This window comes from Euphorbia lathyris, chromosome 1 (assembly GCF_963576675.1).
Source record: "Euphorbia lathyris chromosome 1, ddEupLath1.1, whole genome shotgun sequence".
NCBI classification, from domain to species: Eukaryota; Viridiplantae; Streptophyta; class Magnoliopsida; order Malpighiales; family Euphorbiaceae; genus Euphorbia; species Euphorbia lathyris.
The window spans coordinates 43108785-43180873 of NC_088910.1; the positions used below are offsets into that span (position 1 = coordinate 43108785).

At 38.1% G+C, this 72089-nt stretch overlaps 2 protein-coding genes and 2 non-coding genes across 4 annotated transcripts; 3 read left to right on the forward strand and 1 right to left on the reverse strand.

Moving 5' to 3' along the window:
- Positions 1 to 12614: 12614 nt before the first annotated feature.
- TRNAG-UCC (transfer RNA glycine (anticodon UCC)) lies at positions 12615 to 12686 on the forward strand. Its single transcript has one exon. It is a non-coding gene; the product is annotated as a tRNA-Gly (tRNA).
- Positions 12687 to 18767: 6081 nt separating this feature from the next.
- On the forward strand, positions 18768 to 22704 carry LOC136230124 (CRAL-TRIO domain-containing protein C3H8.02). Its single transcript, XM_066019064.1, has 6 exons — positions 18768 to 19077; positions 19398 to 19550; positions 19748 to 19894; positions 20479 to 20631; positions 21088 to 21210; positions 22415 to 22704. Exons 1-6 carry the CDS (start codon positions 18949 to 18951, stop codon positions 22490 to 22492), a joined length of 783 nt encoding a protein of 260 aa, XP_065875136.1. The 5' UTR covers positions 18768 to 18948; the 3' UTR covers positions 22493 to 22704.
- A 1422-nt stretch (positions 22705 to 24126) lies between these two features.
- LOC136230131 (uncharacterized) lies at positions 24127 to 26368 on the forward strand. Its single transcript, XM_066019074.1, has 2 exons — positions 24127 to 24424; positions 25728 to 26368. Exons 1-2 carry the CDS (start codon positions 24204 to 24206, stop codon positions 26164 to 26166), a joined length of 660 nt encoding a protein of 219 aa, XP_065875146.1. The 5' UTR covers positions 24127 to 24203; the 3' UTR covers positions 26167 to 26368.
- Positions 26369 to 50979: 24611 nt separating this feature from the next.
- Positions 50980 to 51086, reverse strand: LOC136216125 (small nucleolar RNA R71). Its single transcript, XR_010683116.1, has one exon. It is a non-coding gene; the product is annotated as a small nucleolar RNA R71 (small nucleolar RNA).
- Between the last annotated feature and the right edge of the window lie 21003 nt (positions 51087 to 72089).

Below are 72089 nucleotides of genomic sequence, written 5' to 3' on the forward strand. Positions count from 1 at the left end.
ATGATTCCTTTCCCACTTTTACACATTTCAACTCCTAAATTGTCAAAGTCTTCCACCACCCTCTCTTAAAGGCTGAATTCAGAAGATTAGGGAGTGGGAGGCTATAAGGAGACTTGGTCTTTGGAATTATGTGTGTCATTTTACTATAAAAGAAGACATTGGGAGCCATTTGAAGAGACATCAAGTTTAGGCTTAATTCCCCCCTCTATACAGTTATTTTGCTGATTTTTCTCTTCAAAAATCAGTTGTTTGTGTTGTTGTAATTGTTGTTGTTCTTAAAGTGTTGTTTGTGCAAAAGTTCATCCAGTAAAAGTAAGTTTTAAGTTATCGAAGAAGTTTGTTCGACAATCGTCATTACGGTTTCTTCTAAACTTCAATCTCTTTTATTACTATGAACTCCATTATCTATCTTTTTAAGGTGTGTTTTAATCTAATCATGGGCTAAAACCCCCTTAACTAAGGCTAAAAGCGGATCTTAACGTTAATTATGTGGTAATTACGTTTAACCTATTTACGCTATGTTTATACTTTTTGAGAACTAACTTATGTTTCTTAATGGTTGTAGGAGATGGGCCAACTTCCTACTTGAATATAATTAATCGTTTATGTTGACCGTGATTAAATTGATTAATCAAAATTCATAAGTTGGACCTAATGACCATTTAGTGTGGTTTATTGGTTTTCCAAGGTTTTTTTATGAATCTTATTACAAATCTTAGATTTACTACTTGAGCCGGACCAATGGAAAGTAATAAATCGAAGGTTTGGAACTAAGAAAACTTAATGCTTCTTTGGATTAATTACTTGAGCCGAACCAAAGGAAAGTCATTAATCGAAAGTTTAGAACTAATTACTCAAGCGGTTTTTCTTGAATCTTAAGTAATCACTTTAGCCGGACTAAGGTAAAGTAGGCTAAAAAGGTTTAGATTAATAAAACTTAATGCTTCTCTAGATTAATTACTTGAGCCGGGCCAAGGGAAAGTAATTAATCGAGAGTTTAGAGCCAATTTCAAAAATCTATTAGTTAATAAGAAAAATCTCCATCTTAAAAAGGACAAAACAACTTAAAATGGGTTAAGTATTATTACTAAGCAAAGAGGTTAAGTGAAGCTAGGAGTCTTAGTTTTTTTCATTATAAGTATTCTCTCATCTAATTTTGTACAATTTTCAACTCACTTTTTAATTAAGTCTCAACTTTTTTTTTTTGAAGAAATTAAGTCTCAACTTGGTTGTGCAACAAACTCTACATTTTGATTGTTTAAATAATAGATAGTAAGCAAAGAGATTAGTACTTATAATCACCATCCTCGTGGGAACGATACTCTACTTTCACTTTATTATTTGATACACGACTAAGATACATTTGCCTTCACATGCACGTATACGTAAAACGCGCATCAAAGAGCAAGAAATAAGTTACAGTTTCATGGTCATCTATATAAGTTGAGTACAGATCCATGGCTTCTATTACAGCCAAAGTTCAATTGTTGGTATACGTTTTACAAGCACTCCGGTTATTACATCAACACCATGTTTCACTCTTTTGCGACAATTAGTCTGTAATTTATTTAACAAGCAATTCTACCTTCCACAAGAGGACGAAACACATTGAAATCGATTGTCAATTTGTAAGAGAAAAGTCGACAACAGGCCTTTTTCGTCCTTTGTATGTTTCTACTACAAATCAAATTGATGATGTCTTTACAAAAGCTTTATCTACAAAGCTTTTTTAGCCTATAATCGACAAAGATTGGTGTACTCATTCGGATTAGTCTTTCTAAATGATTAAGGGCATTATTGTCTTTTGTATTTATATATAAAGAATCTTATGTTTTGTTTTAGGTTTACCTTTTTACATTCTATTTTTTTCGGTAATCTTTTCGCCTCCTTCATTTCCATCTCCCTGTATCTCCATCTTTTCCGTACTGTAACTTCATCTTCTTCATTCTAACGAGAATCTTTAATCTTCTTCGTTTGTTATACCCGTGTTGGGCCTTGAATGGGTCATTCTATATGAGTAATTAATTGATGAATTCATAGTACAAAAAAAAAAAAAAAAAAGGAAAGGAACATTGCAAATTGATGATGAAGTTGAAGACATCTGTTTTATGGAGAGCATGTTCTATTCTTTTTCTATATCTTTATGAAACAAAAGCTGATTCTAATTTTAGCTTTCTAAAAGCTTTAAAGATTGTTAGCGACTTTCACATGGCTCTATATACCCCCAACCAATATTAATTAATTATTTTTAATCATGTACTCATTTTAATTTTATAATAACCCTAATCCATGCTATATCTAATATAAAGTATAACATGAAACAATTACTCAAATTCTCAACCACACTTGACAATAATAATTAAGATAAAGTATAAAATTATCTCTAATATCATGATGTTTAAAATTGTGCAAATTTATTCTTAACGTTGGCAGTCAAGAGCAATTGATCTCTAATGTTGACAAATTTGATCAATTGGAGAAATTATTCATCAAATTGACTTTTCGGTCACGAATTTTGTCATATACACTTCACATGTGCGTCATTTTATTACCAATTAGTAACAGATCACAAACATATGCTTAAACGTGAATTTTTATAAAATAATATATTGTATTTTATACGAGTTGGATAAAAAAATCAAATATTTCACCGAATTTAAAAATATTAATCTTCAATTCTATTATTAAATCACAAAAATTATGATTTTTTTTGTTTTTAAAATCAATTACGTGCATGTGTTTTATAATAATGTCTTGAATTGATACAACTTGCCAACTTTAGAAGTAAAATTGTTTTTAGCTATCGACATTAGGGTAAAATTATACAATTTTAAACGTTATAAAAATAAAATTACCCCTGTCTATTAAAATTATGGATATTTTTCACTTTATTCCATATAATTAAGCTCATCTTCTTAATAAAAAAAAAATCAATCAATGCCTTCGATTCCCATAAAATATATCGGTGAGGGGGTGAAAACTGTCCTCGATCATCCTCATTGGTCTAGACAAAAAAAGAAAAAAAAAAGCTTAGGCCTTTCACTGTATATATTTATTCAAAAAGACTGGGTCTTATTGACTAATGAACAAAAAGGTTTGCTTAAGAATTATGTATGATGAGATAAATCATATAAACATGTATAAATGTCCATAAAAAAAATTGAATTAATTAAGGATGCATGATAATGATAAGACTGATCAAGGTCATTTTATCAAATAGTGTCACGTCGGTGTTAAAAAAAATGATAAATTTTTGAGTGTTAACTAATTATAAATTTTTGGTATATTATTAAGTTCAATTTTATGTTTTTAGATGTAAATTAAAAGAATTGGGTAAATTTTATAGAAAATTATAAATTAAAGGATCTGAATTAAGTGAAGTATATAATTGAACCATCAACGTGTCAATTAGAGTGTCAACAAGTTAAAACGACTCAATAAGTTAAGAGAACTATCTAAAATAGGTAGAACTACGTGGCTTTGATTCTCGATTTAAAGATCAAAAGATGTTCGGGATACGTAGGAAGCTTGATAGAATTATCAAGTTCAAGCCAAATAACTAAATAAACTTTAGGTAGTCCGAATAAATTGTTATTTATTCGAAAATAATTAAGTTGGGTTTTTGGACTGTTAGAAGTTGGTTATCCTGTCTTCCGTTCATACTCGATGCCGTTTAGGGTCGGGTGTGACAAATAGCCTCCTATACTTATTTGAAAATATCAATTCAGCTAGCTACTAGTATTTTCTTTCTTCTAATATTGTACCCAACGTTATAAATTCTATGGACAAAGTGCACGACTCCCGCATGATTTTTCGGCGTTCGCCAAAATGAACATCAATCTCCCCTTGATTTTAACGTTAACAGTTAACTGTCTAGAGCAATTTTGCTAACATACAAAATAATGCAATATAAATGTCACAGTCAATAGCAATTTTATTACTACATTAAAAAGTTTGAACAATTTTAAACATCATTAAAATATAGATATTTTATTTATATATTCCGTATCAGTTATATCAATTGGTTCTCAAAAAAAAATATTTTTCAATTCCTTTTTGTAATTTCATAATTTTTTACTTTTTTCATATATTTTTGTATTTGTGACATGTTATTAATTTAAGTGCAGTGAAAATGACAAGATTTGGGATTGAGAAAACAATTTGATGAATTACTTTTCAAATTTACCAAACTTGTCAAAATTGCAGATAAAATAGTAATATTCTTTGCTATCAACAATAACGATATTTTTACACTCTATTTCTAAATTCTAATGTCAAGTAAAAGTGTTGTTGGGTGTTGTTATGCCTACTCACTCTTGAATAATTTATGCTAAGACGAAATCTACACTTCACTAAAAACGTTAACGTCAAATTTAACCATTATCCGTTCATTCTACTAAATTGTAATTACTTAGGAAAATTTCAGTTCTGGATCCATATATAGGAAAATTTCTACAATAGTGAACAACCAAACTTATATTGGAACCAGAGTGGTCCATTGTAGAGAATTTATTGAAGTTGGGATAACATAAGAAGAATAAGAATTTAATGCTCTCTGTGTATAGTCCTTATCTATCTTACCTTCTAACCTTTACTTTTTTTTGGACGAAAAAGAGGTAGTAGAAGATAAGCAAATTGTAGCAGAAGCTAAGTATCCTTCGAAGCCAACAAAAACAAAAAAGAAAAGGAGCATAGCATAGCATAGCATGTATATTTCTGACTCCATCATTGCCACCGGCTCCACCACTGCCTAATTCTGCTGGCCAGAGCTCTTTCTCATAGCGGAAAAGGCCTCCAAATGGTCAAAACTTTGGGGGCTGCAACTTTTCCTTGTTGTAACTGACAAACCATTTTATTAGATGAAAAAGTGTAACGACCCGGTCTGGAGTGGGTGGCGCCGGGGTAAGAAGGCCTGAGCAAGAAGCGGTCCTAAGGGATGGCGATGGGGCAGGAATGAACTGAATCCCACATCAGAAATGGAGAGGGAGTGATTGAGACTTATTAGTAAGATGTGAATCCAATACATTTAGACGCGTTTTAAAGCCGTGAGGCCCAAGGTGTTGGATTTGGGCCAGAGCGGACAATATCTACATGGTATTGGACCAGGACTTTACACAAAGTCTTCGAGATCAAGAGATTCGGGGTTTGAATCCCGCCAATAGTTTAGAATTTTTATCATAAAAAATAATTAATAATAATAACAACACGCCGCCAATCAGTGGAGAAAAAATGAGATATATGTTGACGATATGATTGTAAAAAGCAAAATGGTCGGACAACAAGGCACAGATCTTGAAGTAGTCTTCAAAACCTTGAGAGAGTATGACCTGAAACTCAATCCGGACAAATGTACGTTCCGTGTACCTAGATTAGTATCAAGCTGTTCCTAGAAGAACCTATGGTGTTGATCAGATTGGAATCACCCTTAACATACTGAACTGTACTCTAATGCTACCTTTTTATTGAACTTCTGTAACCAAATAACTTGTTATTTACTTTCTTCCATGAAGATCACTAATCACAAATTGTTCAATATATAATATTATAATTAATTAATCTATAGGATATCTAGTTTTATCACTTTATCATTTGATATGCATAATATTCTTATTAAGGAAACATGTATGTCTTAATAACATCGTGGTACTTCTTTCAACTTTAATTTACATTAAAACTGGAGCAAAGAAATTTGGGATAAATGGTCAATTTGTTCCTTTAATGAGGCTGGCTGGCAAATCAATTTTTTTCTAAAGCACTAATTTAGTTTGTTAGTTTGCAATTTAGTATTTTTCTTTATCAAAGTGACATTTATAGAATTGAACTCTCAATGATCATTTCAGTATATTGGGTTAGCTTTAAATAAGCTGTACAAGATTATTTGGTACAACAGAAGATATGATAATTCAAAATACAGGAGACTAATTCAAATTACAAAGGACTGATTCAAAGCTTATCTTGACTGAGTGACTAATTACTTCTGTATCCTTATCACCTCCCCTCAAATTAATGGTGGTGTCACTGTTAATTTGCTCCGTAAGAGTTGAAAACGCGCTTTAGATAATGGCTTTGTCAGAATATCTGCTGTTTGATCTAGAGTTGGGATATAGCAGACTTGAACTTCCTTCTTAGCCACTTTGTCTCTGACAAAGTGAAAATCAATTTCAAGATGCTTGGATCGATCATGAAAGATAGGATTGACCGTTAAGTAAGTGGCCCCAAGATTATCACAATATAGTACGGGAGGTTTGGAAGGTGGAATTCCGATTTCACTCATGAGCATACGCAGCCATAACACCTCAGACAACAGACACGCTAATGCTCGGTATTCGGCTTCGGTTGAGGACCGAGACACAGTGTGTTGTTTTCTAGAGCGCCAGGAAATCAGATTTGGACCAACAAAAACAGCATAGCCAGTCGTTGATTTTCTATCATCGATATCACCACCCCAATCCGCATCAGTGTAACCAATAATATCAAGTGAGGTCCCTTTGCGAAAAAGAATACCATGTGAAGAAGTAGAATTGAGGTACCTCAAGATGCGTTTTACTGCTTTCCAATGGTCAAGACATGGGTTGTGCATGAACTGGCTGACTTTATTCACTGAATGGCTGATGTCTGGTCGTGCAATGGTCGCGTATTGCAACCCACCCACGATGCTGCGGTATAGTCCAGGATCTGTAAAAGGTTCACCACTATCTCTGTTGAGTTTTGTTGATGTACAAGAGGGTGTGGAGATGCCCTTTGAATCTGCCATTTTCGATTTTACCAGAAGATCATTGATGTACTTATGTTGATTGAGATGCAGACAGTTGTTATCCCAAGAACACTCAATGCCCAGAAAATAAGAGAGTCTGCCAAGATCCTTAATTGCAAATTTCTGCTGAAGTTGACTGATTACCTTGTCAATCGCCTTTGCACAGTTACCCGTTACCAATATGTCATCAACATAAATTAAGCAATAAAGCTGAACATTTTTAGCATTAAAGCAGTATAGTGACGAATCATCTTTTGAGCCAATAAAACCAAGGGCTAGAAGAGCCTGTGTTAAGCATCGATGCCACATTCTTGGAGCCTGTTTTAAGCCATACAGACTTTTTCTTAACTTACAGACATGATTTGGGAAGTCGGGATTGACAAAACCATGCGGTTGGTCCATGTACACTTCTTCATCCAATATACCATGGAGGAATGCATTGCTCACATCAATTTGTTTCACATTCCAAGAATGCATAATTGCAACAGATAATAGCAAACGTATTGTAGTTGGTTTGATGACAGGACTATACGTTTGTTCATAGTCAAGGCCTGGCCGTTGATGATAACCTTTGGCAACTAGTCGTGCTTTGTACCGATCAACAGTCCCATCTGCTTTTAGCTTAACACGAAAGACCCATCGATTTCCAATTTTATTGGAAGCTCTGTGTTCTGGAACCAATTCCCAAGTACCATTGTCAATTAGAGCATTGTATTCTGATTGCATAGCTTTTCTCCACTCGGGTTGAGACAATGCTTTTGTGAAACATGAAGGTGTGTCAATGTTGGTTATAGCTGGATAGGATTTAGGCTTTAGTGATCCAGTTTGTGCCCGTGTGACCATTCTATGTGTGTGGGTTATGGTTATAGGAGGTATGGGGGCTGTTGTTGGCTGTGTTTGTGTTATCGGGTTTGGTGGGCTATTTTGTAACGGTGGGGCTGAATCTGTTAGGGAGGCTGCTGCTGGTTGTACTGACATATTAATATGTAAAGGAATGGCATCAGGTGAGTTTGGAACATGGTGTTCAGGTTGGTGCGAGGGAACAGTATTGTTGTTCAGTCGGTGTGTTGGGGCAGCAGTATGTTCTGAAGCCGAAGGAATAGCCACGAATGGTTCTCGACATGCTGGGAAATTTATGGTGAGTGGTGCAGAGGTTGGATCAGTCATAGACACACGTTGCAACTCATTTGTTAACGACAGATATAGGAACTCCTGTTCATTGAAAATAACATGGCGTGAGATAAACATTTTGTTAGCAAGTAAATCATAGCATTTGTATGCTTTATGAACCTTACTATACCCAAGAAACACACATTTTCTAGAACGGGGCTGCAGTTTATTGGAGTTATAGGGACGTAACCAAGGAAAGCATGAACAACCAAAAGGACGCAATAAATTGTAATCAGGTGCAGAACCAAAGAGTTTGGCATATGGTGTGCTATAAGTGATTGATTTTGTGGGTAACCTGTTTATCACATAAATTGCACAATCAAATGCATAAGTCCAAAACTTATGTGGAAGTTTTGCATGATTAAGAAGTGATAGGCCAGTTTCAACAACATGTCTGTGTTTTCGCTCAGCATTACCGTTTTGCTCGGGTGTATAAGGACAGGAAACCCTTTGATTAATGCCATTGGTTGTTAAATAATTAGTTAAAGCTTGGAATTCCCCTCCCCAGTCTGATTGAAAATTTAGAATAGGCCTATTGAAGAATTTTTCAACTAGTGTTCGGAATTTGATAAAGACACTTAACACTTCAGATTTATAACGAACAAAGAATAACCAAGTAAACTTGCTATAGTGATCATAAAAAAGTACATAGAAGCGATAATTATCATGTGAAAGAACATGAGCAGGTCCCCATACATCAGAACATATTAATTCCAAAGGATTAGATGCAACAAAATTGGATAAATTGAAGGGAAGGCGATGTGCCTTACTAACACAACAGGAATCACAAAGGGTACTTTTATTATCATCAAATGAGAGATTATTCAATGCAAGTGTTTTTCGAACAATAGGATAATTAGCATGTCCCAAGCGAGCATGCCATAAAGGAAGACTAATATTAAAAGCTTGAATTGGAGTTTGATTTGATGATGGTAGTGACATGGTGTAGAGGCCATTTTTAATAACTCCTCGATAGATTTCCCTCCTTGTCTTCAAATCCTTCAAAATAAAATGGTCAGCAAAGAATTCTATTGAAATAGAATTAGAACGGGTTAGGGACGAGACTGATAACAAATTATTGACAGTTTCAGGGACTCGAAGAATATTCTGAAAAACAACAGACATATTTTGAATAGGAAATTGAGAGTGACCGACATGAGTAATTGGGATAGAAGAGCCATTACCTACTACAACTTGTTCTGGGCCATCATATTCGCTATGAACATGGAGATTATCCAAGTCTGCTGTTAAGTGATGAGTTGCACCGGAGTCCATGAGCCAATCTGATGAGGTGGTGTTTGAGGTGGTAGCCATATTGGAAGCTGGTTTGAATGTGCCACGGGTGTTACGATTGAATTTTGGGGATGGACATTGTCGAGATATGTGACTAGTACCTTTGCAGTTGTGACATGTGAGAGTGGAAACGTCTAGAGGAGTCGAGGTACTGTTGTATGGTCGGCTACCAGAGTGAGAATCGTAGTGGGAGCTACGGCCTGGGATGTAATATCGACTTTTGCCTCTCCCACGGTTAGGTGCTCGGGCTGTGTAATTGACAGAAGGGGAAAAGGAGGAAAATGAATTTTCCCGATTTAGCTGTCTTTCCTCACTATGAAGAAGGCATGTCAGATCATCAAAGGAAATTGACTCTAGACGAGCCTCAAGAGCATGAGCAAATGGTCTATAGGCAGTGCCCAGACCATCAAGAATAGCAGCAACAAGATCATCTTCAGTGATCGGATTTTGAAGGGCGGTTAATTCATCATTGATTGATTTTGCTTTTTGCAGATATACAGAGATACTATCATTCTCTCTACGAAGATTGTGAAGGCGATGTTTAAGGTCACGTATCTGTGACCGGGAACTAGTGGCATATGCCTTAGTTAGTTTATTCCAAGCAGCAGAGGCTGTTTCAGCACCAACAACCTGTGAGAGTACACTGGATGATAAAGAAGAAATTAACAGACTCAGAACTTGTTGATCCTTCTGTTCCCAGATATCATACTCCGGATTATCAGCTCCGGTGGGCAACTGTTTTGGTGGTGGTGTTTTGGTTGCATCAAGATGATGTGCCAACCTTTGGCCTTTGATAACAGGCATCAATTGAGTTTTCCACAATAAATAATTTGTGGAAGTTAATTTTTCTGAAATTTGGGTAGAAATGGAGGAGAATGGATGATGAGATGTTGTGTTTGTTGAATTGAGAGTGGCGGAGGAGGTTCCATTTGCGGCAGCCATGGAAATTTTAGAGAGAGAGTTTCAAAATTTTAGAGAGAGAAAGGAGCGGGGTTGATTAAACCACGTGAAGGCTCTGATACCATATAGAATTGAACTCTCAATGATCATTTCAGTATATTGGGTTAGCTTTAAATAAGCTGCACAAGATTGTTTGTTACAACAGAAGATATGATAATTCAAAATACAGGAGACTAATTCAAATTACAAAGGACTGATTCAAAGCTTATCTTGACTGAGTGACTAATTACTTATGTATCCTTATCAACATTATGATTGATGGTTGATTGATACATGTCTTTTTTTTTTGGAAAAAATTACAAGATTGGATCAAATGGGAGACTCATTTACATATTTAACCTATTTACTCAACCTACTACATATCTAGACTGTTTATGTGTGACTTTCCTAAAATACCCTCAATATGTTTGTAATTTTACGGCGCGGCTGTCTCCCTCCCATCCGACTTCGCAGATTCTAGCATATGCGAAGCTAATGTTTGGTTTAGTTTATAATTTTAATTAACATATGAGAAAACTGCGAAGCGAATGTTTGATTTAATTGATGATTTTAATTAGCATATGCGAAGTCTGGATGTATTTTTAACAAAATTCACTAAGTGGTATATAACAAAAAATGACAAACAACAACGGATTCTAATATTAAAATCATAACATTATCAAAATTTACAACAAGATTGCCACAATAACAACATTAAAATCATAACATTATCAAAATATGCTAATTAGCAGACTTCGCATATTGCACAATATGCAAAGTGAGATGTAACATTCAAATCATAACAATCGATCGTAAACGCCTTAATCCGCGGTGTTGCACGCTAGCTTTCATTTTCTAAATCGCTCAACCTATTTCCCCTGATTCTTCTTCCGTATATAAATATCACTCAAAGCCAAAATTAACATTAATCGGAAATGGATACTCTCTATTTAAAAACAGAGATTCACGGTATTGCTCAACCGATCTCCGTCGGTGGATCTTTAGAGGCTCGTATAAACACATTGCATGTAAGTAAGTTGAATCGAGAGAAATCTACTGTGACTGCCGCACAGTCTCAGAAAGCGACGTCTAAATTCTCTTTTAGGTATTCTTTGCCATCTTTATGGCCCGACGGAGGTAAAAGTAATAGGTCTAATGGATTGGTTGTAGACGACGTTGTCTTAGTCGAGAATGGAGAGAGAGGTGGGGAAAACGTGTTGAAGATTTTGCAGGTTAGATCCTGTGGAAGGAGGAGGAGGAGCCATTTTGGGTGAAGCCACAAAAATCGTGCATTTGGAAGAGAAATGGGAAGGGGAAGATGAAAGATTAGGGTATTTTGGGAAAGTCACAAAAATAAAGTCTAAAATATATAATAGATTGAGTAAATGAGTTAAATATGTAAATGGGCCTTGATTTGATCCATTTTTATAAATTTTTTTTTTTAATGATGATGTGCCATTTTGAATCAATTTAACTAAAAATCACAAGTTAAAAACACCAAATTGTATATAATTTCCATTTTGTGACAAATTGATGTCCCAAGCCAACTTTAACCGCGGAATTAACCTCTTATCCAATAAATTTTTTAACTTTTTTCGCTTTAATTACCAAAAATTAAGTAACGTTGACGTCCAGTCATTGGTCATGTTATTATGGAAATATAAATCCTACCTATAATTTATCAGAAGTAAGAAGCTGATAAACAAGATTACCTCAACCACAATAACATTTTTGCCAAATTGAAATACCTTAATATGTTATATCTTAATTTCTCCTAACAAGCTGAGCTATGCAAGTTGTCTACTGAAAGTCATAATTTTCTTCATCAAACTTCATTTTCAGCTTTGGAGAACAGCACCAAATCTAGTAGGCCAAGTTTTAGAATTTATTTAAGGGTAAAGTTCAAATAAAACCCTTGTGGTTTCACTAATTTTCAGATAAAAAACTGTAGTTTACTTTTTGTGAAAACAAGGATTGAGGTTTCAAACTTGGATTAATGTTATTAAAACCATCTTTAACGACCTGAAAATGAAAATTTTCAAGAATTAAAATTGTTTAATGTCATATTTTCTATGGAACTACATTTTCGATTTTCGAAAATCATCTTTTTCGGAACTTTCTCTCTTTAAACATTAACTTTCTCTCTCTTTATCAAACATCATCTAAACAATCTCAAAATAAAAAAGTTGAAGAATTAAAGTTGCTTAGAATATTAGTAGTTCTTAAAATATGTCACTTTTGAAGTCGTCAAAGGTGATTTTAATAGTATGAATCGAAAAAGTCCTTATTTTGTTAAAGTTAAAAACCTCAATCCTCGTTTTGACAAAAAGTAAACCACAGTCCTTTATCTGAAATTTAGTGAAACCACAGGGTTTTATTTGAACTTTACCCTTTATTTAATGTAAGATTCTTCTTTTGTCATGATTAAATAAGTGTGAATAGACATCTAACATCAACAGCTTTTGTAGTCCAACGGTTAGGATAATTGCCTTCCAAGCAATAGACCCGGGTTCGACTCCCGGCAGACGCATCTTTTTTAAGAAATTTCAAGGATAAATTACACTATGGCCCCTCAAGTTTTGTATTATGATCCTATGCGAAAATTATCCTACGGAAACCTCCTCTTGAAAAAGTAAATTTATATCTGTTTACATCCATCCATCACTTGTTTTCCAGATTGGTATAAATATGTACATCATCAGATTCCCTTTTGATCAAGGGTCCCATAGAAGACAGAGATTCCTCCATATGTATTAAACGACAAGACGAAGAACAAAGTTTGACTATAAAAGACAAACAAGGAAACTAAAAATAAAAAACATTCATAGAAGTTAGCTCCAAAAGAACAGCTTATATATCCACTATGTTTCATGAAATGACTGCTTCTGCTCTGCTCAATCTGTCAACTTAAATAAAAATATGTTATTTTATGTGTGTTTTAATTATGGAAATCATTTCATAAGACGATGATGATGTGAAATAGCATAGCCTGAAAAATTATAAAATTTATTTAACTTTTTGAATAGATTGAGAATTTGAAAATAGAGACCAGACCATACATGTCCCTCAAGATTATATATATAACTAATATAGTAATAGTGGCAATTCCAGACTGGATATTTCTCTTCATAAATTAATTAATGTTAAAACGACAAGTATTGTATTCGTTTCTTTTTGAAGAATGAAAATTGAAAACGTTATATTCCCATCTCACTTTTTCTGATAGCTCTTTCTCAACTGTCTTTTCATATTATTATTCAAATTCTATGTCTTTTTCCATTAATTATACAATTATTTCTTCACTTTATAAACAATCATCGACCCTAAAATTAATTATACACCTACCTATAAGTTTTTTAATTTATATTTCATAATTATAAGTATATTTTATAATTATTTTAGATATATAATAAATATCAAAAGACGAATATGTTGAATTATTTTAGATAAATGAATCAAATTGGATAATCAACGTACTTTTGTTTGGTCTGAATAAAAGCAAGTGAAGTGATGACATACATTGTATAAATAAATACAAGAACTGGTTACAAGTTGATTATGCAGGAGCTTGTGCATGTAAAACTTTTCAATCATTTACTGCTACATCCCTCTATTGAATCATAGAGTCTGATGCATATACGAGTATATATCTATGGAAAATATGGATAATTTAAAGTAATTAACAATTCAAAATCAAATTTTACTATGCTGATAATTACAAGTGAGTATGGTCCGGTTTGATTCAAAACCGAATCAAACCAAATTAAAATGTGGTTCCGTTTGATTCATGTCAAAACCGAATAAAAATTCTGTAAATTCCATTTATCACTTTATAATAATAAAAAATAAATATTATGATTATTATTAATAAAACTTAATTTGTTTGATTTCAAATGTAATAAATTTGGTGTTTATATTCAATATGTTGTGCTTATTATATTAATTTATTTATTATTCTATAAGGTACTCCTAATTATGAATAAATTCATTTAATAAAGATAATTCTAAGAAAGGCTCTGTAATGTCAGAAACGAAAAAGAATAAAATGTCCAAACAAGATGTGAATAGATATTGAATCTAACCTATGTGTTTCAAAAAAAAAAAAAATGAAACCAGTGCATATGAACTAAAATCCATTCCGATGAGAGTCTCTTTCTGCCATTTATGCAGTTCATTGTTTCTTCCTCATTTTTCTTTCTCTACTCCATTGCCTTTTTTCTTTGCTTCTTAAAGATTTTATCTTTGCTTCTTGTCTTTTTTTTGTTTGTTCATCTTTTTCTTTTCTTAAACATCTTTTCTGTTTAAATAACTTCTAGCTCTCAGTCCCTCCTGTTGGAGCGTTTGTCGTCTTCTCTCTTGAGAAGTTTTTAACCTAATTATATTTTATGTGATACTTACCTTACAAGCTAGGGTTTCGACATGATTTTCAATAGACAAAGGGAATGGATTAATAGAGGCCTATTCCCGATTATGTTTAGAAGACGAGGAGGAACAAATGGTGATTTTGGGAGAAGAACATGTTGTTAATCCTAGGAATCAAGGTTTCTACTTTGCTGTTGGTTAGTTTCTCACAGCCCAAATCTGTACACCTTGAAAGTATGAAGAATATGCTAGTATCAATATGGAAGCATGTGAAGGGATTCACCATCACTGAATCGAACTTGGAGGGGAAATGGCTGAGGAATCCATTGGAGTTTGTTGATGAGGATAATTTACACAGTTCAAACATTGATGAAGTTCATGCAGGGGATAAGTCTAAATCCAGATCGTTTAGGAACAAGAATATACCAACAAGTGGTGGCCCCTCTTGCATTGAAGTTCAAACAATAAGGAGAGTCTGAATCCCTCTATTGAAGACGGACTTATTCACGATCCAAAACGGCCACGCATGGAGAATATTAATATGGAAGTAGAATCTGATATCCTATCAAAAAACGGATATGGGGCGGGTCTCGGAGTCCAAGCCCGCCTGGGGTTATGAGTCTTATAAGCTGGAACTGTCGTGGCGTGGACAACCCACGAACACTTAGTGTTCTAAAGGATCTGGTGCAGGTCCACAGGCTCATGTTAGTGTTTCTTATGGAGACAATGGCTAACTCATAACACATCTCAGAAATATGTAAACAACTTGGTTTTGAGGTCATTTTGTCTTGTGTTAATATCTTAAAAGAGCTAGGCAATTACGCAGTCTCTTATGTAAAACGTTCAACGAATTCAGCCACTCATCTTTTAGTTAAGGCAGTCAATTCTCAGTCTGTTCGTGGTGCATGGGCATGTCCACCATTCTATTTCAATGTTGTTCTTTCTTCTGATTCTAATAATTAAGAAGTGTTTTATTTCAAAAAAAAATATTGAATCTAGAAGTTGAAGAAATGGAAATAGTGGCTCCAAACTACCAATAAGTAGGATTAATTGTTGTATCATGATGTTCTTAAATTTGATATTAACAGCTAGTTATCAATACAAAAATTAGAAGAAAAGAGAAACTGAGACAAAAAAAAAAATGTGCAATTTAACTATCTAAATGCAGGGAAACATAGGGGAAAAATTAAAATATAACTTCGACCAAAAACCAAACTACTTGAAAAATAAGAACTGAACCAAATCAAATTACAATTTAGTTCGGTTTGGTTCGAGTTTTTTGGTTTGATTTTTTCGGGTTGTGAATTTTGGTTCGGTTCTGCTCACCCCTTTAGAAGACGGTTAAAAATTATCGTCCCGACGAAAATAAAACTGTCACGGAGCTTGCTGCTATTTGATGGTGCTTCAGATGACGGTTGTCTCCTATCATTTGAAATAATGTCATATGATATCAACCTATTTGTTCTTTGTCATCTTACGCACATTATGATAATGGTATATTTATTAACTCCCGTCAACTCGATGACCATTGAATGACAGCCTATTTAATAAATATGTCAAAAACTTTATTGGAAATTGGCTTCTTATTTATCGTGATAACAGTTTGCATATTTAAGTCTGTCATTGTAGCGTGTTTCAGATGACATAAATCTTAATCAATTATGTCAATGTATATTTATTCAGATTACAGATTTTATTCATTTTTTGTATTTGTATTAATGTTAAGATGATATTTTTTAATTCAATTTGGCTTATAAGTCGTTTTCTGGTTTTTATTACTTTGGTATATAAACCAATTTCATGTTTTTACGTCAATCATGCATGAAATAAATATGCACATAAAATTTTATATACCAAAAATTTGTAATTTGTATTCAATCATAATTGTAATGTGCATATAATTTATAATCTGTATTCAATCAAAATCTGTATTCAATCAAATCAAGATTTGTATACAAGAAAATATAAATAATATCTTTAGTCTTGTGATGTGAATTTAAGTAATCATCTTCATTCCTAACAAAAGTAGTCCAAATGGTCGAAATATACCTGCACAAAAAAGCAATCATGATATTAGAGATAATTGTTAAAATTCCAAGGCACACTAATTCGAAAATTAATTACATTGCACCGTTTGATTCAATTGGGCTCCTTCAACCTACCTTTTCACTTTCCACCATCAAACCAACTACGAAATGAGAGTTTGTTTTACCATTTCTGTAATCCTAGAAAAGTTGATTGAGAATATATTTTACCTAATGGCAATGGCTTTAAGCCGCATGGATTTAGACTTGACTAAGCTCAAACAAGAGTCACTTATGTGACTATTGGGTCTTTAAGGTATCTCTGTTTCTGATTACTCTTCTTTTACATTCTTCTTCTTCCTATTTTTCTTCTTATTTATCTTTGATGCATGCAGGTCCTATCAATGGAGGGTAATATTGTTGGGAAGTAAAGATGAAAGGCCCTCAATACACCCCCTGCGAAGGATGAGTCTTTGAACTTAATTTGTGCTTCCCTCTTGATTATCCCTTCAAACCTCCAAGGGTAATAAAAAAAATGAATTAGATTAAGCTTATTAAGACTTTAACAGTACATATAATACCATGCATAAAATAGTTGCATACACTGATCAATTTATCTTTATTCTCATGTTTGATTTAGGACTAAGATATATCACCCAAATGTTAGTCCTAGAGGGTTGATCTCTCTTGGTAAGCTCAATTCTTGCCCTACATATCCCACTTCCATGGTTAGATTTGCCACTAATATTTATCTATTTTTTGCTAGACAATTATCCATGTTTAATTCTAATTTATTTATGCATTTATTAGTTGTTGTGGCATGTATTTATCCTGACGATAGAGCTTCGCCTTGAGGAGCTATATCCATGGCAAGAACAAGAGGATGAGCTATACAGGAGTAACAGGCAGAACATGATATCACTGCCAAGAGATGGAAGGAGGAGCATGTAATGTGGGCATGATCTCTGTTTTAATTTTTTGGTTTTATATTAAATTTTGAACAATTTATGTATATTATTTATTTATTTTTAATATAATTAAATATATTTATATATGTTTTTAATATAATTAAATATGTTTATATATGTTCTGAGTTTCTGTCTTCTCTTCTTTTGGATGATGTTGTAGGGGTTAGCTTTTCTAGGCTAATCCCCGGTTAGGTTTTGGGCTGTTTTTTTGTTTGTTTTTTCCTTTCCTTTCCTATAAAAAAAATAATCTAAATATAATCAGTTTCAACACCTAAATAGTTTGTCAATTTTAGATCTATTTATCAAATATTACCAACTTTATAGCTGAATTGCTGGTGGTGGTGTTTTAAGAGATGCTGGAGGTGCTTGGTTGTCTGGTTTTGCTCAAAATCTGGACTTGGGCTCTTCGTTTATTGCTGAGCTCTGGGGTATCTTTTCTGGGCTTAGGATGGCAGAGGGTCTAGGGATTAGGAAGCTGCTTGTGGAGTCAAACAATCTCGAAGCAGTCAATTTAATTTTTGATAAAAGGGTTATATGCTTAGGGAGCCATAATTTAGTCAAGGCAATTAGAAGGATTTGCTCCTCTTTCGATAGTATCAACTTCTGCCATGTTTACAGAGAGCAGAATCGGGTGGCAGATCGACTTGCTGCAGAAGGCCATGAGAGAGCTTTGGGTGTCTCGATTTTCTCGTCTCCCCCTGATTTCCTTTTGTCTTTGCTTTCGGAAGATAATGTGGAAGTTAGCTTACCTAGGCTAATCTCGGGCTAACTTATTATGGTGTTTTGTTTTTTCCTTCTTTTTCCTACCAAAAAAAAACTATCTACAATTATATCAAGTTTTAATTTGTAATTATGTCAAACTAATAAAATCATCACTTTTAATCTATTTTAAGAATTGGAATTTATAAATTAAGGGTTTAGGATATATTGTCTAGGGTTTAGAATTTATGAATGGGAGTTTAGAATTTTTAAATTAGGATATAAAAGCATATTTTATTTATTATATATAAAAAGCAATGATATATTCAGAATTAAGTTTGATAATTTGATTTAGTTGTAGTTTTTGTAGTTAATTATGATATTCATGTAACTAACCTCTAAACTAAACGGGTCTCGTCTGCCAACATGGACCTCAATTCAATAGAATAGGTCTTTAATCTAAGCCCACTAAAAAACATTGAATTGGCCCAAAACATTAGCCTGCGAGTTCAGAAAGTTGGCCCAATCTGGGAACCGCACATCGGCACGGCACCTCTTGTTTTCCTTTCTGTGCTAACTGATATCTGTACTGTAGGTTGTAACGGTTATCATTGGTGGCATTTTCCCGGGAAACAAACGCGCACGAAAGAAAAGCTACAAGTTGCAGAGTTGCATATTTGAATTCCCTAGCTTGAACAGGAAAACAAGAGGAAGGTATAGCTCAATTTTTGTCGAGAAAATGGCGCTTTCAACTTACCACAATCTTGGACGCCCATTCATTGCCCCCGTCAATTTGACTAAAATTGCCTCGAGAAAATGCAAATTCGCTGTTCAGAATTGTAGTTTAGACCGTAGTCAGCCTAATAAGGTAACTTTCTTTCCTTCTTTTATACGCTATGTTCTTTCTTCACTGTTCTGGCTCTGTTTGGTTGCCGATAAATGTTAAGAGAACTGGAATTCTGCACTCTGTAGCATAGAATTAGGTTTTAACTTTAGAATCTCCAAACCATATATTTGTTATGATAAATAAGTTGGTTAACAATCTAGCATTTGATATTTGTTTAGTTTGAAAAAAATTGATGCAAAAACAAAGAGATTTTCAACTTGGAAGAATGTGGCATGCCTGTTATATATTTGCCTTTGAAATTTTTCTATTGTGAATCTTTATAACCTCTCTCTTTCTGGCAGCTAGTTTTGGAAGTCAAAGATAAGCTTGCAAAGGAGTATACTTATCTCCCACTAGGCAAAAATGGAAGAGATGATGAAGAAATGATCTTGTGGTTTCTAAAGGACCGGAAATTTTCCGTGGAAGGAGCTGTGTCAAAGCTGACCAAAGCCATTGTATCCTTTACAATCTCATTTTTCGGAATGCGGATATTCTAACATAGGTTTATTCAATTACTAGATTGACTATGCTGATTTTCAATGATCTGACTTGGAGAATAACAAAGGCACAAAATCTGTAAATTTGAAGTCTGTATATGCAGCTCTTTGTTATCTAATCAGATATGGTGTAGTTTTCCTTCTACACATATCAGAAATGGAGACAAGAATTTAGAGTTTCTGAATTGACTGAAGAGTCTGTGAAAAATATGGCAGCAACTGGAAAAGCATATCTACATGACTTTCTGGATATCTATGGCAGGCCTGTGCTTATAGTGGTTCCTTCCAAGCATTTTCCTAATGTAAAGTGCTGCTTTTCACATTCTACGAATCACTTTACTTTGTAAGAAACTTTTATCTAATTAGATCATGTTACATGCTTAATACAGTAGCAATTTTCCCTGCAGTAAGCAAGAAAGTACTAGCAATTACTTTGTGCATATGCTAGACTATTATTAAATCTGGATTGACATGGCTACGTTTCCTACTTTGAATATCTGAAAGTGCAAACCAGGCCTCATGAATGGAGATTGCAGAGGAAATAGGAAATAGTTTTTCTCCTTTCTTAAATTATCAATCTGCTCCATTCAGTCAAGCTTAAGTTCCAAACTGGTTTTTGGTTGCTGATGAAGTCCCGAAATATATTTTATTTCAACTAAAATACTTCAATGAGTCAATTGTAGTTTGTACAAGTTCATCTGGACCCTGTAGCTTTTTCTTTGGTCAAGCAGCAGCTTGTTTCTCTATATTCTCATTATGCTCTTGCAACTTGTTGTCCAGCTTCAAGTAACATTTTTCCTGACAAAACACTGATGATTTTTTTTAATTATTAACTAATTTTCTTCTGGTATGTGTTCTAATAATAAACTTTAATGAGTGACATCAGATACATGATCCTATTGAGAATGAGAAGCTGTGTATCTTTCTAGTAGAGAAGGCTTTGGCAAAGCTCCCAGCTGGGCAAAAGCAATTGCTTGGAGTATTTGATCTCAGGGATTTTCGTACTGAAAATGCAGATCTCAAGTTCTTGACCTTTTTGGTAAGTTTCCAGAATTTCAAGCTGATTTTGGATAACAATGGCTTGCAAATAAGTTTTCTTTCTCTCTGCTGTGGTTTTCATGGCACTTGCTTTCCCAAAGGGGCATCAATTTTGTAGGGAACTGATGGTTTACATGTCAATTCACTAATTCTGGAGAACCAACACCTTTTTCTTGTGCCCCAAAGAAAGCGTGAAATCTTAGCACTAGTTTGCGCATATATTGCAACAGATTGATACATCCTTGCTGGGGTTTACCTAGTTGTACTGTGGTATACTTGAAAAAATTTCTGTTGCTGCCAGCATCTGAAGTGAATAATTTATAACCTCATCTAACTGTCCCTTCTCATAGCATTATTAATCATATTCTCAATTCCTTTTGTATCACTTCACTTTGTATTTTTGTGGCTTAAGAGCCTGCTAATTGGGATTTTGATCTATTAATATAATTTTTGGCAGTTTGACGTACTGTACTACTATTATCCAAGTCGGTTGAGCCAAGCCCTTTTCGTGGATGCTCCATTCATATTTAAGCCATTTTGGCAGTTAGCGAGGCCCTTATTAGGATCATATGCTTCTCTGGTATGACCTTTACCTATTTATTTACGTTCTCATGTGTGGTTGAATTTGCTTATCTGTACAATTATGATCAAGTGATATATTACCAATTAAGCTTGGCTCGAGTGGTAAGGGCCTCAAGCCGCTTAAGTTAGATATCTAGAGTTCAGGTCCTGGTGTAATTGGGAGTGGAGCCAACTAAAGGGTGCCTAAGTAACCTCTCGGACCTAATTTTGAAAAAAAAGGATCAAGTGTTATATTTCTCATACTGCTTCCCGTACTTTTTTATTTGGTTACAAGCGTCCAGATTGGTTGATGCCATTTGGTCATTGTTTGCAAGGCATTGAAATAAACTTCAGTCATTGACTAGATGTTAATTGTTGAGTGTTATCTAAGAGCTTCCCAAATGAGTTCATAGACATGCCTTGTGCTTTTCTTTTTGTTAAAGAAGAAAGCACAAACAAATTCAAGGACATTTTTCTTCTGTTCTAGTCATAGACTGTGTCCATCTCTCCTCCACTAATAAAAGAGGGTCCATCTGTTGGGATCAAATATAGTAGTTTAGCAGTGCGAAAAAAAATTGAATGATCAACATGGTGGTTTCTGGTTTGTGTCATTAATGTGTTAGTAAGTATGGCCTAGTTAGCCAGTGACTTTTTGTTATAGCATTGACTTGAATCTTTTAAAGACGAGTTAAATTACATTTCACAATGCTATTGCCTAATAATATTTTTTTCAGGGCCATTCGTATTAAAGTCCTTTCAAGCAAAAGTTTTCCTGCTTATATGTAGATGACCTAAATTTATTCATGAATCATCACAGCTAACAATTTTTTCTGTCTGTTCATCCATTGACATTGCTCCTGAATCCCATTTTTCATTATGCTTTTTTTTTTTTTATGAAATTTGGGAAGAGGTGCTTAGCTTTGAATCCAGGATCCCGGAGTTTTGTTAAGAATTCCCTCCAAATTCATCTATTGATGGATTGGTAGCTTTAAATAGTTATAAGAACACATAGAGTGCTCATCGGCGAACTAGTTTTCAGTTCTTACATTACAATCATTGGGGATAGAGCATTGACCACTCTCATTCTTTAGTGCTGGCAAATTTTTTTCCAATTTTTATCATCCTTTTACAGCTTATCATTGTGAGGTCTGAATATAGTATTGTTATTCTGAATTCCTGCTCTCTGCTGACTGTATATTCTTATCATTTTGACTTCTCTATAGGTGAGATTTTGCTCGACAGACACTCTGAGGAAAGAATATTTTACAGAAGAAACTGTCCCGACGAATTTCAAAGCGTGAGGCATTTTCAATTTTCAATATATACGTAAACTAAAGTACATACATCACAGTTGTACAACATGGTTTAAAAATCTGGAAAAGAAAAAAATCTGACCACATTCCCGCATTGGGGAAATTTAGATGTTGTGGAAATCTATAGTTTCGCTTGTACTGGGTTCAGTGTTCCTGTAAATGACAGATGATATAGAAGAATGATATGTTGATGTATATTATACAGTGTTGGCATCAGGTAGGCAGTGATTCTTTTAGGCAATACTGAACAAAATTATCATGTAAACCATACCAAATTTAGGTCAATTTCTCTTTATGATCATTAACTCTTACATTGAATCTGGATCTGTTCAGATTGGATACGTTAGATTCTACTTTAGTACTAGAAAAATGCAATTCTCCTATACTGCATAACTTAGATGTAGATCATGCAAAAGAACAAGGCGGAGCAAGAACAACAATTATGATGTAATATCATCTTTCGTCGCTATCATTCACTATAGGCCGTAAAAGTGGGGTTTTCTTAGGAGCACCTGTGCTTGCAATATCCATTAGGATTGCGTCATGTGGCATTATATGGTCAATCCCAATGGGAGCAATGTAAGCACCAGATGCTTACAATAAAAGCCTGGAAAAGTGAGTTTGATGGTGGTGTTCGGGTTGTGTTGATGCGTTTTGATTAATTGTACAATTGTAGTATGAATACAATTCAATTATTAAACATAAGAAAGACTCGGCAGAAAGTTGTTGGGCAAATTTCACCTATAATTTTCCACAACATCGATTTATATCATAATGAATTGTTTCATCCACCATTCATTTAGCTAAAATCTGATTAAAAAAAAAACTATGTTAAAAATCGATTTATAAGTCAAATTCGGAACCCTTCCATCCATGCCTTTGTACTTCCAAGACAGTCTCTAATGGGAGGTTTTTGAAATGTTTTCTATATGAGTGTTCAATTGATAATTTTTTTGGGACAACTAATAGGGGATTTTTGAAGTGTTCCCGGTATGAATGCTCAATTGATATTTCTTTAGATGTTTTTGTCCTTACATATATGATTAGTTGGAATCATGTATGAATGTTTCAACATATTTTCGGAGTAGATTTTGATAAAATGGACAGTAAATAAAAGATTTACCCAAAAATTGAGAGACCAGCGATTAAAATTTTTTGTCCAAAAGTTAATATTATCTGACATGTGTATAAACGTATATCTTAGAGCATGTCTAGTGGTTAAGGGGATGAGTGGAGAGTGGACGCACACCTAGTGTCTAATTGTCCAAATCTAACGCGTGTATTACATCCGTCAGGTTAGACACGTGAATTTGTAAACTGTGTTTATTACTCCACTAAACCCATGCTTTTTTGTTTCTTCTACAAAGTAAAAAATAGTTTTTAAATAAATCATTTAAAAAAAAAACTCCTTTTTCAAACAGTAAAACATTTCTTAAAAAAAAAATATCTATCAAATGAAAGTATCATATATACAGCAGTTCATTGTAAAAAGAATCATATACAACAAAATAATAGTAGCATATAATTATTTAAAAGAAAAAGTATCAATCAAATGAAAGGATAATATCAGGTGGTGAATTATATTGGATTAAACTCTTATTATATTTCGACCTCTTGTGAGTTGTGAACTTTAACAGGGAGAAAATAGTAAATCGAGCAATGAAATGATAGAATCCTTAAAAAGGAAGACGGTTAGTTTATGAATAGAGTGAAAGGGAAGATGGAGAAAACAAGGTTGATGATTGTGGTGCTTACTTCTTTGTGTTTGGCGGTGCAAGGCAGCAAAATTGAGAAACCCCAGTACCAAATTGTACATGCTGAGTCTGATTTTGAGGTCAGATTATACGCAGATTCAACATGGATGGCTGCTCCGGCCACCCAAATCTCCTTCGAGAAGGCTACCTTGGATGGCTTTCACAGGTTCCCTTCTTCAATTTGATGTTTGCTTGACATAGAAAGATATTTCTTATTTTATTTTGTTGGTTTCCTGCGATTCGACTATTGTTCCTTCATCACCATAGATTAATTAAACCCATGTTTGGTTGCCGATGAAACCCAGAGACTCAGAAGTTGCAAATTTGGATCATATGATAAATAACGAAAAACTTTATCTGAAACAGTAGTTTAAGTTGAGGTGAATGTTCCGGGGAAAAAAGCTCTCTTATGCTTTCTTTAACATGGATACTCGAGATTTTGAGGAATTTTCCCCTTATTTTATGTTCATGATTACCAAATTGAGTGAGCACACTTAGGATGGGTAATACGAGTATCTATTTCAAGAGAAATCAGGTGTGGCAGCCTAGAAAATAGAACTCGATTCAGTATGGCTCAAAAATGTTAGATAAAGACCAGATTTAATTTGGATGAAGGTTTTACATTTTTTTTTTCTCAGAGAATTAACTAACTGGAATAAATGAAAACAAGCATACATGTCTCTAACCCCAACTTATTAGAATTAAGGCTTCGTTATTGTTTTCGTATTTAACAAATTGGAAGTTTTTCTTGACCTTTATCAGTAGTTTGTATGAATGAATTATGAATTATTATGTCAGAACATATTATCTTCTCAATTGAACTTAGGAGTAAATATGCATTTGTGCATTTGAACAGTTTCAACATGAGTGGTTTCCATGGGTTAATATAAAGACCTGGTGTAATTTGGACTCTTTGTCCATTTATTAAGCTATAAAATGCTTATTTCATCAGAAAAAAAAATTAATCACTACTTGCCTTAACAATTGCATTGCTTATCATCAGAATCTGGACCGACCAGTAGATTCTTTAGTAAGGTGGGTGCTTCATTAAACCTTCACTGAAGTTTCTGAGATTAACCATTTATGGTTCTCTTGTAAGATGGTGGGCGTTTCTGTCTTATAAAACCTTCGGTGAAACTTCTGTATGGAAGTTGTTATATTGACCAATTTATGCTGTGTTTATTTCCGGTGAGCATTAAGGAGCCAGTTTCATCCTGTACATCAGTCTAGATAAACTAATATGATCAGGGGAAAAGATTCTAACTTCGCAGTTTTTAGATTCTACAACTTCTTCTCTCACTACCACGCGAAACTAGCATTTCTTTCTCCGTTTCCTTGCATATGATATCTACTATAAAACCATCTTATCAGGGGCCTGTAACCCCGAATTGCTTATATACATGAAATAAAGTAACTTGTCATATTCACTTTTAGGATTGCAATTCGATATTGCTGTGCTTTCTTCTCAGGTTGTTCCAATTCATTCAAGGTGCCAATCTGAACTGGAGTAGAATTCCAATGACATCCCCTGTTGTAACTAGTATAGTCCCAGGAGCTGGGCCATTTCAATCATCAGCTTACTCTGTTCTATTTTACTTGCCCCCGAAATTTCAAGATGACCCACCAGTCCCTCTCCCAGAACTGCACATAAAGCCATATGTATGGGACAGTCATTGTGTTGCGGTGAGGAAGTTCTCAGGCTATGCGAAAGATGATAACATTATTGAAGAAGCAAAAAGACTTGCTGAAAGCTTGAGCAGGTCTCCATTGGCTAATGCAACTACTGCAGACAGTAATTTTGCCTATTCCATTGCTCAATATGATGCTCCGTTCCGTTTCATTGGACGTGTGAATGAAGTGTGGGCAGATATCAATGGTTGTGATTACAAGAAAATATCAGCTTACTGAAGCGGTATTCAACTACGTAGATTAGCTATAGAAGTGAATGGAAAATATAAAAGATTAGCTTGTCTAAGTTCAAAGAAAGGAAAACTAGTTTATTGAGTCTGTTATCCGTACGTATGTAATGTATATATGTAAAATATAAAAGATTGTGACGGTTGAATTCTATATCAGCAGGTTGTGCATTTAGGACATGCCTGATTCTGAATTTATCATAGTTGCTTCCTTCGCCTGGTTGCAACTATCCTGTCAGAAAGTTACATTCAAACCGAATGATGGTAATGAATATGCTGAAATCCGATATTCAACTAAGCCGATCGGCTGGTTGATATCGTCTCTTGCTCCCCCATGTATGAGAATCTGTCCCTCTGTGATGAGTTCCCCAAAATTCTAAACCCGGACTGGCGGAAAATATAAAAAGGTCAAGAGTTGGCGGTTTAACCGGTGTTGAACGGTTTTTATTATTTATTTAAATTTTATTTTTATGTTAAGTAGATTCCATGGTTACTTTGTTTTAGCCATAATTTTAGTTTTTAAATTTCATTTTTAATATATATATATATAATACGATAAATACTTCACTTCATATTAATTTTTAGTTTCTTTTTGATCGGGGCGCTCTCATGCCGTCAAGCGTTGAGTTGGGTGAAAGACCGAGGATGGGAGAATGTTATTATCGAGTCGGATTCATAATTACTAGTGTATACATTAGAACGAGAAACTAGTTGCAATTCTTCTCTTGATTTAATAGTTGGAGACTGTAAATCCTCGATAAAGGATACTAGAGGGTGTAGTGTCAAATTTATTCCAAGATTGGCTATGAATGAGCTTATGGACCTTAAACCGGCTGCAAGCAATTTGTGGTTCTTAATTGGGGATTTTAATTGTATCAAATCTCCGGAGGAGAAACATGGAGGATCATGCCGTACTTTGAACATGCGCTTTCACTTGGTATCATGGATCCTCGAAGAGAACTAGAGTTGCTTGTCGTTTGGACCGTGCACTTTGCAATTCTAGTTGGAGAGCTAGTTACTCGGATGCCCTTGTCCATCATTTACCTAGGCATGGATGTGATCACGTGTATATTCTCCTCAATACAAATGGTAATGACCTGCTACGGGTGGCTAGACCCTTCCGTTTTCAAGCTGAATGGTTGCAACATGCTAATTTTAAGATTTTTTTTATGGAAAACTAGAACAGCTCATGCGATGTACCCTCTGGACTTGCTTCTCTCACACCGACACTACAAAACTGGAACTCTGATGTCTTTAGCAGTATCCGCAAACGCAAATTGTGGGTTTATACACGCTTGTCAGGCGTCCAGCGATCTCTTGCGATAGCAGCTTGGCAGGCGTCCAGCGATCTCTTGCGATAGCAGCAACTTCGGGACTGCTACGTCTTGAAAATAAACTTCTTATCAAGCTGAATGACAATCTCAAACAGGAAGAGATTAACTGGTTCCAAAAGTCGAGGGTGAAATGGCTAAACCTGGGGGACTGGAATAGAACCTTTTTTCACCTCTCAACTTTAATCAGACGTCGACAGATTCAGGTTGAGGGATTAAGGGATGGAAACGGCATCTGGCAGTGGAACAGAGATCAAATTCGGGAAATGGTATTAGAGTATTTTAACAAGCTGTATTTTGAAGAAGAAGAGTGTCGAGCTCCCATGTTTACTTTGACCAGCTTCCCAGCTCTAGATGAATCCTCCAAATTGGGTCTAGACCAGGATTTCTCAGCAACAGAGGTTCAGAGGGCGCTATTTTAGATGAATCCCTTCAAAGCTCCTGGACCAGATGGTTTCCAGGCTATATTTTTTCAATCTCTTTGGTGCAACATTGAACACCATGTCTGTTCTTTCATCCTTAATATTCTGCATTCTGGTATCATCCCTCCTAACCTCTCAGAAACCTTACTCACCGTTATTCTAAAAGTACGGGGGCCTGAGTACATTTCCCAATTCCGCCCTATCAGCCTTTGTAATGTGTTGTACAAAATTGCCACGAAGTGTATTGTCAAACGCCTGAAACCTCTTCTGAATGAAGTTGTGAGCCCAGCATAGAATAGCTTTATACCCAGGAGAAGTATTTCAGACAATGTTATTCTGGTGCAAGAAGCGATCCATTCAATGAAAAAAAAAGAGGTAGGAAAGACGACATGATTTTGAAGCTCGATCTTGAAAAAGTATATGGCCGGATCAGTTAGAATTTTTTGAAAGCGACTCTTTTGGAACTGGGGCTGAGTAATCATTGGGTTCAGTTGATTCTAAACTGCGTTGCGGCTTCTGCAATGCATATTTTATGGAATGGAGAAAAATTAGAAGGATTCGCACCCACCAGGGGCCTTCGGCAATGGGATCCATTTTCACCATATTTGTTTGTTTTATGCTTAGAAAGGCTGAGCCACCTAATTGATGACGCTATTTTATGCAAAAACTGGAAACCCATTTAGCTGCCTTGAAGCGATCCTCGACTGTCCCATGTATTTTTTTTTGCAGATGACATTGTCCTAATGGCTAAAGCAGACACATATCAGGATTTGGTGATAAAACACATCATTCATTAATTTTGTGAGTGTTCGGGGCAAAAGGTATATCTTACTAAATCACGGGTTTATTTCTCAGCTAATGTTTCTAAAGTGGTAAGTGGTGGCATTTGTGATGTCTTGGGAATTCAGCGGACAGAGAACCTAGGGACCTATCTCGGAATGCCTTTGCTTCATGAGAGGGTCTCTAAGTAAACTTTTAAATATGTGGTTGATCGGGTTCAAGTGCGCCTTGCAAGATGGAAGGCAAATTAACTATCTCTTGCAGGACGAATTACTCTTATTAAGTCTGTAACTGCTTCACTACCGACTTATGTAATGCAAACTACAGTGCTTCCTATGATGATTTGCAAAAAGCTTGACACTTATACCCGTAATTTTCTTTGGGGGATCTTCTGAGAATCGTATGAAAACCCATCTTTTGAATTGGGTGAAGGTCTGTCGGGTTAAGAATGAGGGGGCTTGGGAATACAGAAAACTCACGAGTTTAACAAGGCCATGTTGGGAAAATTGAGTTGGTAGGTTCTAACAAAAGTGAAAGCTCTTTGGGTTTGAGTCATCACTGCTAAGTACGGAGGTACGAGCATTGGGTTAGACATTCTTCAATCGAAAGCTGGGCAATCTTCAATCTGGAAAGGGATAGTTGCGGGGGCTGATGTGCTTAAATTGGCTACTAATTGAAGATGGACAGGATTCCATGTTCTAGTATGATACCTGGTGCAGTAATTCACCTTTAATATCCCGAACAACTCAATCAATTCCTTTGAGTTGGTAGACCCTGCACGTGGGTGATTATTGGATTGAAGGTTCTAGCTGGGACTAGTAGAGACTGAGTCCGTATTTAACAAGTTCGGCGATCTATAATTTGGCGTAAATTGCAGTGTTCCCTGGGGGATGGAGTGAAGAGACCTGGTACTGGAGGGAGGCGAATACATGAGAATACACGGTAAAGTCTGGGTATGAAATCAGTAGAAAAATTGCAATAATACCACAGGCTGCGGATCATAATTACTGGACGCAAATTTGGCACCTTCAAGTTCCGGAAAGGGTCTGTGCCTTCATCTGGTTAATCGGGCAAAAGGTCGTGTTAGTTAACAAAAATCGTGCCCGAAGACACATGGCGACTGATGACAGGTGTGTATTTTGTGGGGAATGTGAGGATGTGATACATGCCTTATGGGACTGTAATCGTGCCAAACTAATATGGTAGCACCTCATCTCGGCTGATACAGATAATCTGGAGTTTTTCGAAATCAGCAGGGAGACTTGGCTCGACAGAAATTTACAAATCCATATAACGGTTCAGAGAGTTCTATAGTGCATCATCTTCATAATGGCACTATGGTGGCTATGGAAGGATCGTAATGCACTCATTTTTAATGATGCTGCAGGTTGAACATATCAGTGGAATTCATCATGAGTCGCGCCCGTGAAGTTCAGAATGCTACACTGTAACACTGAGCTGCCAGAGGTTGGAGCGCTGGATAAGGTGGATTCCGCCCGTGGGTGATGATAGGGGCATTTTACCCCTATCTTTTAGCGTGATTTACGGGTTAATTTTGGATGAAATAAATAAGTTTAATTACAAAAATAGAGTGTTTTAATAAAATAAGGAATAAAAATAAATTCCGTGCTTTCAGTTAATTTTCCTTGTTTTTAAGTAATTTAGGAAATAAAAACGTCAAGCTAACTCGGCCCCGAGATTTGTATTTCAAGTACGAGCAAGGAGTGAAAATCCACTCAAATACGCGAGGCGCCTCATCCCTTACGCGGGACGTGAAACATGGAGTCAGAAATAATTGCCCTATCCACAGGCACCACACGGAATCTAGTCAGCATACGCGAGGCGTATGCCAACCTACGCGAGGCGTATGACACATGTCAGAAATGATTAGCCTAATCCTGAAAGTCAGACTGCATGGTCTCCCTGAGTCAACCATCTCTACGCAGAGCGTACTACCTTACACACGGGGCGTGTAAGGGAATTCTTCAACATAAAAGTTTAGAGACTCATTTACGCAGGGCGTGCCTCAAGCTACGCACGGCGTAAAAGGCCAAATCAAGCAATAAAGAGTCAGAGTCTCAAACACGCAAGGCGCATGCCATTCTACGCGGGGCGTGTTTGAGACAACAAGATCTGGAATTGGTCCACATGCAGGAGATTTCTGACGGAATGGGCATACACGCAGGGCGTACACCACCATACGCGGGGCGTATTATGGGATTTCTGCACAAAATTATGTTCCTCCATGCTTGCACTTTGTGGAATTACAATCTTGCCCCTAGCTTGATCTATAAATAAGAGTGACTAGCACTCATTTAAACAACCCTTAGATCTTAGACCTTCTACCTTACACCTTGTATACATCTTTTGCTTAAACTCTTGTAGTTTTAGATTTGTTTTTAGGCTTTGTGTAACTAAACTCTTCCATCTTGAGAGCTTGTTCGTTGATCCCGGCATTCCATCGAAGTTCCGCTCCATCTCCGCACACCAAGCTCGAGAGCTCCATACAAGTCCTAAGAGACGGCTTTTGAGTCCGGTTAGCTAGTTCCGAGGGTGGATTCTTCCCTTTACACTTGCTAATTAGCTTGATCTCATCCTATGTACTAGGCTTGGTTGTAATTCATATTTACACTCTCCATATTTATAATTTATGATTCATAATCTTCTTTTCTATATATATGTGTTGATATTTGTTACTTGTTTTGATATTCATAATTGATTATTGTGTAGGAGAACGCGATTTCCGACGCCATTCGGGCTATCTTTAGGGATTCATATAGGTGTTGCCTTACCGGAAGTGACGCTCCGAAAACCGTAGGAATTGACAAGCCACGGAACTTACGGGCCCTAATTTCTGGTCCCAAGCATTAGACACGCCTTGACTAGGAATCACGTAGTCTAAGTACTTCACGGGTCGGTTACGCTACATGTAGTCGTCTTTGCAAGAGCAAACCATCAACCGTATAAACATTAGAAGTCGTTATTTGTCATAGTTATAACTTATCGCATCCATATCACTTCATAGAGTTTTGTTATATAAATTCGCCTCACCCTTAGTTAGGAGTAGTTTGTAGTTGGTCCCCATATCAACCTCAAAGTATTCACCGCTTAAATAACGTATAAAACCGAGTCGTTTAATACTTGCAGTTATAAATCCCGCGGATTCGATACCCTGTCTTAACTGGATTATTACTTGATACGACGGGGTACACTTGCCCCTAAGTAGTGACGTCTAGTAAAGATAGAGCATTTAGAAAGACCACATCCATAGTCAAAGCACTTATCGTAATACACATACATATTTTGTCGTGGAAAACACTACGCTAGACTTCGCGCTATCAAGTTTTTGGCGCCGTTGCCGGGGATTTATAATTTCTTGCAATATTAGACAAAAACGTTTTATTGTTAGTTTAAGCATTCTTTTTGTATAAATTGTTTATATATACTTTTACTAACATCATTCTTTCTTGTTTATAATTTCATTATTTAATTCTTTTCATGCACACCCGATCTCGGAGTGATTCTCTTATTCCTATTGATCTTGAAATTGAACGTACTCTTTGTAGGATTCGAAAAGAGAAGATGGCAAACCCCAACGCTGAGGTCAACCAACCCGAAGGAAACCAAAGGCCACACGTGAACAACATTCGCGGGGGCAACGACACACGTTCGATGATAGAGATCCTTGCTCTGCACCGTCCCCAAAACCGTAACGGAATTGTCGCCCCCACGATACCGGCCAACACGTACGAGATAAAGACCGGCATGATCCAGCTGATACAACAATGCAGTCAATTCGGAGGGGAACTCCACGAGAACCCTAACGAACATCTCGATAAATTCCTTATGTGTGCCGACACCTCTCGGCAAAATGGTGTTCCCGTTGAGGCTGTTAGACTAAAGCTGTTTCCTTTTTCTTTGACAGGGCAAGCGTTGGAGTGGCTACACTCTTTGGAGGCGGGATCCATCACGTCATGGGAGGAGCTCGAGAAGGAGTTCCTTTCCTACTTTTTTCCGCCGTCCAAAACAGTCAAGTTACGGACCGATATCACGTCCTTTAGGCAGTTGGAATGCGAGGCCCTTCATGCAGCTTGGGCTAGGTTCCTGAAGTTGCTCCGAAACTGCCCCCACCATGACATCCCGAAGCACGACTTGGTAAGCACTTTTTACCACGGGTTAACCCCCAGTAACCGTGCGACTGTTGATTCCGCTGCAGGTGGGGATCTATTTCGGAAGTCAGCTAGTGAGGCCTACGAGCTCATTCATGAGCTCGCGAGGAAAAGCGTGCAATGGCAAGAGGATCGGCTTTCCGGCCCGTCGCGACACCAAATGTTCGCTGTGGAGAAAGAGGCTCCGAAAAGCTCCATAGCAGAGATGCATAAGAAACTTGACTCGTTAATTGCCCAGCTAAGCCTCAACAAAAGTGCACAGGTCTTGATGTGCAATCACTGTGGTGGAGACCACGATGGACTCAATTGCCAAGCCGGTAACCCTTTCGCCGGCGACATCGAGAGTGTAAGTTACGTAGGAGGAAATCTAAAGTATAATCCTAATCTGAACTCCTATCACCACCACAATAATAATAACAGCGGTTGGCGGCCTCGGTACCAACACCCGAACTTGTCATATGGCAATAATAATAACGTGTTGAGGCCCCCATCCGGCTTTGAGCAAGAATATCGGGAAAACGGGCTCGGGCAATCACAAGCCATGCCCGGTAATCGGAACGCTCCACCTCCCGACAATGTACATGGCCAATCGGTCACGTCTTTGTTGAAGGATATATTAACCCGTCTTTCCGATAGCGAGGTGTTTTGCAGGGTTCTTAGCCGCCAAGTAGCCCATCTGAACCGTCAGCAACAAGAAAGGCCACTAGGAACCCTACCGGCAAACACCGAACAAAATCTGCGGGGCAAAAATCGGGAATCCGGACAGGCGATAACGCTCATAAATAATGGAGGTTCGGACCCGTCAAGTTCCAACTCGGGCAACTTACATTGAGCTGCTGCACGAGAAAGTCGAGCTACTTCGACTCTAAACGTAGCATCGGTTTGAATTTCTCAAACCCTTTGTTTATATGTATTATAAACTTATTTTTATTTCTTTTCTCTTTTATTTATTTTTCCCCTTTTGAATTGTTGTTATTTTAAATTTTATTTTCATTTCTATTTTTGCTTTATTTCTCATCTTTCTGCTCTTCATTTTTATTTTATTTTATTTTTTATCTTACTTTCTATTATTTTTATAAAATCAAAAGAAAAACAAATCCCATGTTAAATCCAAAAAAAAATTATGACACACAGGGCGTACACACTTATACGTCCCGTGTATCTACGTGTCTGATCCTAATTCGCAATAAAAAGACACGGTACGCGGGGCATCCCTCCTATCACGCCCCGCGTACCCTTTAACATTTAACGCTTTTAAATAACGCCACGTGGGAAGGACACGCAGGACGTGCCCTAGAGCACGCCTCGCGTATCCTCAGGGAGTTGTGAATTACAACTCCCCATGACATCTTTTTCTCCATTAACTTCCCATCTTCTCACTTTCCCATAAAACTTTCCCACTTCTCCACTCCACCTCTTCCTATCTCCAATCAAATCACCCCCTTTCAAATTCAAATCTTCAACCTCCCTCCATAATGAATTTTGTATTAAATACCCCCTTAATTACAAATCAAAAAACATAAAAATATTAAAAAGAATTAATTTAAAAACTCATTAAAAATTCATAAATCACAAAATTAAAAAAATCAAAAACTGCTAAAACCGAAAAAATTCTTCATCTTCTGTCTTCTACGCGGGGCGTAACCCCATATACGCCCCGCATCCTCGCCCTTTTTTTTCAAAAAGGGGCAGGAGGTGCGATGCGCGAGGCGTGCCCCCTTTCACGCCCCGCGTATCAGACCATTCTTGCGCAAAATAAAGTCAGGGGAAGGGATACGCGTGGCGTGGCCCCTTCACGCCCCGCGTACCCCTCTGGGAATCCGAGCTTTGCTTGGATTGCCTATTTTTCCCCTATATAAACTTCCCCTTCTTCCCTCCTTCTTCCTCACAACCCTCATACACTCTCCCATTCCTCTTCTACTCTTCCTCTATCCTCCATTACCACCATGGTTAGGCGAAAGCAAACCGCCGACATGCGCCCCCCACGGTCCACTCGGGCCCGGTCTTCCCGTTCCGCGCAAAACCGACAATCACCTCCACCTCCCGAACGGAAGGGAACTCCACCACTCACCCGCCAATATCAGGCCCCTTTTCATCTCCTAACCGAGGAGGAGGCCCAAAGGTACGAAGATCTTTACGCGGCCACGGTCAAGGAGCTTCCATACATTTCGGATAGCATGCTTGATCACTATGATCTCGGCACTCCCTTCGAAGCTCGCCTCCGCGCCCTCAGTTGGTACGAGCTCTATTCTACGCATCGGCGGGTGTACCCGTCACTAGTGGTGGAGTTCTACACCACCCTCACCTCCAACAACGTCCCCGGAGCCGCCCTCTTCAACTTCCGCCTCCACAACCGCCCCTTCTCCATTAACACTCAATGGCTCCAACACCATTTCACTTACCAAGCGGAGGGGGGCATCTCCCGTTGGCCCGATGGTGTTTCCGCTCATGAGTATTGGACCTCCATCACAGGGTCCGAGGATTACGATGTCTCCAACCTCCGCCCATCTCTCATCCGGGACCCTATCCTCCAACTTCTCCACCGCTTCATCTCATTCTACTTCTCGGGGAAGTCCGAGTCCACTAAGGTCAACAAGCACGAACTGTTGGCCCTCTACTGTTGTGCCAATGGCCTCACTTATGACCTCGCCTACCATGTGGCCGCTCACCTCCACTCCACGCCCATCCGGAAGCGAGCCAAGCTCGGGTTTGGCCACCTCGTCACCATCTTCGCCCTCACCGCTCTCGGTGAAACTACCTTGGATCGCCTCCCGAGCCTTTTGCCTCGGCCCGTGGAGAAGAACGCCTTTAAGTCTCTTAAGCGTCCGACCTCCGGCCCGGGCGAGACTTCGGGGGTGGCCCACTCCAATGCGGAAGGTGACTCGGACTCGAGCATGGGCCTCAACTTTAGTCCTCTACCCCTCCACGACTTCAACTCTCTTTATGCTCGGTTGGATATTTTGGAGGATAACCAACGTCGTGATCGGGCCCATTTTGACTCCCGCTTTGACACCATTGAGGCACAACAACGAGAGGATCGGGTCCATCTCGATGCTCGCTTTGATGCCCTCACCAACTCCTTCGCCTCCTATTTCAACCTTCACGGCAATCCTCCTCCGCCTCAACCATAGTCTTCATTTCTTTTTTGTGTTTTGTGTTTTCTTTGCTTTTTCGTTTTTATTTTTGATGTTTCCGTAGTTAGTTTTGTTATCTTTTGTGTTTTTCTTGTACCTCCCTTTTTATTCTTAATATATTTATAACTCTTTTGTGTTTCATGTTATGTCGTTTTATTTTCGTACTCGTTTTATCTTTAATTTTGCACCAACAATAAAAATCACGCAGGGCGTACCTCCTTGTACGCCCCGCGTAATCCCCCTTTTTCATGTATAAAATGCTCAGAAACTCAAACACGCAGAGCGCCCCTCTTCATGCGCCCCGCGTATTTGAGTCTCTGCCCAATAAAGCCTAAAACGCACCTCCTACGCAGGGCGCCCCCTAGGGCACGCCTCGCGTAGGATCAAATTTTAAAGGGCCTCATTTTTCATTTCATATTTATTTTTGTTTTTGTTTTTCTCTTCTTTTGCGACGTCCTTGGAATAGACGTCATTTTAATAACGCGGAGGGCCGTGCAACCCCGCACTTTCAGTTTGTTTTGCACTAACAAAAACAAAAATAAATAAAAATCAAATAAACAACAAAATAATTAAACTAATTTATTGATTCTTTAATTTTTTTCGACACACTACCTCCCTCGGAAATTAATTAAAGTTCCGTTATTTGTTCTTAAAAGTAAAGACGTCGGAACATAAAGGATCGGTTTAGTTAAGAAATTTTAGTCTTGGTTTTGAAGTTAGGGAATTTATGCAAAGCCTAGGTTTGTACTAAACAAAAGCATCGAGTCCTAACCCACATGTCATCTCCATAATGAAATTTAAAAAGGCAATAAAAACGGGATGTTTGAAAGTTTAGCGAAGACTCGATAGTACACAATTTAAACCCGAAATTTTGTGAGGTGATTTCGAGCCTAAAGGAGTTCGTACGAGAACTCTATTTCTTTCATAATTTTTCGAGAGCTTTGACCTCACTCGACTCACAGAGTTTACACCTAATACCGGGTTAAGTACACCTATTTTGGTTAAAATGACAATAGATGATAAAACAAACCCACTTAGTCTAATTCTTTTCTTAATTTATTTTTCTCGTTTTTATCAACCTCTAGGAAACCCCCTTGAGCCTACTAACCAACTTTTCTTGTCAACACCCTTTTAACAATTAACCCTCTTTTTCCTCTTGTTTAAATACCAACAAAATCAATTCGCACCCGAAATAAGTCAAGGCCGTAATAAGTAAGCACCATAAGTTCTCGAGATCGTTTTTGTGCCGCTCTCAAAACAAAAAAGAAGAACAAAAGAAATAGCAAAAAGGCATTCTCAAGCTCCACCCGAGCAATTTCGAGTTATATCTTATGAACTCGCCAAGGCCAAAATAAAAATACGGTGCGATCATCAAAATAGTATTTAAACTCGAGTTTCTAAAAATTAACCACTAAAAAGCCACCCACATTGCAACCCCCCTCCGGGTTCATTTTTAATATTGTCTAAACCATAACATAGGAGGAAAAACCCGGATGAAAATGCAAACTCAAAGTGATCTCGGGTAAGTGCAAAGAAGAGTGCTAAAACACCGACCCACCAAAGTTTGAGCGTAAGAGTGAAATTCCTTGGTGAGGTACTATCGGGTTCTCAAAAGATGATCAACCACCGTTAATATTGTCTATTAATTTTGATCATGGAAGTTTCAAATAAGTTTTGGTCACTCGATTGTTTGCGTGGGTATTTACCAAAAACTTTGCATAAAACTTTAACTTTGAAATCACGCACTTGGTAAAACCGACCGACGGTTTGTTTCTTAATAATCTCAATCCCTTGTCTTTCGATTTCTTTTACTTGAGGACAAGTAAAACTTTAAAGTTCGAGGAGGTTTGATAGGGGTATTTTACCCCTATCTTTTAGCGTGATTTACAGGTTAATTTTGGATGAAATAAATAAGTTTAATTACAAAAATAGAGTGTTATAATAAAATAACGGAATAAAAATAAATTCTGTGCTTTCAGTTAATTTCCCTTGTTTTTAAGTAATTTAGGAAATAAAAACGTCAAGCTAACTCGGTCCCGAGATTTATATTTCAGGTACGAGCAAGGAGTGAAAATCCACTCAAATACGCGAGGCGCCTCATCCCTTACGCGGGGCGTGAAACATGGAGTCAGAAATAATTGCCCTATCCACAGGCACCACGCGGAATCTAGTCAGCATACGCGAGGCGTATGCCAACCTACGCGAGGCGTATGACACATGTCAGAAATGATTAGCCTAATCCTGAAAGTCAGACTGCATGGTCTCCCTGAGTCAACCATCTCTACGCAGGGCGTACTACCTTACACGCGGGGCGTGTAAGGGAATTCTTCAACATAAAAGTTCAGAGACTCATTTACGCAGGGTGTGCCTCAAGCTACGCACGGCGTAAAAGGCCAAATCAAGCAATAAAGAGTCAGAGTCTCAAACACGCAAGGCGCATGCCATTCTACGTGGGGTGTGTTTGAGACAACAAGATCTGGAATTGGTCCACATGCAGGAGATTTCTGACGGAATGGGCATACACGCAGGGCGTACACCACCATACGCGGGGCGTATTATGGGATTTCTGCACAAAATTATGTTCCTCCATGCTTGCACCTTATGGAATTACAATCTTGCCCCTAGCTTGATCTATAAATAAGAGTGACTAGCACTCATTTAAACAACCCTTAGATCTTAGACCTTCTACCTTACACCTTGTATACATCTTTTGCTTAAACTCTTGTAGTTTTAGATTTGTTTTTAGGCTTTGTGTAACTAAACTCTTCCATATTGAGAGCTTGTTCGTTGATCCCGGCATTCCATCGAAGTTCCGCTCCATCTCCGCACACCAAGCTCGAGAGCTCCACCATCCAAGTCCTAAGAGATGGCTTTTGAGTCCGGTTAGCTAGTTCCGAGGGTGGATTCTTCCCTTTACACTTGCTAATTAGCTTGATCTCATCCTATGTACTAGGCTTGGTTATAATTCATATTTACACTCTCCATATTTATAATTTATGATTCATAATCTTCTTTTCTATATATATGTGTTGATGTTTGTTACTTGTTTTAATATTCATAATTGATTATTGTGTAGGAGAACGCGATTTTCGACACCATTCGGGCTATCTTTAGGGATTCATATAGGTGTTGCCTTACCGGAAGTGACGCTCCAGAAACCGTAGGAATTGACAAGCCACGGAACTTACGGGCCCTAATTTCTGGTCCCAAGCATTAGACACGCCTTGACTAGGAATCACGTAGTCTAAGTACTTCACGGGTCGGTTACGCTACACGTAGTCGTCTTTGCAAGAGCAAACCATCAACCGTATAAACATTAGAAGTCGTTATTTGTCATAGTTATAACTTATCGCATCCATATCACTTCATAGAGTTTTGTTATATAAATTCGCCTCACCCTTAGTTAGGAGTAGTTTGTAGTTGGTCCCCATATCAACCTCAAAGTATTCACCGCTTAAATAACATATAAAACCGAGTCGTTTAATACTTGCAGTTATAAATCCCGCGGATTCGATACCCGGTCTTAACTGGATTATTACTTGATACGACGGGGTACACTTGCCCCTAAGTAGTGACGTCTAGTAAAGATAGAGCATTTAGAAAGACCACATCCATAGTCAAAGCACTTATCGTAATACCCATACATATTTTGTCGTGGAAAACACTACGCTAGACGACACGCATCAGGTGACTGGGTGAAAGTCAATGCCGACATAGCGATTAAAGGTAACCCAGGCATTGCGACTGCTGGAGGACTGATCCGGGATGGTAACGGAAAGTGGATTAGAGGCTTTATGGTAAATCTAGGTGTTTGTACGACTCTATTAGCAGAATTATGGGGTATTTACTTCGGGCTACGAAGTGCCTGGGATAAAGGCCATAGGCAGGTGATTTTTGAATTAGATTCTTCGACAACCTTGATGTTAATGCAAAAAGATATTGGTATCTGTCATCCAATGGGTTGGCTGATTCGTGAATGCTGGAAGTTACGGGATAGAATGTGGGAGATCAGGTTTCAGTATATCTTTCGATAAGGTAACCAAGCAGCAGACTGGTTGGCAAATTTCGCAGGAACTTTAGCTCTAGGTCATCACGAGTGTGATGCGCCTCCTGTAGGTCTCCAACACATTCTTCATGATAACTGGCGTGGTCGGGTATCATCAAGGATGATCATGGCTCATATCGAGCCCCCTTTAGTCTAGTATTTTCTTTTTATCTCCTACCTGTTTTTCCTTTCCTTTGTTACCTGGGCTTTTAAGCCTTCCTTCCACCCAAAAAATAAATAAAGTATTCCTAGATTAGCGAATCATCTTGCTCATGTGTTTGTCCGAACATCAGGTTCTATGTCTGGTCGTATGGAATGCTCTTTATTCCCTCCTGATTTTCTTGTAATGCATTGCTAGCTTATGTTTAATTTATAAAGATCTCTATTTCAAAAAAAAGGTTTGATAAATTAAATAACTAAATATATATAACTTGTTTGTAAAAAAAAAAATAGGCATGAAAAAAGAATTTGGAAGCAAAGGAATTAAGGTGTTAAGAACCAATTCAAATAAGGGTTTCTTAAATAGAAAATCATAATTAGTTATAAAATTACAATTAAATTATACTATTAAAATTAATTCTCAATTTATTTCTATTTTCTATATATCACAAATAAAGTATGCTTTTATATCGTAATTTAAAAATTCTAAACCCCAATTCATAAAGTGAATTACTATATCCAGCCATGAATTCCCACCCCTAGCCCTGTGAAAACACCGAACTACCCTTTACTCAAAATTTGAAAAAACACAAAACCTCTCAAACACCCTACACACTCTTTGATCAAATCCGGACTAATTTGTGAACCAAAACATGGAGCGTAACAACAACCGTAAAGGGAAAGCGAAAATGATAAGATTACCGTTTTTGTTTTTTGATTTAAGCTTAAAAATGGAATCTGTGGGCGATTTTTCAAAAAAACCGGAATCGCAGTCGGGCGTATGAACATCACGCCCGACCTACGGTTCCGGCGTATGAATATCACGCCCGACCTGTGGTTCGGGCGTGATAGCCTCATGCCCGCACCGTAGGTCAGGCATGATATTCATACGCCGGAACCGTAGGTCAGGCGTGATGTTCATACGCCCGACCTATGTTTCGGGCGTGATGTTCATACGCCCGAGGGGTTTTTGAAATTTTTTTTTTAAATTATATTTACATTTTAATTAAATTGTTAAATGTTTAGATTTTGATATTAATTTGATTATAATTTATATGTTAAATTTTTAGATTAATTTAGTGTAATTTTGTAGATTTTTAGTTAAATTTAATTAAATTTTTATAATTTTTCGTTTGTTTAATTTAGTTTAACTAAATCTTTATTTTGTTAAATTTTTATTTTGTTAATTAAGGTATTTACGGTTTAATTCAATATCGGACTAATTTTTTTACGGGTTTAATTCAACAGCGGACTAATTTTTTTGCCCTCTCGACACGCGGGCGTGTGGTTATCACGCCCAACCGTGAGGTCGGGCATGTGGCTATCGCCTCACCATGTGGTCGGACGTGATAGCCCCACACCTCACCGTGTGGTCGGCCGTGATAGTTACACGCCCGACCACACGGTGAGGCGTGATAGCCACACGCCCGCGTGTCTAGAAAGCAAAAAAATAGCATTTTCCCACCCTTAATCCATGAAAGGGCATTTTCGTCCTTTCACGGGGCTAGGGGTGGGAATTTGAGGCTGGGTATAACAACACCCATTCATAAATCACAAATCATAAAATATATATTCTAAACCCTTAATTTACAAAACCCAGTTCTTAAAATATATTAAAAATAATGATTTATTTATTATTACTTGACATAATTGTAGATAATTTTTAAAAACTAAATTTGTATGTAAATTTTCCTTTAAATAATAGGTTGTAGAGCCCGTGGTGAAGCTCTCAGCCTAGTGGTTGAGAGCTTACCTATGCCTTGGGAGGTCATGGGTTCGAATCGCATCCGGGTCTGGTGGAGATTTTTCTTTCTTCTTAATATAAGCGCATTGCGCAATTTTTTTTAAAAAAATAGGTTGTAGAGCCCATTCTCAAACCATAAGAATATAAGAGTTTGTTTGGTTCGCGGAATAGGCTAGGAATAGAATAGGTATTCCTAGCCTATTCTTATTCCTACATTTGGTTGATCTTTTTATCATGGAATAGCTATTCCACAAATAGAGGAATATATTCCTTAAGTTATATTTTATTACATTCCAAAAGTACCCATTTCATCTATCGATTAAAACAACAAGAGAGAGAGAATAGAGAAAAATGCGAAAAACTGAAAAATAGGAAAAACAGGGTGAAAAACAACAAAAATGAAAAGAGTGGCAAAAATAAAGAATAGAAAGAAAACGTGAAAAAAGGGGAAAAAGGAAAACTTAGAAAAACACATAAAACATGAAAAAACGCAGAAAATGAGAAAAGTACGAAAAATACAAAACATGAAATAGTAGAAAACGTGAAAGACGTAGAAAACGTGAAAATTAGAGAATAGGGGAAAAATGTTGCATGCAAGAACAATGCAGAATATGGTAAAAACGCGGAAAAATAGGAAAACACGAAAAAACTCTAAATATGGAAAAAATAGAGAATACATGAAAACATAGTGTTATCGTATTTCCTAATGAATGATCCTTGGCTGATCTTTTGATCACCTGAAAGCACAACAGATGTCAGAAAATGGGCCGAAATTCTGGTTAACCCTTTCTGATGCTAAAGTCAGTGATATTATGGATAATATCAAGCTAACGTAATTAGAGAAAGTGGAATTCTGATAAGTAAAGTTAAGATGCCTGTAATCATGGAATACCTCTGTTATTTATAGATAAATTGAGATGCATTTAGACACGTGGTTGTTGGTCCCGTGTAACTTAATAGGATTAGTTCCAAAGGGGGGTAGGAACTAATATAACTTTTTCGCTTAATAATGCTGACTTAATTAAATGTTTGATAACTTAACTCAATTTCAGGTCAACACGGATGATTGTGGTGTGAGACAGCTTTAATCAGATACTGACTAGAGCTGTTTCAATTGTGAGTTGGGAAGTAACACTTGGTCAGTTTCCAACTCAGCACTCAGATTGCTCAGCGTCAGCTTGTACAGATTATATACTGAGTAATTTTAAGCAAGCAAAACATACATATATATCGAGAGAAGGGGTTAGAGATTACTCAGCAGACTTATCCTGGTTCGGCCTCACCGCCTACGTCCAGTCCCTAGAATCCCTCCGGGCTTTGTCAATTCACTACTGAGCTCTTTAAAGGTAGAGCACAAACCGTTTACAATAGCAACTGAGTATGCAAGAGTATCATCCTCTATTCGTCTACTCAATCCTATCAACCACTGAACACTATAACCGAGTATTCAGATTTTCTCTACCACTGAGTACTATAACCGAGTACTCAGCTTCACTTTTCTAACCTTTACAATTGATACAAGATTGTTCTCACAAAACGAAGAACACTTTAGATGAATACAATTCACTCTAGACTTTTACACAGTGATTGGAATTTGGTGTGAGAACTTGCTTTTTCTATTCAGACAGCTTCTCTTTTGGATTCTTTGACTTAGTGAAGATTTTGCTTGTCTGTTTCTCTCTTGTATATTTGACAATGATCCAAGTGATGAACTTGTCCATTTATACTGAATTCTGAAGCTTCAATGATTTGAAATCAGACATATCCGTTGAGAGTGAACGGTCTTCTTTCGTCATGCATTGGTCAGCTTCCAGAACCGCAGGCCAATCCTGTCTTCTGATTTGTGCAGGAGGCAGGCTTGCCAGTTTCGTCTTCTTGCGCTAGGTTCGTCTTCTAGCGCCAGGTTTGTCTTCTTGCCAAACGTCAGACAGTCCATGCATCTCGAAAAGGTCCTTGATCACATTTCCGAGGCTTCTGATTTGTTGCAGAGATCTGTCGAACCTTGTCTTCTAGTAAACGGATCATTGGCGCTGACTTGATCATTACTCAGCTTGACTCAGCGGTGATTTGAATGTTGCTCAGCTTGACTCCGCATCTTCGCCTTCAAGCTTTCCTGGAGAAGACACTTCTTTTGCAACGCTGAGTTGTATTCCACTCAGCTTCTACTGTGTGATCTGCTTATGCTGACTTTGTTCTGTGTTTCTTTTTATGAACACTTAGTTCCTGTTCTAGTCAGTTTACTTACTCAACATTGAACAAACATATTAGTACAATTAAACCAAAGCACTTAAATTTAATTGTTTAATCATGGGATTAACATAAATAATTTTGTCAAATCAAAATCATGTGGAAAGGTGTTTCAACAAACTCCCCCATTTTGATGTTGGCAAAAGTATTTAGTTCGGAACTCAGCGTTGAGCTCCCATGAAAGTTGACCTTTCCTATTCTTCTGAAATTACTCCCCCATAAGGGTTGCATCGATTGACTTAGTTTAACTCTAAACCTTCTAAGATCTAATCGAGTGAAACTAAGGCTTGCGTTTACTGACTTAGTTCAATTTTAGACCTTCCAATATCTAATTCAGATGATCCTAAGGTCAGTTTGCAGAAGTAGGTCAATACTTGGAACATATGGTCATTACTCAGCTTTGATACTTATCTATTTAGAGATATTACGTTAAGTTCAGGTATCAGAGTTGGATTCATTTATCAGAGTTGGGGTGTACTGAGTATGATTTACTTGTTTAATCTCTATGTTCACAAGTTTTAATTTGTTCAATGAGTAGTCATGTGTTCAATCATCATAAAAACACAACAAGTAAGCATCGCATAAATATAGTCAGTTTGTAGAAAAAAGATGCTTGTATAGATAGTCAGTTCAACAAAGATATGCCAGATACAAAATCACAAGTCATAAGCTAAGACTATTGCTAATCTATTTCTTTAGGTTAACTTGAACTTGGTTAGATTTGCCTTTGGCCTTAACTGTTCTTTGTTGCTGACTTTGATTGCTTGGGACAGCAGAAGTTGAACCAGGCTTCTGCTGAGTTCCAGCAGCTTGCTTAGCTTGATCCTTCTCCCCCGTTTTGCCAGCACCATTAGATTGAAGGGGAGGAGCAAGGAATGTCCCTTGTTGAATAGCACGAGTCAATATGGATGAATAATGTTGCATGTGACCCGTACTTTCTCTAAGACCCTTAAAGACTTGCACGCCATCGGCCATACTTGAAGCGGGGATTTTAATATTTGCGCTGAGCATGCTGAGTAGGTACTCACGTGATTTCCCAATCCAAGTAATGGAGTCGGTCATTCGTGCATAGGATTGATAGTACATCTTGAGTAGTGCAGTATCATACGAATGACGCTGAACATTAATGTGTCGAACATGCGCAAGTGTTGATCTTGTGTAGTGCAAGATGTCATTGGTCTTGACCTGGTCAGTGTCCATTTCTTCTTTGCTCAAGTTGATTAAGCGGATAGCTTCTCCAATTTTTTCTATGGAGCATTGAGAATAGGAGGAGATAAGTTCACGAGCCCCGATTAGCTCGATAGACAGCTGGGAGAAATGCTGAGTGACCTCAGCAGAAGTGGCGGATGATGAGTTTGCAGCAGATAGGGCATTGATTTTCCCTTCGATGGAGTTCATATGATTTACCATCATCAGCTGTAGTTCAGCCAGCTTCACTATGAATTCTTGCTTGGGCTGCTGAGAGACTAGAGAAGTCATAACATTCATCAGCTCCTTGAGACCTTTGAGTTCGGTCAAAAGTTGTGTGATGGAAGAAAACTGAGTTGGCTCAGTAGGAATGCACCCAGCATCATCGGCTTGAGACTGATGAATCTCTTGAAGGAGAGTTTGAGCAGATTGGATGATTCGTCTTCCTGACTCAGAAGCATCCAAGTACGTATAAGCATCATCAATGTTGTGCTCAGTGGCCGTTTTCTAGTTAGTTGCAGGAATTGGAGAGGTTTGATGCTGCCCAGAAGTAGAAGTGTCAGCCTGATCAGCAGCTGCACTTTTATTGAGGCCAGCAAGAGTGGCCTGGTTTTCTAACTGCTCAGTAGAAGAAGGCAGTGGTTGCTCAGCAGTGTTATTTACCCGCTCAGTGTCAGTCTGAGGTTGAGTGGAGTCATGAGGTTGAGGAAACTCAGAGCTGTCTTTAGCAGGTGGATTTTCCTTGGCTAACTCATGATGTTGAGCAGCAGGAACATCGAGCACTTGCTCAGTGAAAGGTTGAGCAGAGGTGTCGGCAGAAATTGGACCCTTATTGGCTTGTTCCTCAGCTTGAGAAACAGAGGCTTGTTTTTCCTTTACTTTGTCCAGAGTGGGCTCAGTGATGTCTGTGAAGAATTGGAACTGGAGCCTAGTGAGGTCTGTGATGGGGTCCCTTAGGGGTGATTCATCCAACAGATCGATGACGTTGGGCTTTTGGGCCTTGCGTTTGAACCGCTTGTCAGCACTGCCCTTTTGATTTTTGGTTTGAGCGGAAGGGTCGGCAACAATAGAGTCTGGGGACTCAAAAGAGAAGTCAAGGCCAAGATCGGTATAAATGTTTTCCACAACCTTGTTCTTCACTGGAGACTCAGCTCTTTGCTCTTCATCTTGCTCAGCAGCAGCTGTGTTAGTCAGCTCAGCAGACCCCATCTTATCAGCTTGAGGCTATTCATCAGTGCATCCTTCCTCTTCTTCCTGATCACACGGTGTCCTTTCTAGATCGATCTCTTGAGCTCGCAGGTAGTGAGAGTCTTTGGGAATGATGAAGTCAATGGGGTTGGCTTCCAACGGTGTCATCCCAGAGGTCTTCTTCCTCTTTAGGGGTTGCTCAAGAGTCTCCTCACTCTCTTCTTCAGGGTCAACTCTTTCCTTCCTTTTCTCTGCTGACTCTGCCTTCTTCTGCACTGACTTAGCGTGTGCAGTTTTCTTTCCACCAACCACCACCGTGATTCTCTTGGCAGTCTTATTAATCTCTTTGGCTAGTGGGGTTGAGGATTGGTTAGCTTTTCTTTTTCTTTCCTGCCTAGTTCGCTCAGCAGGTGTTATGTCAATCACAACTTTCTTTCCTTTCTTTGACAACTCAGCAGTTGTCTCTTCAACCACATCTTCCTCAGCAGGAGCTTCTTCGACCAAGGGTCCCTTACCCTTCTTAGGTTTGATGGGAAGGTTGTGAGCTAAGCCAAATAGAATCACTGAGGTGATCTCGGTTCCCTCGATGTCAATTTCTCCTTTGAAGCTGACCTGATGATCCTAGAGAATTTTGGTGATGAGAGAACCCATCCGAAGGATCCCGGTGCTACGTAGAAAAGCCCCAATAAGAAAGACGGACATATTGAGCGGCTTGTAGTTCAGCATGTGCCAAATGAAGCACTGCTCAAAGTTGGAGGCTGAGGAGGAGGAGTTGACTTTAGGAAAGAAGAAATTGGTCAGGATATAGTGGGCTTGTTTTTTAGGCTGACCCATATTGGTACTGGCGATTTCTCCTTTGTGGTTCTTGGGTTTACAGAACTCAACAACGTATTTAACCCGCTTATAATCATTCGTGCATCGCAACTCAGCACCTTCTGCTTTAAGCTTTAGCAGGATAGCAAGGTAAGAGGGGGTGATGGTGATTTCCTTATTCTTGACCCTGGTGACCAAATAGTCATCATCGTCCTCAGCGACCGTTAGATTTGCGTAGAACTCCTTCACCAGTTGCGGGTAAGTAGTTGCAGGTAGAGAAAAGAGGTCGGTCCACCCATTCTTAGAAATCCAGTCATAGAAGGGTTTTTCTTCATTGATGAAGCTCCCAGAAAACCATCGGGAATAATACACGTTTAGGCCTTTTATGCTATTGAAGACTTGGAAAAACTTCCTTTCTTTAGGTTTCTTGTTTTTCTTCTTCTTCTTCGAAGGAGTCGTTTGGTCAGTGTGAGGGTTTTCTCCGAGGATGCTGACCTCGAGCATAGCTTGGTCATGCTGACCATGTAACTGTTCTTGAGACTCTGAAGACGTCTCGTTATATTCCTGCTCAACAGGAGAGGCTGGGTTAATGTCTGAGCGGTTGTCGTCGTAGTTTTCGCTGGAGTTGTTCTGGGAATCGCTCGACATGATGTTTTTGAGGATTTGAGAAATGCAGAAGATTAGGGAATTGAGAGAGAGAGAGAGATCGAGTGCGATAAGTTTCAAGCGTAAAGAGAAGTTAGTGGGAATTCATCCACTATTTATAGTCGGAGCGCGTCGATCTGATAGGTAAGAATGGCGGTTTGATTTTGAATCGTTCAACGGCTTTAAATTCTGACATTTATGACGCGTTCGGCACATGGGTTTCTAATCATTACGCTTATGTCACCCTAGGTGGCTACTTAAATACGCGTGCAAACATTAATTTTCGCAAGTTGTCTTACACAGCATCTAGGATACTAAACGTTTGGAGTTCTGAGTGCTCAGTTTAGCGTAGAAGGGATTCATATCATGTGAAGTAACACAACATTTAGTAATCACTCAATATTCATTTAGCTCAGATATCTATTGAAGAGGATTAGACATACCGATAGCTTCCCTTAGTATGTTGAACTGCTCACGAGCCAATGGCTTCGTGAAGATATCTGCAAGCTGTTCACCTGTTGGAACATAGGTCAGCTTGATCTCACCCTTGAGTACATGATCTCTGATGAAGTGATGCCTGATGCTGACATGCTTCATTCTGTGTCTTGGATTGGATTTTTAGATAAGTCAATGGCACTCTTATTGTCACATTTGACTTTTATTGTTCTCGTTTGAACTCCATAATCATCCAGCTGTTGCTTGATCCATAGGACTTGTGCAACACAGCTTCCAGCAGTAATGTACTCAGCTTCAGTTGTTGACAAGGCAACCGATGACTGCTTTTTACTGAACCAAGACACTAGACAGCTTCCAAGGAAATGACATCCTCCTGAAGTGCTTTTCCGTTCAAGCTTGTCTTGTCCATAGTCAGCGTCAATGTATCCAATAAGTGTGAAATCATTTGTGTTTGGATACCATAAACATGCATTCACTGAGCTTTGCAAATATCTAAGGATTCTTTTTACAGCTTGTTAGGCATGAATTTGACTACAATTTAACATGTTATTTGTACTGAATTAAGGGTGTTTTTAGGGTTAAATGACGAGAAAAAAGGTCTTATAAGTGTTTTTGTGCAGATGAGGAAAGATTAAGTCGAACAGGCTGTAAGCAGTCTGTTTCGCGCATACCAGGAGGAGTCGTGCAATGTTTGATCCAGTGGTCTAATGCTCCAATTTCTGATGACGGATAGTGATAGTACAGACAGCAGGAGTGGCAAGCAGGAAAGGCAGATAAGAGCAGTAAAAGTAGCATGATGACAAGAAAGTTCGACCCTTGAGTGTTCAAGGGTCAAAAGGATCTTAACCACTTCTAGCATTCTAGGATTTTGTGAACAATTTGGTTGGTTTTTGTAATATTTTCTCGGATACTTTCAGTACCATGTTAACCTTTTCTTTTCCCTTAAATAGACGTAGTGGGAGAAGGGAAAGGGAATCTTTAGATATATTTTTTATCATATCTTTTTGTGAACTGAAAAATAGACTTTTTGGTAGAGAGAATGGCTCTTGAGGAAGATGACTCCATTGATGGAGCTCTGTATAATGGAAGCAGACTGTTCACTCGGCAGTATGAGTGAGTAGTCGTTTTGAATGGGCTAGGCCAGCAAGGGTTGGTTATGTAAGTTATCTATTTCCTTTTTATGAATGAATGTTAATATATGTTGATATGTTTGATAGAGTTCTTATCAGCATGATTATATGCATCTATCTTAGTGAATGATGAATGATAGGGAACTGCTTTCATCTTCATGGATCTTTTTATCAAACATCCAAACCCCGACACAGGAATGTTAGGGGATTGTATCAAGGGTTTTCTTAACAGAAATGTTGTTTCGATCGTAATGCAAGAAAGAACCAACATTAAGGACGTTTAACGTTGTAGTACATCTTAGAATCTTAAGAACACACGAGAGTTGACTTAAATGAGCCTTAAAGCAAAGACCTTGACTTCACTTTGTGACATTCATGAATAAATAGGATCTTAGATGTTGTACGTAGCCTGTTCCGTTTTGGCTTAGCCTGTTCTCTCTTGTTATCATAACCAAAACACAGTTTCCAAGGTCTAATCTTTATATTTAGTATTTCTCAGTAATCAGATCAAAATCATTTCTAAACTGAAGAATTCATACACCACGAACACCCTGTTCTACAAGGTTTTTCTTGTAAAGTTTGGTCATCAATCCCTGTGGAGACGATACTCTATTTATCACTTTATTACTTGTATCTAGTGCACTTGCTAGAGTCTTTTTAGAGGACAACAAGTTTTTGGCGCCGTTGCCGGGGATTGAAAGCAACAAAATTTATCTGAAAATTTCTGTGAAACAAGGTGTTTTTAATCTATCTGCTAAATAGTGCAGCCAGAAGGAGTTCTCTCATTGTTTATGCGCAGAGCTGGACCTCCAGTTTTTCCTATCGATCTCGAATTAGAGAGAACGTGTAGACGAAACCAAGCGGGAGCTCGACGAGCAAGACAACGAGAGCGACAAAGAGAAAGGAGGATGGCTGGAAGAGTACAACCAGAACAACCGGTTCAACCTAATCAGGAAGAGAAAGGAGAAAACAACAATCCTCCAGTTATGAGGATCAGAGACTATTCCAGGCCGACCACGGAAGGACACTCGTCGTGCATTGTGTTGCCTAACGAAGGAAACAACATATTTGAAGTGAAAGCATCTATGATACAAATGTTGCAGGCCGTAGTGCAATTCAATGGATACCAGTCGGAAGATCCAAACGGGCATATCTAGGAGTTCATCACACTGTGCAACACTTTCAGATCAAACCGAGGAGTTTCCGATGATGTGATAAGGCTAAACTGTTTCCTTTTTCTCTCAAGGACAAAGCAAAGAATTGGTTAAAGAACTTATAGCCAGGAACGATTACCACTTCGGAAGAAATGGCCAGTGCTTTTCTAATGAAATATTTTCCGCCAAGACAAGCCATTAAACTCAGAAATGAGGTATCCCATTTCGTGTAGGAAGAGGATGAATCCTTAGCCGGGGCATGGGAAAGGTACAAGGAGTTATTAAGAAGGGTACCAAATCATGGCATCCCCATATGGATGCAAGTGCAGAATTTTTACAATGGAGTCACCAACATTTATAAAATCCAGATTGAATCCATTGCCAATGATAACCCCGAAGATCTTGAACCACAAGCCTTGTACAACCTTATTGAGAGAGTCGTAAGCATGAGCTACAATTGGCACTCAGCTAGGAGTGAAGGAAAAAGAGCGGGGAATGATGATGTTGTGTCAAAACTGACCACCCAGGTGGAACAGCTTGCAAAGCAGCTCAGCAAGATTAATGTATCATCCATTCACAGTGAACCGTCGTTCAATGATGTTTGTGATTTTTGAGGAGGACCTCATTTCAACATAAACTGTCTTGGAGTCAAGCAAGGGAAAGGTGAGCAGAAGCAATATGATTATGCTGGTTATAATCAAAGGAACCCACCAAACCCATACTCAAATACCTACAACCCAGCCACAAGAAATCATTTGAACTTCGGATGGACCGGACAGCCGAATCAGGAACAACCAAGGTATCAGCAGCAACAAGGAGGATAGTACCAGAGGCAACCTCAACAATATTACAAACAGCATGTTCCACCAAAGGAAGATATAGAACCATACATGAAGACCATGATGATGAAATTCATGAAGCAGGCACAAGCGTCAATTAAAAATTTGGAGACAGGTCCATCAACTTGCTGCATCTTCGTCCAAAGGAAAAGGGATAATGCCAAGCAACACTGAACAAAACCCCAAAGGAGATGTCATGGCCATCACTCTGAGATCTGGTAAGAAAACTCACCCTCCTTTTCCTACTGATGAAAATGCTGAGTGTGCAGGTACCTCTCGAAATATTGAAGAAGAGAAGAAACAAGTTGTTCCTCGTCAAGAAGAAACCGTCGGGGTAGAATTGACCGTTGATCAGGACCAGGAGGAACAAGGAAAGAGGTACAAACCACCTCCGCCCTATGTGCCACCTATACCTTATCCGGCTAGGCTGATAAACAAGAAGCTTGAAGAGAAAAATTCAAAAGTACTGGACACCTTGAGGAAGTTGCATATCAACATTCCCTTCGTAGAAGCACTTGCTCAGATGCCTAAATATGCGAAGTTCTTAAAAGATATCTTATCAAACAAGAAAAAGTTGGAAAACATCTCGATGATCCAATTAAACATGGACTGTTCTTCAATACTCCAGAACAAGCAGCAGCTTCCGAAAAAGCTGAAGGATCTAGGGAGTTTTTCTATTCCCTGTTCAATTGGCAAGTTAAATATTGAAAATGCACTATGTGACCTAGGAGCTAGCATAAACCTTCTGCCATATTCTGTGTATGCTAAGCTAGGACTAGGAGAACTACAACCAACCAGAATGTCCATTCAGTTGGCTGACAGGTCGGTATGTTACCTTAGGGGAGTAGTGGAAGATGTGTTGGTCAAAGTAGGAAAATTCATACTTCCTGTTGATTTCATCATAATGGATATAGATGAAGACCTGCATGTTCCTATTATCTTGGGTAGACCGTTCTTAGCAACGGGTAAAGCATTGATTGATGTAGGAGAGGGACAACTATTTTTAAGAATTAATGGGGAGGAAATCATTTTCAAAATGAATGAGGCTATGAGACGAGCTAACACTAGTGATGACACATGTTGTTTTTTAGATGATTTCCAAAGTCTTTCTACTTCGTAGGAATAGGGAGAGGACACTCGGGAGGCTCTCTTGGGAGAAGAAGTAAATTTATGTGAAGGAACAGGATGTTCCATTGAAACCAATTTGTCAACGCTTCCTCCTGATCCCACTGTCCCTACTCATCAAGAACCGCCTGAAATACCCACTGTGCCATTGACTAAACCCGAACTAAAACCTTTACCATCACACCTAGAGTATGCATTTCTTGAACCACCCAGCGGAAGCCCGGTGATTATATCTTCAAAACTAACCCCTGATCAGAAAGCTCAACTCATGGAGGTATTAAGAAAAAACAAGAATGCTATTGTGTGGAAAATTGATGATATCAAGGGTATTAGTCCGACAGTCTGTGTTTATAGAATTCTGATAGAGAAAGATCATAAGCCGTCTGTCCAGCCACAGCGCAGACTGAACCCCTACATGAAGGAGGTTGTGCGGAAAGAAGTGATCAAGCTGTTGGATGCAGGAATCAATTATCCCATCTCTGATAGTGTCTGGACGAGCCTTGTTCATGTTGTGCCGAAGAAAGGAGGAACCACAGTGGTCCTCAATGAGAAAAATGAGTTGGTCCCCACAAGAACCATAATAGGATGGAGAGTTTGTGTGGACTACCGAAAGCTCAACGAGGCAATGAGGAAGGATCATTTCCCTTTGCCCTTCATTGATCAAATGCTAGAACGTTTGGCAGGGTATGCATTTTACTGTTTCCTTGACGGATACTCGGGGTACAATCAGATTGCCATCCATAGTGATGATCAAGAGAATACGACGTTTACATGCCCCTATAGGACATATGCCTACAGACGAATGCCATTTGGATTATGAAATGCCCCAGCTACGTTTCAAAGGTGCATGATGTCTATATTTCATGACATGGTGGAACGGACCGTGGAAATCTTCATGGACGATTTCTCTGTCTATGGAAATTCATTTGGGAGCTGTCTGAACAACCTTGAGGCTGTGCTAGTGCGATGTAGGGAGACCAACTTAGTCTTGAATTGGGAGAAATGCCACTTCATGGTTACTGGCGGGATCGTTCTTGGGCATCAAATCTCTAAAAAATGGATGGAAGTGGACAAAGCCAAGGTGGAGGTGATAGAGAAACTTGCTGTACCAACTAATGTCAATGATGTGAGAAGTTTCCTTGGACACGCAGGGTTCTACCGAAGGTTTATAAAGGATTTCTCAAAGATCGTGTTACCCTTGTCAGCCTTGCTACATAAAGATGTGGAATTCTCATTTGATACAAGCTGTCTCAAGGCATTTGAACTATTGAAGGGCAAGCTGATCAACTCACCCATACTGGCAGGACCCAACTGGGAACAACCATTTGAGATGATGTGTGACGCTAGCGATACATGTGTGGGAGCTGTACTTAGGCAAAGGATTGAAAAGAAATTCCGGCCTATCTATTATGCAAGCAAAACATTAACCGAGGCTCAGCAGAACTACACCACTACAGAGAAGGAGCTTCTTGCTGTAGTATAGGCCTCTGATAAATTCCGTCCCTACTTGGTTTTGTCAAAAGTCATTGTCTACACAGACCATGTTGCGTTACGCTACCTGTTCGCAAAGAAAGATGCAAAGCCAAGGCTGATACGGTGGTTGCTCTTACTTCTAGAGTTTGATCTCGAGATCAAAGACAAGAAGGGAACCGAAAATGTAGTGGCTGATCATTTGTCCAGAATTTCTCATCCGAGCAGCCAAGAACAACCAGAAATTGTAGAGATTTTTCCAAATGAACGTCTGTATACTATACAGCCTGCTCCATGGTTTGCTGACATTGCTAATTTCCTTGCTAGTTCACTTAAGCCTCATAACCTGTCCACTAACCAAAGGAAGAAGTTCTATGCAGAAATCAAATATTATTTTTGGGAGGAACCCTATCTTTTCAGGTTGTGCGCCGATCAGATCATTCGCAGGTGCATCTCTCAAGAGGAAGGACAAGCTGTTTTGAGCCATTGTCACGATAGAGAAGCAGGAGGACATCATAGCGCGAGCAGAACTGCAGCCAAAGTGCTTCAATCAGGTTTTTTCTGGCCCACCATTTTTAAGGATGCCAATGTGTTTGTACGCACTTGTAATGAGTGCCAACGAACAGGCAATATTTCAGCTCGAAATGCCATGCCCCTCAATAACATTGTTGTTTGTGAAATATTTGATATATGGGGCATAGATTTCATGGGACCATTCCCTACATCTTTCGGGGATAAATATATCTTAGTTGCAGTGGACTATGTGAGCAAGTCGGTTGAAGCAATTGCGAGTCCCACCAATGACGCCCGTGTGGTTCTAAAATTCCTAAAAAGGCTGTTTGCCCGATTTGGTGTCCCACGAGCGATCATTAGTGATCAAGGAACCCACTTTTGCAATGCTAAATTTGAAAAGCTGATGGGCAAGCTTGGAGTCTCTCATAGAATTGCCACACCTTACCACCTACAAACTAGTGGACAGGTGGAGATTTCAAATCGTGAAATCAAAAGAATTTTGGAAAAAACCGTTGGCAATTCTAGGAAAGACTGGGCAAACAAGCTTGACGATGCTTTATGGGCATATAGAACTGCATACAAGACACCCATTGGAATGTCCCTATTTAGATTGTTGTATGGAAAGTCCTGTCATCTACCAGTAGAGATGGAGCATAGAGCCTTTTGGGCTTTAACTTTCTTGAATTTTGAGAAACAGGCTGTGGGCGAACAAAGAAGATTGCAACTCTGTGACATAGAAGAATTCAGGTTGTTTTCCTATGAAAACGCGGTGAATTATAAGGAGAAGACCAAGAAATGGCACGATAGAAAAATCCAGGAGAAAGCCTTTCAAGAAGGACAGAGGGTCCTGTTGTACAATTCAAGGCTCAGACTGTTCCTTGGAAAGCTGAAATCAAGGTGGTCAGGGTCGTATACGGTGAATAAAGTGTTCGGTCATGGGGCAGTAGAAATTGGCAAGGAGGGTCATGAACCTTTCAAGGTGAATGGGCAAAGGTTGAAACCTTATCTCGAGAATGATCACACAAGGAAGATTGACACTGTCCACTTCCAGGACCCCCCGAGCCAATAGAATCCAGAACAGGGTGTCCGCTGCAAACACCAATTGTAGCACAAGTAACCTTGCACTTTCATACTTTATTTTACAGTTTTGCCAAATTTTAGTTAGCATTGTTTAGTCTGGTTAAGATTAATTCTGTGTCATCTGATGGTCCGTAATTAAGTTAATTCCTTTGAACAAGCAAAGATTTAAAACTTTTACCCTTCCATATGGGTAAAGTTTTAACTTTTTACTTGTTTTAAAAAGGAGATTGAAATGATATTTTGGGGAGAAGTCCATTGGTAAGCTAACATAGGGCAAGTAAAGTGAACATCAAATCAATCTGTTCGTTTGGTACTTATTATACTCTACTGTCGCACCTACCTCGGTAAAACCAAAGTAGGTAGGGTATAGTAAATTCAAACTCAAAAAAAAAGTGACCGTTTGCTGCCCTAAGCGTCTCTTCGACTGGACGCGGTTGTTGCCACAACCACGCTTATAGGTGGCGCTCATGGAAACGTCGTCATAATGACGGTTCTGGCAACAAGCCGTTTCACTCGTCTTTCTACTTAAAGGATTGACTATATTGTGGACCCTAGTTAAAAATTGTTCTACACTCTCTCTTTCACACCATTCCCCATATTTTGTTTGATAATTATCTTTGGGTGTCCCTATTTAGTCGCTAGTGCAGGATGAGGACTCGAGGCTCAGGGAAACAAGTAAAAGTTGAAGGCACAAAGAAAGAAAAAGCGAAGGGCAAGATGGTGGGCACACAAGCACCGTCGCGTTTGTACCAAACGAGAAACTGGTAAAGAAACTGTCTCAATTTAAGGATGCCGCTGTGCAACAATACTATGATGATTTGGCTCAACTCGAATTTGGACCGGTAAGAACTATATACTGGGATACGCTGAAAAATCTTAAGCTTGAGGAACGTGTAAAGCAACCCATGGAAGTGGGCCATTTTGGCTGCTTCTTTGAGATGAAAGAACCAGCATATAAGGAACTCACTTTGGAGTTTCTAGCCACTTTTAAACACGATCCTGAGATCACCGACCCAGATGAAGAAGGAAAGTTCAGTTTTCGACTGATGACCCATACCCAACGGCCATCCTTGAATACATTCAATAACCTCCTCGGCGCTGCGGATGACGATGACTTGGAGTCTGATGGGTACAAAGGGGCTTTCACCAAAACCCCGGACGAGTTTGACCTAACGACTTTTTGGCGCTCAATCTCTGGCCAGCCAAGTTACGACGGTAGTGTATCCAAAGCATCTGGTATTGAGGACTACGCCATCCGATACTTGCATAAACTGGTTTCCGGCACCATCTTCGCGCGCGAGAACCAGGCCACTATCCCTCACGCAGACCTTATGGCTCTTTGGAGTATGGTACAAGGACGCATGATGAACCTAGGCTTTTGGTTCGGGGAGTACATTAGCCCTTTTAGAAGGAAAAACTCATCCGTCATATGCTGTGGCAGCATTGTGACTCGAAGAGCAGAGGCCATTGGGGTATTCAAGCCAGAAGACAAGAATCGGCTCACAGTGGTCAACTACTCGGACCAAATAGATTTGAAAAGCCTTCAGAGCATGTTATTCTGGAGGATGGTGAATGGGAAGTGGGTCTGGATGTCCGATTTTGTGGAGGCCAAGAGGGTTGAAAGTCGGAAGAGGAAAAATGAGCCTACTGTATCGGTGTCATCCGAGTCTGAGCAAATCGAGCAAGCCAATGATCTTGGCTTTTACCAGAAATGTGCCAAACTCTCCAATGAAGACATCATGTCCAAGTTCAATGCCCTGTTTGCACAAACCCAAGCTTGCAGAGAACAGATCTTTGCTCTGGAACATAAAAATGGCGTGCATCAGAGCGAGATTGACATGCTCAAACACCTCTGTGTGGAAGAACATGGGAAGGAGAGTCCATCTAGTGCCTCAATCAAGAGTCCGGTAAGAGCTAAACCTGAAACAGCTGCCAATGCCGCTGCCTCCTCGAAAGCGGAGGGCACTACTCCTACTGCGGATAGAAAGGTTGATTCCTCTCTTTCCCCGCCTGTCTGATCATTCAATTTGTCGCTATCCAAGCATCTGGTAACACTTATACCCTTCTTTGCATTTGTTTACACTCGACTTTTAGCATGTTTATGCTGCTTTTGTTAATAATAACATTGAGGACAATGTTCCGTTCTAATTTGGGGGTGGGACATTACAATATCTGTGTGAATAAGCATGATAAAGGTTTGAACAAGTTGTTAGTGTAGTAAAATTTCTGAATAACAAGTTATCCCCTTGTGATCTTTGGTTTGTACAAATAGAAATCTTTAACTGTCCTTAGTAAATATTCTTTGTTTTATGTTCATAATCTTGTAAACAGACTGCGCTTGTTATGATTGAGATGTGTGGTGATAGCCTTGTGTTGATCTTAACTACCCGAGTCTTGTAGTTCCAAAAATTTTGAAGTTCTAAATCAACTTTCACGAGAGGGACCTTTTGCCTTAATGCATAAACCCCAAAATAGTGAGAACTTGAGCCTGCAATGGCATTTAAAATGCATTGATTCTTTAAAGAGTGGGCCAGTACTTACTATCTTTAGGGAGAATTTGTTTTGGTATGCCCTATAGAAATGGAATTTTTTTTGACAAACCTAGAATGATAAAGGCATTAGGCACCTAACTCAACCATGTAAAAGACTTAACCCGTGCATTGCACTCATATAGTAGGATGAACCATTTGAGCCTTACCCTTGTTTTTCGTTAACGTAGCCTGTGAATAACCATAATCCCTTCATTTTGAGCTTAAAGAGCCAAGAATCTGCCTCATGCAAGCGGTGCTAATTGAAAATATTAGTGGCTGAGAAAACTCGAGCCTATACTAAAATGAAATAGTGAATAAAAGAAAATGAGTGAGAGGAAAAAGAAAAATCTGTAAAGAACCTCTTCATTCATGACACACTATCACAATGTGTGCCCAAATCATTGGAATTGGTGGTTTAGTGGTAGGAGTTAATAAAAAGTGTGGGTAAGTCATTTGATAAAACAAGTTGTGCAATGTTGTATGTGAGAAATAAAGGATTGGTGTAAAGTGCATGAGGACAGAACTCTTACACACAAAAGTCGTTCACTTCCACACCTGAACCTTAACCTTGCATTACAACCATTATAAGACCTTTGGACTCTATTTGGAAAATTTTGATCCATAGAAAAGGACCAAGAAGCAAACTCACACCCTACTAGTGTATTTACTGAGCTGAGGAGTGAAGTTGCATTCCCTTCCTCATGGCGAAAAGAGCCATATGAGAGTGAGTGAAACATCCATTCCTTAGTGAGGAATGAAAGGCAAGCTGGTTGTTCATTTTGAAAGTTGAGGTCTAACTTTAAGCTTTGAGGAATTTCTTGAGTAGGGTTACACGATCAAACACTGGCATAACTTCATTAAATATCATGATTTGCGTTTTTCTGTTGATCTTTTCCGAGAACAAATGATCTGTATAAATCCCTTCCTCTCTGTGATCCCCTCAAACCCTTTTTCCGTATTCTTTCATTCTTAACTCTTTCCCTATAGATAACTTATTTTCTATCTGTTGTTTACTTGAGGACAAGCAAAGATTCAATTTGGGGGTATTTGTTAGGCATGAATTTGACTACAATTTAACATGTTATTTGTACTGAATTAAGGGTGTTTTTAGGGTTAAATGACGAGAAAGAAGGTCTTATAAGTGTTTTTGTGTAGATGAGGAAAGATTAAGTCGAACAGACTGTAAGCAGTCTATTTCGCACATACCAGGAGGAGTCGTGCAACCTTTGATCTAGCGGTCTAACGCTGCAATTTCTGATGACGGATAGCGACAGGACAGACAGCAGGAGCGGCAGGCAGGAAATGCGGATAAGAGCAGTAAAAGTAGCATGATGACAAGAAAGTTCGACCCTTGAGTGTTCAAGGGTCAAAAGGATCTTAACCACTTCTAGCATTCTAGGATTTTGTGAACAATTTGGTTGGTTTTTGTAATATTTTCTCGGATACTTTCAGTACCGTGTTGACCTTTTCTTTTCCCTTAAATAGACGTAGTGGGAGAAGGGAAAGGGAATCTTTAGATATATCTTTGATCATATCTTTTTGTGAACTGAAAAATAGACTTTTTGGTAGAGAGAAGGGCTCTCGAGGAAGATGACTCCATTGATGGAGCTATGTAGAATGGAAGCAGACTGTTCACTCGGCAGTATGAGTGAGTAGTCGTGTTGAATGGGCTAGGCCAGCAAGGGCTGGTTATGTAAGTTATCTATTTCCTTTTTATGAATGAATGTTAATATATGTTGATGTGTTTGATAGAGTTCTTATCAGCATGATTATATGCATCTATCTTAGTGAATGATGAATGATAGGGAACTGCTTTCATCTTCATGGATCTTTTTATCAAACGTCCAAACCCCGACACAGGAATGCTAGGGGATTGTATCAAGGGTTTTCTTAACAGAAATGATGTTTCGATCGTAATGCAAGAAAGAACCAACATTAAGGACGCTTAACGTTGTAGTACATCTTAGAATCTTAAGAACACACGAGAGTTGACTTAAGTGAGCCTTAAAGCAGAGACCTTGACTTCACTTTGTGACATTCATGAATAAATAGGATCTTAGATGCTGTACGTAGCCTGTTCCGCTTTGGCTTAGCCTGTTCTCTCTTTTTATCATAACCAAAACACATTTTCCAAGGTTTAATCTTTATATTTAGTATTTCTCAGTAATCAGATCAAAATCATTTCTAAACTAAAGAATTCATACACCACGAACACCCTGTTCTACAAGGTTTTTCTTGTAAAGTTTGGTCATCAATCCCTGTGGAGACGATACTCTATTTATCACTTTATTACTTGTATCTAGTGCACTTGCTAGAGTCTGTTTAGAGGACAACACATCTATGTAATGAGATTCCTTAGGGTCAGCTTGATATCTTGCGCAGTAACATATTGAGTACTGTATATCTGGCCTACTTGCCATTAGATAGAGTAGAGAGCCTATCATACCTCGATATAGTTTAATGTCTACTGACTTACCTTTCTCATCAGCACAAAGCACAGTGTCAGTACCCATGGAGGTTGATATTGGTTTACACCCTTCCATATCGAATTTCTTCAATATCTCCTTAGCATACTTAGTCTGGCTAATGAAGATGCCATTTTTACCTTGTTTGATTTGAAGTCCAAGGAAGAAGTTGAGTTCTCCCATCATTGAAATCTCAAACTCAGTTTGCATCTGTTTGCTAAATTCCTTGCACATAGATTCGTTAGTAGCACCAAAGATAATATCATCTACGTATATTTGTGCCAACAGGGTATCTTTACCCTTTTTCTTAATGAATAAGGTTGTGTCAGCTTTTCCTCTGACATAGTTCCTGGTCAGCCTTTCGTACCCAGCACGTGGTGCTTGCTTTAGGCCGTACAAAGCCTTTTTGAGTTTATAAACATGGTTTGGGAATTTTGGATCCTCAAACCCTAGAGGCTGACTAACATAAACCACTTCATTTATAACTCCATTAAGAAATGCACTTTTAACATCCATTTGGAAGAGTTTAAAGTTCATAAAGCTAGCATATGCACACAATATTCTTATTGCCTCTAATCTAGCTACGGGTACAAAAGTCTCACCATTGTCAATACCTTCCTGCTGACTGTAACCTTGAGCTACAAGTTTGGCTTTGTCATGGTCTTTTGATTCTTCGGTTTAGGCACTAAATCCCATACTTCGTTTCTTTTGAATTGATCAAGTTCCTCTTGCATAGCATTGATCCAGAATTCATCGTGCTCAGCTTCTAAGAAGTTTTTCAGTTCATGAACTGAGACGAAGGCAACATCACTGAGATATCTCCTGGGCTGATTTCTTGTCATCAGCGTGTTCTCAGCAGCATCAAGAATGGACTTCTCTAAGTGTCCTCTTGGAACCTTGATTTTTTTTGGTAGTGTAGGGTCTTCTTGAACTGGTGTTTCAACAATCTCTGCAGGCTCATATTGGTCAGTAAAAGTAATATGAGGTTTGCTTTTACCTTCAGCCAGTCCTTGAGGTAATGACTCAGCGGCACCATTTTGGTCAGCGGAAGCTGAACATGGGTCATCTTTGGCAGACTGACTTATCTTCCCTGTAGGGTCAGTTTCATCGAACTCAATATGTACAGACTCTTCTACGACCTGAGTTCGTTTATTAAACACCCTATATGCTTTGCTGTTTGTTGAGTACCCTAAGAAGATAGCTTCATTAGCTTTTGAATCAAACTTAGCAGGGTTGTCTTTCGTGTTAAGAATAAAACATTTACAACCAAATGCACGAAAATATCCAATGTTGGGTTTTCATCCTTTCCAAAGTTCATAGGGGGTTTTCTTAAGTATAGGTCTAACTAAAGCCCTGTTGAGTATATAGCAAGCTGTGTTGACAGCTTCACCCCAGAAATACTTTGGAAGCCTATTCTCACTTAGCATTGTCCTAGCTATTTCGACTAAGGTTCTGTTCTTCCTTTCAACTACCCCATTTTGTTGAGGAGTTCTAGGAGCAGAAAAATTATGGTCAATGCCGCTGACTTCACAGAATTCATCAAATTGTTGATTTTTGAATTCTCCACCATTATCACTTCGGATGTGAGTTAATTTTAGGTCTTTGTCATTTTCAAGTTTTCTAATCAGTGTTGAGAACATCTCAAAAGCTTCATCCTTGCTACTCAGCAGGATGACCCAAGTGTACCGAGAGAAATCATCTACAATGACCAAGGAAAATTTCTTACCACCCAAGCTCAGCGGCTGGACTGGTCCGAAAAGATCCAAGTGTAGTAATTCTAATAGACGCTTGGTTGAGACTACATTTTTACTTTGAAAAGACTTTTTGGTTTGTTTACCTTGCTGACAAGCATTGCATAATTGATCCCTCTCGAATCTAAGTTTGGGCAAACCCTCAACTAATTGCTTTCTTGCTAGTTTGGCTAGGAGGTCCATGCTTACATGACCAAGTCTCCTATGCCATAGCCAGGAATTATCTTCCTTTGACACCAAGCATATATTTTTTGAAAACTTCTTTTATAGGTTTAGCATGAAGACATTTTCAACACGAGGGGCAGTTAAAATCAACTCATTTGTTTTTCCCTCGAGTATCCTACACTCAGTGGCATCAAATACAACCTTTCTACCGCTGTCACACAGCTGAGCTATGCTCAATAGGTTATATTTAAGACCCCTGACTAGGGAGACTGACTCAATAGTAGGTTTACCACCAACTGTACCTGACCCTACTATCTTACCCTTTTTGTTGTCTCTAAAACTTACATTTCCTCCTTGTTTATGCACAAGTGTGATGAACTGAGTTTCATCACCAGTCATATGCCTCGAGCATGCGCTGTCAATGTACCATAGCTTTGATTTCTCCGTGCACCTCAGGCTCACCTGCAATTGAACTAGTTATCTTTAGGTACCCAATTCTTTTTGGGTCCTTGTTTGTTAGAGCTAACAGGTGATGCATTATATTTAATTTTGTGACAGCATACATTTATGGTGTGGCCATCTTTTCCATAGAAGTCACAAAAAACTAACCTTTGAGGGTATTTCCATATTTGGTCAGCACGATGGTGCTGAGCATACCAACACACTTTTATGGTGTGTCCTCTCTTTCCACAACAGTCACACTGACTGTTCTGCTGAGTGTACTGTCTTTGCTTACTAGTACCTGAATACTCAGCATTTGGATAGAACCTTTTCTTAGCCGATGAACTCAGCTGGTTCTGTATGGATGTGATGTCTTTTCTCAGCCTTTTTGAGTCTGATTGGACTTCAGAGAAAAACCCGTGCATGATTTTCAAGTTTTCATCTTGCCTGGTATTGTCCTGGAGAAGATGTCGGAGGTCACTGAGTTTGACCTCTTCAATCTCATCACACCGCCTGCTGAGTGCTCTTATTTTCTTGTTACACTTTTTGATCAGTGTATAGAGATCACTCAGGGCATTAACCATTTCATTTCTGAGCAAGGGTATAGATGTTACCTCATTAGAGTGTTCCTCATGGTCAGACCCATCGGAGAGGTCAGCTTGCTCAGATTGGCAGTTGTCAGCATATTCGTCAGCCATGAAACAGATGTTTGCTGACTCAGTGGCATCAGCTTCTGATGAGGTTGACTCATCACTATCACTCCATGTGGCCACCATTGCCTTTCTACTACCTTTCTTTTCTTTCTTCAGAGTAGGACAGCTTGACTTGATGTGCCCAGCTTGATGGCATTCGAAACAAGTAACAGGCTTGGAGCTGTCCCTCTTGTGTCTGCTGTCGCTAGACTCAGCTTTGTATTTGTCGCTTCTTTTAAATGGTCTTTTGCTGTTCTTGTCATTTTTCCTAAACAACTTCTTCATTTTCCTGGTAAACATGGCCATCTCCTCATCATCTGATGAGACAGCTTCTGTTGAGTCAGCTTTCATGATAAGAGATTTTTGCTTCTTGTCCTCAGTCTTTTCTTTGGCCTCAAAATTTTTCATGGAGATCTCATGGGTCAGTAGAGATCCGATGAGCTCATCATATTTGTACGTGGTCAGGTCCTGAGCTTCTTCAACAACTGTCTTCTTAGCATGCCAACTCTTAGGGAGACTTCTCAAGATTTTCTTCACCTGTTCTTCTTCTGTGAAGTTCTTGCCGAGTCTCTTAAGCTCATTTATGATGTTAGTGAACCTTGCATTCATCTCCGAGATGTCCTCGTTATCTTTCATCTCAAACAGCTCGTATAGCCGCATATGCTGATTCACTTTAGACTCATTGACCTTACTAGTTCCTTCATAGGTAACCTCCAGCTTCTTCCAGATTTCCTGTACTGACTCACAGCCTGAAATTTTGTTGTACTCTGCAGCATCTAACGCACAGTGAAGCATATTTATAGCCGAAGCATTATTCTGTAATTTCTTAAGGTCATCATCTGACCATTTATCCTCACTTTTGATGGAATTTACACCATCAAGAGTTTCATAGGGAACAAACGGGCCTTGGACTATAGCTAGCCATGCACTCATGTTTGTTACCTGAATAAAGTTTTTCATTCTGTTCTTCCAAAATGTATAATTAGATCCAAAGAACAGAGGAGGCCGACTAATAGATAATCCCTCAGGAAGTATCTATGTTGTTTGATTTCCTGGAAAGAAACGAGTGTTGTTCTCAGCCATTACAGGGATCAGCTCAAGATAGTTTTATCTTGAATAGTGAGCTACTGTGCTCTGATACCACTTGTTGGTCCCGTGTAACTTAATAGGATTAGTTCCAAGGGGGGGTTAGGAACTAATATAACTTTTTCGCTTAATAATGCTGACTTAATTAAATGTTTGATAACTTAACTCAGTTTCAGGTCAGCACGGCTGATTGTGGTGTGAGACAGCTTTAATTAGATACTGACTAGAGTTGTTTTAATTGTGAGTTGGGAAGTAACACTTGGTCTTTCCAACTCAGCACTCAGATTGCTCAGCGTCAGCTTGTACAGATTATATACTGAGTAATTTTAAGCAAGCAACACATACATATATATCGAGAGAAGGGGTTAGAGATTACTCAGCAGACTTATCCTGGTTCGGCCTCACCGCCTACGTCCAGTCCCCAGAATCCCTCCGGGCTTTGTCAATTCACTACTGAGCTCTTTAAAGGTAGAGCACAAACCGTTTACAATAGCAACTGAGTATGCAAGAGTACAATCCTCTATTCGTCTACTTAATCCTATCAACAACTGAACACTATAACCGAGTATTCAAATTTTCTCTACCACTGAGTACTATAACCGAGTACTCAGCTTCACTCTTCTAACCTTTACAATTGATACAAGATTGTTCTCACAAAACGAAGAACACTTTAGATGAATACAATTCACTCTAGACTTTTACACAGTGATTGGAATTTGGTGTAAGAACTTGCTTTTTCTATTCAGACAGCTTCTCTTTTGGATTCTTTGACTTAGTGAAGATTTTGCTTGTCTGTTTCTCTCTTGTATATTCGACAATGATCCAAGTGATGAACTTGTCCATTTATACTGAATTCTGAAGCTTCAATGATTTGAAATCAGACATATCCATTGAGAGTGAACGATCTTCTTTCGTCATGCATTGGTCAGCTTCCAGAACCGCAGGCCAATCCTGTCTTCTGATTTGTGCAGGAGGCAGGCTTGCCAGTTCCGTCTTCTTGCGCCAGGTTCGTCTTCTAGCGCTAGGTTTGTCTTCTTGCCAAACGCCAGACGGTCCATGCGTCTCGAAAAGGTCCTTGATCATATTTCTGAGTCTTCTGATTTATTGCAGAGATCTGTCGGACCTTGTCTTCTAGTAAACGGATCATTGGCGCTGACTTGATCATTACTCAGCTTGACTCAGCGACGATTTGAATGTTGCTTAGCTTGACTCCGCATCTTTGCCTTCAAGCTTTCCTAGAGAAGACACTTCTTTTGCAACGCTGAGTTGTATTCCACTCAGCTTCTGCTGTGTGATCTGCTTATGCTGACTTTGTTCTGTCTTTCTTTTTATGAACACTTAGTTCCTGTTCTAGTCAGTTTACTTACTCAACATTGAACAAACATATTAGTACAATTAAACCAAAGCACTTAAATTTAATTGTTTAATCATGGGATTAACATAAATAATTTTGTCAAATCAAAATCATGTGGAAAGGTGTTTCAACAGTGGCAACTCATGATAGACCTTTGGACCCTATCTTTCCGTGCTAATGTATTTTTGAAAATGAGGAGTGTGTGTTTGGAATCCAACATACTGATTGGTCCATGTGTTTCCAAACACCTCTCTAAAGACATCCTTCAGTTACTCAAGATGTCCGAAGCTTTGACATTGGTCAAGCTTCGGCCAAAACTGATGATCGTAATAGGTTTGATTGGGCCAAGGCCCATCTGAGGTCTTCGGGTCATGATAGGGCTTTTTAGCAAAAGCCCAAATGACTTAATACCATATCAGATGTCCCCCAGTATAATTATGAAGTACCTTTAGGTTTTCCTTGATTGACACGCAGAGTGTTTCTTCTGCTCACATGACGTCATCGTCATTATTACACAACTGTCATATTTAAAAGCTTGTAAAAATGACTGAAAAATTTGCTTATACTCCCAAGATAAATGTTTGATCTGCTCTTGCTCTGAACTTATAAATCGTTTTCATTCTTCAAGAGTTTGTCTTCTCCGATTTCTTGCTCCCTCTGCTTTTCCTGTAGCCTGTAAGTTTCTTAGTCCCTTCCTTGATTTTAATTATTTTTCTTTGAAATGGCTTCCTCATCTAAGCATGGAACCAAGAAGGTTCGTAGATCCACCTCATGAGCCTGTAGAGACTTCTAATGAATCAACTGAATCCCTATATGAGATTTTATTAGACAATCAGACGAGTTTCCTAACTAAATATCCTAATGATAGACAACCAGATGAGGTTTCTTCTTATGCCTTGGATGGACAGTAATAATCTCATTGAGAGTTGCTTTGTAGGTTTTGATATGTTCTTATATTCATTAATTCCTTTCGAGTAGTTTACAGTTCGTCGTCTGCGTTGTGCTCCTTAACAATCAAAATTTGATTGAGATCTTTTGAGGCATCCAATTTTTCTTTCAATTTGTCCAACTCTTCCATTGCTTCTTTGGCACTATAAAAATATAGTAATCCATCAATACAATTGTAAAAGAAACTTATGAAGTAATACATAAATACAATTGTAAAGGAACCCATATACACATTATATCCCTATTCATTGAGGGAGTTCATGAAAGAAGGACAATTACACATCCCTAAAATTAGTTTAGCCCAAATAAAAGATTCTATCGAGTAATAAAAAAATAGAACATATCAATAATTTATCAAGCATAAGTTGACAGACAAATGAAAGAGATTATATAAAACTTGAATAATCTTAGTAGGAGTCTAATTGATGCTACAATTGTTCCAAACCATAAATTGATATGGGCTTCAGACTATCAGACTGATATGATGTGGGGCCAACCAAAGTTGGGGAGAATAATATGCATTGTAAGGCTTTGTTGCTCCGACCACTTTCATCTTATTTTTATAGTTCTTGACATGTACTGGAGGGTCAGTCTCCATTGCACTTATTTATGAAGGGATGCTTAAATTTCAAATGTAGGATATAAGGAGTGAAATGAGAGTCCATTTTTTTCCAATATTGGTTTATATTTTGACTTTGTAGCTGGCTGATGCGCCTCTGAGCGACTGCTCGAATGCTCACTAAGGGATAAGTGTATCCCGTCGTTATCAAGTAATAAATTTGGACAAGTCCGGGTATCGAATCCACAGGATTTATACTGCAAGTACCAAACTACTAAGCTTCTAATGTTATCTAGGCGATGTGGGGTTTGAGATTGGTTTTGTTTAAGTTAACCTACTTTTAATTAAGTTAAAACTACTCCTAATTAAGTTAAATATACTCCTAATTAATCTTTAGCAAGGTAATTTAACCTGGAATAAGATGGAGTGATATGATAATATTGATTCCAGCCCTAATTTAACATTCAATTGTCAACCTAATCTGAGTCACTTATGCCCAAGGCGATTAAACCGACTTATCCTTCTAAGGTTCCTAGTTCGTGATTCCCTTGTAAGGCCGAAACTAGCTCTGAGGTTCATCAATTTAGGTCTTATCAACTATAAGGTTGTCAATCTTATATGTCTCTAATGTAATCAGATTCGACTCGCAATATGTACCTAGACAATATTTGGATATTTGAATGAGTTAACCCAAAAAGGCAAAGCATAAAGAGAAGAGAAATAACAATCAATTGAAGGAATTAAAACTTGAATTAATATTAAAGATGAAAGTATAGTTTGTCACGGAGATACAATTAGCCTAGGATTCATAGAGGCAAACAGATATAAAAGAGAAGAAAACCCTTTCAGGGAACCTGTCGACCAGTGCAGTCGTCTTCCTAGGACTTGAAGAATGATTAACCTTGAATAATTCCTTGGAGCGCGGAGGTTGGTGTTCTTCAATGGCAGACGGAGGAGGGAGAAGGATTCTTCAAGGTAGGGTTAGGTTTATTTTTACACAAAGCTAAAGATCTTCTAAAAACTAAAACTAAAAACTGATTGATGAAAAACTGATTACAAAAACTTTCTCTACAAAACTGACTAACTAATTATTCCTTACTAATGGAACTATTTATAATGAAAAACTAAAAACTATTCTAATGAAAGACTAATTAATAAAAAGCTATTCTAATGAAACACTAATTAATGAAAATCTATTCTAATGAAAAACTAACTCTTCAAACATTATCTAAAAAAACTAATTAATCTCGAGGGATGGAAAATCCAATTATTTAAATACAAAAAGCCCAAAGATAATCTCTACAAATCTACTAAAATATTCTGCAGAATTTTTATTTGAATTTGAACTCTTGAGTAGGTTCAATGAATCTAGTCAGAAAGGTTGAGTCCAATGAATCTAGTCAGAAAAGCATTCTGATTTCGATCCTTAAAAATCTCCACATTATCTCTAAAAATCTGCATATAATCTAATAAAATATTATTTAGATACTTCACCCAAAATTAATTAATTATCCTACCAAAAATCATTTTTAATTCCCAAGTCAAAATTGATTTATTTTTTGTAGGTTAATTTCTTAATTTTGGGTACACATTAAGCTCAAAATAACATATAGAGATTAATTTATCAAAAGTGACAAAGTACTTGACAAAAGTTAGAAATATTTAAAAAAAATGCTAAAAAGGTAATTCAAAATCTAAAATTGACAAAACAAGGATAAATTGCTATTAAAATAAATAAAAAGATAATAAAAGATACAAAATAGTCCCTAAAACCGTACTAAAATATAGGGGTTTTTGACCCATATCACTGGCTAGTAGAAACTTTATAGTTTTCTTGATATTCAGGATTGTTTGTTGGAGGAGGTTGATTATGTTGAGGGCCTATCATATATTAAGTGGATGGATACTATTGTAGAATTTGATTGTAATTCCCATAAGGTGTGAACTGATTGGATCCTCCATGAGAAACCATAATTTGGAACTGCACCGATAAAAGTAGGTTGACTCATAACGATCTTTATTGTGTTTTGCTCTGAAGAACTTCCAGTCATATCTCTTACCAAAGGATTTTGATTTTGGATTTGTCTAGTTCCTATTGGTGGAGGTTATGGAGGGTAAATTACATACGTAGTGTACAACCTTTACCCCAAATCACATTTTGGTGTATAACCAAAATTTTGTCACACTAAACCGTATGAACTTCAGGTGACTTCCCACTAAAGTGTACAGCCGGTTTTTGTGACCGGTCAACGCTGGTCAACTATGTCACGTCAGCATTTTTCATTGTAGAATTAAAAAAAGTGGGACCCACTCTTTATGGAATGACTAATATAACCTAATTCTTTATAAATTTACTAAAATACCCCCATCTTCTTCCTTCAACCCCTCTCTCTCATTTCTCTCTCCCTTTCTCTCTCTACCATTTCTCTGACAACGTCTTCAAGAGAAAAAACAAAAAAAAATATCAGATTTCTCTCTCTTTCTTTCTCTCTCATTTGGGTTCATTAATTACTGCTTTCACGTATGTATAATGGTTGGTGTTTTCGAGCATCTTCAATTTCTTTGCTTCTTGTTCTTATGTATACTAATTTTGAATCAAATTAGTTGATCGAATACCTAGATTATCTTCTTCTAGTCCTCATTTCCCCGCATATTTTGCTCTAATTTCACAAATTCAGCATTAGAGCTGAAATTTCACTTTTATTTGCTGTTATTATTATAATCTTTGCTCATCTCCTGCTTGAATTCTGTGCTAATTCGAAATGATTTGATCAGAATATGAATTACATGGGTTTCATTGTTGATTCTGTTTTATCAAATTTCTCTATTGAATTACGATTGTATAGCTGTTGTGTTTTCGAGCATCTTCAATTTCTTTGCTTTCTGTCCTTATGTATCTTCAAATTAGTTGATCGAACACCCATATTATCTTCTTCTAGTCCTCAATTCCCCGCAAGTTTACCTTCTCACAACTGCGTCCATAATGTCCTTGTAGTGTGGCGGACTTGCTATATTTGTGCGGATTGTTGTAAATTTGTGAATTTAAATTTGCTTAACCTTATTCTGTGTCAATGTGGCTCGAGGTGTAGGTGTTTGAGATTGAAACCAAGTGCATATACTATTTGTTCTCAACTGTTTAAGATTTGATTTAATGGGAGACAATAGTAGTTGGTTTCATGTCTATTATCTTGTAGGAAATATGTTGCTGCTCATATTGGTTCGTATTCCTTAGAAATGCCATGTGAAAATGGGAGAATGTTCCTTCAATTGTGTAAGCATGTTGTCTTTTATTTTCTATGTACACAGAGAGATATTTATGAGAGATAAAGAAAAAGAGGGAGAGAGAGAAATCTGATTTTTTTTTAATTCTTAATGGTAGAAAGAGAAGATGTAGATAGAGAAATGGTAGAGAGAGGAATGAGAGAGAAGATGTAGAGAGAGAAATGGGATAGAGGGGTTGAAAGAAGAAGATGAGGGTATTTTAATAAATTTATAAAGAATAAGGTTATATTAGTCATTCCATAAAGAGTGAGTCCCACTTTTTTTAATTCTACAATAAAAAATGCTAACATGACATAGTTGACCAGCGTTGACCGGTCACAAAAACCGACTGTACACTTTAGTGGGAGGTCACCTGAAGTTCGTACGGTTTAGTGTGACAAAATTTTGGTTGTACACCAAAGTGTGATTTGGGGTAAAGGTTGTAGACCACATATGTAATTTACCCAGGTTATGGAGTATTCTCCAACGTTTGTTGGAACCTTGAAGAGGGAAAGATTAGAGTTATTGGCATTGTTGGTACTCGAGTTATGAGCCTTCCTAGTTGTATTCCTAGAGGATGAGTTTGAGTGAAACTACTAGATGTCAATCCATACAATGCAGTTGGGAGATTCCAAGGTGATTTCTATATTATCGTCATCATTATATCTATTTGCAACTATTCGTGAAGACAATTATAGGAAAATATCCGAGAGAGAGTAGACATCATCAAGGGTCAAAGTGTATATAAATTTTTAAAAATGTGCCATTTTATATGGTTTGTTGGTTGGAGGAAGTATGTTGTCCACACCCATTATGGTGTTTTTTTTTTCCACCATTGTTAGTTTAGAATCCGATAACTAATGATCGATTTCTCAGGTCTATATCCACTGTTCAGACCTGATTAAGACTAAAGTACTTAGCTTTCATATCGATTTAAGCCTATCAAACGAGAGTAGAAACAAAAGTTGGACCAGAAAAACTTTGATGCTAAAGTCGGTAATTTTTCTTTCGAGAATAAGATACTTGCATT

What these genes read in the sequence shown, in the direction of transcription:
- LOC136230131 (XM_066019074.1), top strand. Translation starts at nt 24,204, where the DNA reads ATGAATAGAGTGAAAGGGAAGATGGAGAAAACAAGGTTGATGATTGTG. An exon ending in ACCTTGGATGGCTTTCACAG is followed by an intron (nt 24,425 to 25,727) that starts GTTCCCTTCTTC and finishes CTTTCTTCTCAG; the next exon opens with GTTGTTCCAATTCATTCAAG.
- LOC136230124 (XM_066019064.1), top strand. Translation starts at nt 18,949, where the DNA reads ATGGCGCTTTCAACTTACCACAATCTTGGACGCCCATTCATTGCCCCC. An exon ending in CTTCCAAGCATTTTCCTAAT is followed by an intron (nt 19,895 to 20,478) that starts GTAAAGTGCTGC and finishes GAGTGACATCAG; the next exon opens with ATACATGATCCTATTGAGAA. An exon ending in TAGGATCATATGCTTCTCTG is followed by an intron (nt 21,211 to 22,414) that starts GTATGACCTTTA and finishes ACTTCTCTATAG; the next exon opens with GTGAGATTTTGCTCGACAGA.